Source organism: Rhinolophus sinicus, linkage group LG01, assembly GCF_036562045.2.
Source record: "Rhinolophus sinicus isolate RSC01 linkage group LG01, ASM3656204v1, whole genome shotgun sequence".
NCBI lineage: Eukaryota > Metazoa > Chordata > Mammalia > Chiroptera > Rhinolophidae > Rhinolophus > Rhinolophus sinicus.
In genome coordinates, this window is record NC_133751.1 from 48,364,127 (window position 1) to 48,435,668 (window position 71,542).

At 49.2% G+C, this 71,542-nt stretch overlaps 1 long non-coding RNA gene across 3 annotated transcripts; it reads left to right on the forward strand.

Moving 5' to 3' along the window:
- The first annotated feature begins 6,550 nt into the window (after positions 1–6,550).
- LOC141570708 (uncharacterized) lies at positions 6,551–30,155 on the forward strand. Of its 3 annotated transcripts, XR_012495147.1 has the most exons (5): positions 6,551–6,835; positions 8,330–8,443; positions 25,808–25,917; positions 27,536–27,698; positions 29,081–30,155. It is a non-coding gene; the product is annotated as an uncharacterized LOC141570708 (long non-coding RNA). The 3 variants fall into 3 exon arrangements; XR_012495145.1 differs by having other exon boundaries at positions 25,808–27,698; positions 29,078–30,155; XR_012495144.1 differs by having other exon boundaries at positions 25,808–27,698.
- The last annotated feature ends 41,387 nt before the right edge of the window (positions 30,156–71,542 follow it).

Sequence of the window (71,542 nt, forward strand, 5' to 3'; positions counted from 1 at the left end):
GTAGGGGAGCAGCTGTGGATGTCTTCATGAGGGAGGGAGGTAAGGCAGGGTTGCATGTTTAGGGTGAGGCCCGGGATCTTGGGGAAAGGGCTCAGGCCTGGGAAGCAAGACTCAGGGTTTGAGTCTTTGCTCTGTCGTTAACTCACTTTGTGGCCTGGAGGGAATCACTCCCTTCTCTGGGCCTCAGTTTCCATAACTGTAAACTTTATAGGCTGGGTTTGAAGACTTCTAAGAGTCCTGCCCCTGGCAACAGATGCTCTTCCATGAATCTATGAATAGCTGGCGCAGAGGGATCAGGTCTTCGTCCATGGGGGCCAGGCTGGCTGGAGAACGCTCAGAGAATGGGCTCTGTGTGGGACTGGACAAGGTTCCCTTTCATTTCGTGAGGCCTTGGCAGCAGCCCAGGGCCTACAGACTCTCCCTTCCGCCAAGGTCAACCTGACCCTGACCTGGGGGGCACAACTGCCCGGGGCAATTGAGGTCAGGAGCTGGCAACTTGGGAGAAGGAGCCCAGTGCCGAGGTTCAGACTCCTGTCCCCTGGCTGGGGTGAAGGTCTCAGCAACTGCAGTTCTGTGTGCCTCCAGTGTCTGACAGTGACCCAGGCCCGCTCCCCCCCAACCCTGCAGACTTGGTGGTCTCTGGAAAGACCTTCACTGGACTTAGTGTCAGACAAGCATGGTATGGAATCCAGACCTGCCACTTACTAGCCCAGGGACCTTGTGCAAGCCACTGCCTCTCATCATCTGGAAGTCAGGGACTCTGATTTCTACTTTACGTGGTTGCTGGGAAGACAAGGCACATGAGTAAGCACCAGCCAAGCAGAGACAGAGGCAAGGAACCAGAACAAGACTGGACTCTCTTCTTGCTACCTCAGCCCTCTGTCTCTTGGCCTGTTTGTCCATGGGGGCACTGGGGGCTTCCAATTCTCAGGCCCTAAAATCTGCACAATTTAAAGTAGTCAAAACAAACCCTCCACTCTACTTGTGCTGAGAGGGAACAAACTTCTGGCCGGGTCTAATGGGTTCCAGGTGTACTCTCTAGCCTGCAGTGGCTGAACCAGCCTCGGTGGCTGTGTCTGTGACTACCAGGCTAGCTGGGAAGACTCAATTAGCCAGACATTTACAGTCCTGCCCTTCAGCCTGTGAAGAGTGTGGAGCTGGGCCAGGCTCTATATAGTATGGTGGGCAACCAGCTTTGAGCTCAGAGAGCCTGGGGTTCAAAGCCGGGAGGCACTGGGCCTACCCACAACAGCATATGTAGGGGTCTCTCACACCCTCCCTCTCCACCTCTCCCCAAATACCCAAGTCAATGCTGAGCACCTACTGTGTGTCTGGCCTTGATCTCAAGAGGTTCTGGTGTTGTGGAGACGATTTTCACAGACCTGTAAAATTCCTCCTCACAGGAGGTCGACCGTGGGAGTGAACTCCCAGAGAGGCTCAGGGAACCAGGTGGGAGCCCAGAGGGCATGAATGCGGTTTCTTTAATTACAATTATATATTAATTATCATGTTATATAATCAGAGTGACAGCTGTCATTTATGAATGGCGAATCACGGGTCAGGTACTGTGTTCAGTGCTTTCTGTACATGAGCTCATCAAATCCTCACAGCCATACATGGCGACGGCTTCTGTTCTCTCAGACAAGGGAGTGGGGCAGGAGGCTCAGGGGTACGAGAGCCTTGCCTGAGGTCACATAGTCAGGAGCTGGCTAACGTGGGATTTGAGCCCAAGTCTGTCTGACCTCAAGGCAGGACCTGTCCCACTCTGCTACACTTTTCACAGGCTGGTCCAGCCCTTCCCTAAAGAGTCAGGAAGAGTGCATGTGCGTAAGTGTGAGTGTGTGTGGCAGGACCTGATCAGAAGGCAGAGCAGGGAGGGATTTCTTCTTGGAGTAATGCCAGAGGCTCAACCACCCATTCGCTGGGCCCATTTCCCCCATCTCCAGACTCAGCCCACCTCTGCCTCCAGTACTACCAGTTTCAAGCCTCAGCCCTGACCTGCTATCTGGGTGAACACCCTCTCTCCCAGCCTCCTTATCACCTCGGGATTACCGCCCCCCTCTTCCATCCTGAACTGGGTAGCCAAGGGCACTGTTCTCATTGGGGCCACCATCTAATCACCTCATTCCCACCCATGTCAGCGGGTCCCTCTGGAACAGACGGGGTGGTCACAGGTAGGGGAGGACTGCAGACCCACTCTAGATCGCAGGTGATATGTGGGTATAACTGCAAATAAGGGGTTGCCCTCAGCCCTCTTGTTTGGGTAATTATTAGTAACAATAATTTTTAGCCTTTGTTGTCTCAATAAGCATTCCATCCATACAGACGTCTTATTGTTATAACTTCTCAAAGTATTCGGTACTTTCCTTCATAATGCTGGTGTGTAATTATAAATCTATTTACATATCTATTTCGTTAATTCTGCCTTCTTGCTAGACTGCAAGCTCTGAAAGGGCAGCCTTTCTGCTATATTCCCAGTGCGTGGCACAGTGTTGACACATAGTAGGTACTTGACCAATTTTTTTGTCATATATTTATGGATGAATGAATGAAATGGAATCAGTGGGAAGCTAAGAAGACATAGGGCAGGACCAGAATGCTGGGGAGCAGGAGAGGTATGAGGATGAAGCTTTTGGAATCTGTCTGTGGAGCTGAGGTGGGACAGCATGGTTGGTGCCCCCTGAGCAGCTCTGGGATGGGGCAGCTAAGCTGTAGGGCCTCTTCATCTGCCTGGAGCTGAACTGCATCCTTCCCCAGGTAGGAAATCAGAGGAATCCTGTTAATTAAGGCCTCTCTTGCATCTCCAGAGCCTTACAACCCAGAAGAGCCAGCAGCCAACGTTTTATCCTCCCTCCTACTGACATTCTCAGAAGGGAATTCAGGAAGGACCTCCGTATTTGGGCCACTTCAGAGAGGTCTTGGGGAGCTGATCTAGATTAAAGTTTCCAGACGGAACTTTTCCCAGCCTGTGTCCCCTTCCCCTTGTGTCTCTAGAGCTACTGAATGCATGACACTTTCTCCATCCCTCAATCTCTTCTTCGTAGCCCCAATATTCTGGGATGTGGAAGGGGAAGTTGTTAAGAAGATCTGGGTTCAAAATCAGCTCGGCCACTTTCTAGCTGGGAGATCTTGGGCTTAGCTTCTCCAAGCCTCAGTTTCCTCATCTCTAGAATGGAGGGTGCTGATCTCCACCTTGCAGTGTTTGCTGAAGGGTTAAACAAGATCATGTGGGCAGAGCTATTCTAGTACCAGGCACATAGTAGGCACTCAGTGAAGGCCTGGGCTCTCATTCCTGCTCTGCCACCATCTGGCTGTGTGATCTAGGGTAGGAACCATCATCTCTCTGGGGCTCAGTTGCATCTGTCAAACAAGATGGTTGGATCAGATTGTCTTGAAGGCCCCTTCCAGCTCTGACTTGCTTGGTTCTATTCTGAGCAGTGAGCCCCACCTCTGGGGCAGGGGCGACATGAACATTCTTTCAGCTCAGATTCAACCCAGGCACATGCTTGCCCAGCCCCATCCCTGCATTTAGCCTGTAGCTGTTGCCACATTGGCCGCACCCTTGGCACCACATTTTCTTCCCACCCCCACCCCACTTGCCAGGGGCACAGGTGGGTGGCTCTGTTCTTGTGGGACTGAAGGAGCCCAGGAGAACAGAAGAAGAGGATGGGAAAGAAGAGGGAAGGATAAAGGGTCTGGAGGAGTGGAGTGAGGTGGAAAGGGCAGGACATGACCTGAGCCCTGTAGCTCTGCCACTTTCTAACGGTGGGTGTCCTTGGCGAAGCCTGTTTCCACATTTACGCACTAATAGCAACAATTAAAACACCCCATTAGCCTTCTGTGAAGATTAAATTAAAGAATATGTCAAGTGCCTGGCATTCTCGTTTTGTTCTCTGGGGTGGTAGGGACAAACACCCTTCCCTCAATCCCCCTAGCGGGGGCAGTTCCATGAAGGACCTGTGGGGGCGCTTCGGCAACTTTCCCGAGGGCCTGACGTCCTCATCCCGCAGCCCAGCCGGAGCCCCTTCCCCCTGGGTTGGCAGCTTGGGGTCCTTGGCCAGGGAGCCCTAGCCCACAGAGCAGGGAGAAGGCTTCGGCCCCAGCCAGCCCCCGCCCCCACCCGCACCGCCTCTGCCTCTGAACGAGCGTCTTTGATCTGCAACCTTCAGGGGGATTAAGAGCCCGAGAGCCCTTCTCCCCGGGGTCCCCCGCTCCCCGCTGCCCTCCCTCCGGGCTGACCTCCCAGTCGGCGGCCGGGGCTGGGGGCTGGCTCCGCCGCCGGTGGTCCCTGCAGCTCCTGCCCGCCACGCCTCCGGGCAGGCCACTTGGATTACAGGGACAGCAGCCGCGGCTGGCGGCTTCGGGGAGCCCCAGTGCTGGGGCCCGGAGCCCGCGGCGGGGGTGGGGGGGCGGGGCGAGAGGGAAGGGCTAGGGGTGGGTGCGGGCCCCGGTGCCTCCTGGCCATTTTGGCCGGGGAATCTGTGTAAAGTGTTTAAAAAGAAAAACTCTCCGGAGGAGGACGTAACCTTTTCTTAACATCTGGGGCTCAATTAGCTAATGACAGCAAAGCCTTCTCCGGTGTCGCTGACCCCTGGGCAGCAGCCCCGCTCCCCCACCCCCGGTATTTATACAGCTGCGGCCCCTCGCTGGGACGCGGGGCAGGGGGCTTGGCTGGGTTATCTCGGCGGAGATCCGCCGCCCACCCCAAAAAAGAGAACGAAAGGGCTTCGCACAAGGTCCCACCCGCCGGGCCCGCGGCCCTCCTCGTCGCGCGGCCTTTCTCCCTCTCCCTCTCCCTCTCCCAGCTCTTTTCGCTGCCTTGCTGTTTCCTTCCCCTAGTTCTCTCGGCTCTCCCTCTCCTTCCGTCCCTCCTTCCTTTCTTCTCCTCTCTCCGTTTTTTTGTTCCCTCTCCCTCTCCTCTCTTTCTCTGCGTTCTCCCTTTATACCCACTCGCTCCTTTGTTTCTCCTGCCCATCTGTCTCACTCCGCTCTCCCCCTCTGCTCTTTCTGTCTCCTCCCTGTCTTGCCCGCTACCCCCTTGCCTGTCCGTCCGTCTCCCTTTTCTCCCCTCTTTCTCTGTCTTTTCTCTCCCCCCATGCGGCCTCCCCTCTCTTTCTCGCTCTGAATAGCTCCCTTGTTCCCTCTCTGGGTTCCTGTCTCTCCCTCTCATTCTACTGCTTCCTCCCCACCTTTGTCTGTCCCTGTCTCAACCTCTCAATGCCTCTCTGTCTGTCCTCCCAGAGGTGAGTCCTGCCCTAGCTGCCAGGCAGATACCCCGAGGGGAATAGGCCTCGTGCTGGGCCACCTCTGGGCCAAGCAGCTTTCCACCTGCAGGGCTGGGCAGGTCAGGGGCTGGACACTTGTGGACTGCCCTGATCCTTACTGGGAAAAGTGTGGGAGACCTGTGTTTAAGGCACCACCTCTTCCTGGTTAGAGCCAGAGGGGACCGACCCCCACGGGTTTTCCTAAGTGCCCTGACACCCCAGCTCCTGGAGTCTCACCTTCCCTGCCATTCTGCCTACCCCAACACCCTGCCTGGTGTTTTGAACCCAGATGCAAGTGCAGACACACGTTTTTCATCTTTGTATTCCTTCAGCACAGTAAAAACAGGCTGGAGTCTTTTTATTTTTATTTTTAATTCACCAATACAAAGAGAAAAAAAATAAGTGCAGAAACTATAAATAGCACAAAATAGTCATGTCCAAAGGCAGTGTAGAGTAGCAAAAAGGCACAGGATTTGGAATGAGAAGAGTTGGGTTCAACTGGGAACTTTTTAAACAATTCTGAAATCCTGGGGGAATTACTTAGCCTCGGTTCCCTCATCTATAAAATGGGGGTAGTAATTGTTATTGCCTAAACGACCTCAGTCAGCGAAAGGTGACATTCTTCCACTAGGGCATTTGCTGTTTGTTTTCCTGGAGAAAATCTTGGAGTTTATGATTTTTCCAAGATAGCGCCTGTTCCAAAATTCTACCTCTTCCTCTCCCAAGTACACTTGAAAATTCTCCCACCCCTTGTAGATACATCTATGTGAGCGAAGGCTTCAGATGCCTTTCACAGAAAAACGCAGGTAAGTAACGTTTACGAACAATGGAGGTGAGAGGAGATTCCCGAGTCCCTGAAGCCCTTGGGTTGACACTACGTACCTAGGACCCCCGCTCACTGTGTACTGGGCACTGCGGCAGGCGCTTCGCATACTGGGTCGTGAATCCTCACGAGAACCAAACGAAAACATTGCCCCTGTTTTACACCTGGGGAAACGAAGAAGCAATTGTCCAAGCACCACAGATACCTCAGGGAAATAGCGGGACTGGAACCTAGGGTTCTCGCCTCTGGAGCTCAGGAGGGTGTCTCCCCTTGGGTAAAGGTAGAAGAGGGAGAGGTTGTCGGGCCCCTTCCGCAGCCCGAACGGGGCAGAGGAGGGGCACAGATGGCGTTCTTTCTGAAAGGCAGCGATAGACGAGCTCTACTTCGACCTCTAGTTGGCCGACCCTTGGTGCAGGCGGGAGGGGGTGGGAATGGAGGGTGGGGTGCAGAGCCGTTGCTACTGCTGCGGCGCCCGCCCCCCAGGACTGGCTCCCCGCACGCCGGGCTTGCTGCCCGGCACCGGATGGAGAGTCCTGAGAAGGCTTAATTTGCAGGAAGACATTCTCATCAGATCGCGTCTCCGGCAGAGGAGCGCTGCTGCCGGGGGTCGGACTGGGCTCCACCCAGCACCCCTCCCCCGAGCCCTGGCGAGGCGAGAAACCGAGATGGTGGAAGCAGAAACTGGAGCCCCGGCGCCGGGCAGCCGCGAGGGACCGAGCCTTTGAGGGTTCTGCTGCCTCTTGCCAAGGTCAATCAAACCCTCCCGTGCTCGGGAGGCGTGCGCCGCGTGCGCCGCAGAGGTGGGCGTCCGGGGCGGAGCCGGGCCAGGTGGGGTAGGAGCCTGGCCTCCGCAGACGCTTCTCGCCCCCTCTCGGGGCAGGTGCTGGGAGCTACCCCGGCCGGCCTGTGGATGGGACGGGGGTGCTGGGGCCAGAGGCTGGGATCCAGGCAGCGGGGTACGACCCACCCGGGCGGAAACGGAGACTAATTAGGGATGTTTTATGCTAATATGCACCTGGCTGGGCTTTTTTAGGGCTGAGAAAGGGTGTAGAGTAGAAGGGAAGAAGTTCCGGAGAGCCGGAAACTTCCGGAAGCACTCGATTCCCTGCCTGATAAAAGACAACCCGGCTCCAATGCTCACCCGCTCGCTGTGTGGCCTTGGGGAAGTTACGTGGGGACATTATTGGGCTTCAGTTTTCTCCTCTGAAAAAGAGAACGCGGATCAAGTTTCTTCCCAAGCTCAGTCACTCTGTCAGCCAAGAGTTGGAAGTCCGGCCGTCGGGTTGCTCTCGGAGGATGGATTGGAGACGGATTGCCCGAGGTGTGAGGCGGACTGATGCCAGGGCACAGTCCTGGCAGATGCAGAGCATTTGAGGCAGCAGAAGCCAGGAGCACGTTTCCACGGGCCTGTGGCTAACTGTCTCCACTGTTGCCCAGAGGTCAGAGTGAGGAGGAAGGAGGTTGAACAAAGGTCGCTATGAGGAGGAGACAGCTGGTAGTCAAAGGAGATGGGAGATGGGGCGGAGAGCAGGGGAGAGAAGTGGTGTCTTCACGGGTATCACCTGAGCTTAATCATAAGGTTGGGGTGGAGGGGAGGGCGGGATGGGTTGAAGATGTCAAAGAGGAAAGGGGAAGATGACTGATGGGGTCGTGTCCTGAAGAAGGCTGAGGGAGGTGGGAGCTTGGGCACAGGTGGGAAGGAACAGGAGACACTTTGGGGTGGGGGGTAGGGGGAGGAGAGGATATTTTGACGAAATGGGGTGGCACTCTTCACTGGCCTTACACAACTCGACTCAGTGTTGGATGAGGCCTCAGTGTAGTCAGTGAGTGAGGAATGAGAGTGGACCTGGGCAGAATCCACCACCACCTCAGTAGGGTAGGGAAGATGGAGGGGTGATGAGCAGGGATGCGGCTGAGGTTGGATGACAAGAATTTGAAAGCAAAGTAAAAGAAACCCTTGAGGGACCGGAGAGGGCTGGCATTTACTGGAATTGTCCATACATTGTCTCATTTAATTCCCACCACATGGTGTGGTAGGTGTTATTAATCCCATTTTATAGATGGGGAAACAGAGGCTCAGAGTGGTGAGGAGCCTCCCCCAAGGCCACTCAGCTGGTAAGAGATGAAGTCACCATTTGAAACCAGGTTTGTCTGCCTCAGAATGGAGGCTGCCACCATTGTGCTCCACTGGGCAAGAGTTCTGACCCCTGAGCCTCAGCAGTGCTTCCTTCTCCTTCTCCAGGTGTGGCAATCCTGGGGACTGACCCATTTGGCTGGAAGGAAGGGGCTGGGCTTTCAACCCTCTCTTGCAGCCTGTCCTGAGCCAGCCTGAACTTAGCAGGAAGTCTCTACCCAGGTGAGAGGAGGGGGAAAGTGTGCGCTTTTTTTTTTTTTTTCTAAATGAGATCAAACCATATATGTTGTTCTGCAACATGCCATTTTTCTCTTACTATTTCCATATGTATATATATATATATATATATATATATATATATATATATATATATATATATATTTAAAGTTGTGTAGTACTCCTTTGTATAGCTATTCCATTTATTGTTAATCTGTTTCCCTACCAGTGAACATTTATATCGTCTCCGAAGTTTTACAGTCACAACCAGTGCTTTAGTACATATCCATCTTTGTAAGAGTATCTTTGTGTAGATGGAGATTATAGGATAGATTCCTAGAAGCGGCATTTATGGGTCAAGGGTAAGCTTGTTTTAAATTCTTATAGGTAGAACTAAACTTCCCTCCAAAGAGGCTATATCAGTTTATACTCCCTCCATCAAAGTATGAGTGTACCCATTCTTTCACATCCTTGCCACTGGGTATTATATAATAAATACATATTTGCCAATCTAGTGAGCAAAAAAGGTTCTCACTTTTGTTTTCATTTGTAAATCCCTGAGTCTCTACAGCTCAGCCAAGGCCCATTAGCTAAAGAAAGCATTATTTGTGAAGACCTGAAGAAGAGCTCAAGAGTGAGAAGCAGAGATTTAGGGCAACTCTGAGGAAGAACGGAATGTCAGTGAATGCTATCAGGACCTAGATAAGAAAGGTAGCAGAGTCTGTTCCTATGCTCCCAGGTGGAATGGATAACCCCCGGAGCTCAAAATGAGGGCTGGCGATGTAGGGTCTCATGACCAGCAGCCAGACAGGTACCTGCTGGGAAAAGCCTGGCTCCACAGAGGTTATAGGAACAAGCTAACAGGCTGTATGTGGCAGAACAGGGCAGGTTTCAGGGAGGGCACAGGAATGAGTTCAGCTTCTTGAAAGAGCCAGGGAACATGAGGGTCACCAGGCTCTGGGTGCTTAATGAAAACTGGGAGACCATAGGCTGAGGAGGTGAATGATGGGACTCAGCAAAGGTGAGGGTGGGAGTACGTGGAGAGTGGTGGCAGCATCCCACCCCCCATATGTGTCTCTAGTAATAATGATACACCTGATATTTTTGAGTGCTTATTATGTAAGACATTGCTCTAAGTGTGTCAATTTATTGAATAATTTTATCCTTGTAGCAACTATATGAGATAGGTATAATTATTATCCTCATTCCACAGATGAAGACATGGAGGAATAGAGTTAAGTTGCTTACCCAACATCACACAGCTAGAAAGTGGCTAAGCTTGGATTCAAACTCAGGCCATGGTGCTTCAGAGTCCATCCTTCCAACTACCACACACATGGCTTTTCAGGGCCTTCCTTAGTCAATATAATAATAACTGTCACTAATTGAGAGCAGAACAGGTACACTATTTTCTTTTTATCTCTAATGCTTACAACAAGTCTATGTAATAGAAGGTGTTATCCTTAATTTAAAGAAGAGAAAAGTGAAATTCATGGAGGCTGAGCACCTTAGCTGAGATCACCCATCTAAAAAGAACTTGAGCCCAAATTTGCACTCACATCTGTGTGAAGCAAAAGGCCCTGCCCCTTCCACACCACCATAGGGCCTTTCACAACATAAAGGAGGAGAAATGACACATCACAGAATGGTCAGGGCTGGACGGGACCTCTGAAACCATCTAATCTGAATCTGTAAGTAAGGCTGGAGAAAGGGAGGTGCAGAGAGGATAACATGCCTAAGTTACACTGCAGGTGTAACAAGGCACCTCTTCTGGTCTTCTGTGGGAACGGAATGCTTTGCCTCATCTCTGCAGAGAGAAGGCATGTGAGTGCAGCCTGGAGGGAGAATCTAGGTGTATGTGGGGGTGGGGGTGGGGGTGAGGGTGGTGGAGGCAGGGGCTGTATGCAGTGCTGGGCAGAGCCCTCCCTCATCAGCAGGGCTGACTGGGAAACAGAATGGCAGTGTGGAAGGGGAATCTGAGGAAGCCATCGCTTTCCCCTAACTGGAACCCTCCTCACCCCTTTCCACCCCCCACCCCCCCACACACACACACATATCCACCCTCAACCTAAGTAAAGCATGAGCTGGTGTCCTTGACAGAGCTTCTTTGGAAGGCTTCTTTGGAAGGATTTGAAGAGATTCCCACCATCCTGGGTGACCCAAGGACTGCCATTTCACCTTATAAGGCCACCTGATAAGTTATCTGTTGTTCTTTCCAAGGGTACATGTAAAAATGCAAATTACCCTGGGACCTATGGCACAGTGAAAAGGATATATCAGTCATGCACACCTTCCTGTGAATTTTTTAGTTAGGACAGTGTTTCTCAAACTAGGGTATTCCACCTCAGAGTTTCTAAGTTCTAAGAATAGTTTTAAAATTTGGATTTCATTGATATTAAAATATTTCAGCAGTTATAAAGTCAGAACTCTTTGCAGTTAAACATTTTCATAGACTAGGACTTCAGTGCCTTAAGTTGGTGTTGCATAAAAACATGTCTGGGAACTGTTAGAAAATCACAGGATCTATGAGAATTGCTTTTCCTTTTGAGAGGTCTGTTCATACACAAGTTTGGGAGACTCTAAGCAAGGGTTAGATAGGGGGTCCAGAGATCCGGGCTCTCTAGTCTTGGCCACTTGTCCACTTGGGGCCTTGGTTTCTTTAGGTATAAAATTCGCTTACTCCTCACCACTTTTGCGGCATCAGCTCTGCCAGGCCTGTGCTGGTTGCCGAGAGGGATACGTGAACAAAGCTCAAGACTATGAGGCCGAGAGAAGCTGGGTCAGGCACTGAGCCTGGCGCCCTACAGTCTGACAGTTCAAGGCAGAGGGTAGACAAAGGCTATGGGGTCTAGCAGAGGAAGAGGCCACTTCTGCCTGCCGAGCACAAGTGGGCTTTGTGGCACAATTGGCTTTGAGCTGGGCCTTGAGCCAGGGCCACAGCATGTGAGGGGTCTGTCTGGCCCTATAGGCAGAGAGGATGGGTAGGGTGGGCTTGTGGACAGAGCTAGGGTGTGAAATTCATTTAGAGGACTGAACACATAGCTGAAGGACCTCAGAGGCCATCTTGTCCGACTCTTTAGGGTACAAGGGAACATCATGAAGCCCAAATTTTAAGTACCCACCTAAAGTCACACAGCCAGTTGGGGCCATGCAGACAGCAAGCAGGTAGACAAGATGTTTTCCAATCTGGAGCTGAGTTCCCAACCTCAAGAATCTTTTTCTGGAGTCCAGCCCAAATTGGTCAGCTTTTCTTCCACCACACACTCCATGAAGACCACCACAGACTCCAGCAATCCATCTCTCTCCCATTTCCTGGGCTCCTGAGGCACAGGGGCCCACAGACCTGGGGGGTGTTTTAACTATATTTCCATTCAACAAAACATCCTCATCCTGGTGAAAGCCCAGCTGGAAGGAGGTCATTAGGCCACCCTTCCCAGCCTCTAGTACTTGAGCTTCAGTGGTAGAACTCAAGCTGGAAATAGGTGTGAATGCCAGAACTCACAAGAAGCCTCTTCCAACCCCAACCTGCACAACTTCCTGGGTTGTGGGGGCTCCAACAGCTGTCAGCTAACGGGCTGTAGGTTCCAGTCCTGGGCTAGGAGAGCCTGCCTCCACTTGGCCCTGGGAGCCTTTTCCTTTCCTGGGCAGTGGGTACTCTCAGGCTGTGGCCACCCCTTTGGGTGGGAGGAAACCCTCACATCACACAGGCCACGTGAGGTCCGCAGCTGCCCACCCTTCTTGCTCACTGCCCCAGGACTAGCAGGATAGTGGAGAGGCAGGCAGAAGGAGGCCGGGCCCAAAATGCCGGGAGTCTTGTGCCCATTTCTAGCAGCAAAGATTTGGGGAAAACAGGCTGATGTGGGTGTCTATCATCGATACCCCAAAACAATGACTGAAACCCAGATTCACCATGTCTGCTTTAGGCTTGATTGCTGCTACCGTGACCACCACCACTGTCACCATTTCCATTTCTACCACGCTCATTGTTTGCATTTCTACCACCACTGTAAATTACCATCATCTCCACCACAACCACCACACCTCCACCCACCACTATCAATATTTCCGTTACACTCATCAATCATCTCCACTATAACCGCTACCTCCCCCTCCACCACTATTAGCATGTCCATCTCCATCTCCACCACGATCTCTATCTCCACAGCCATCACTGCATCCACCGCCACTACCACCTCTACCATAGCCATCACTTCCATCTGCAACACCATCATCACCACCTCCACTGGGATCACTCCCTTCCTCACCAGTATCATGTCCACCACCACCACCAGCCATCTCCACCCTTAGCATCACCACCACCAGTACCCCTTACCCCCAACACTTTGTCTCCAGCCACCACCAGCACAGTTATCTCACTCACCTCTACCTCTGCTATTTGGGTTAACCCTTCAACCTCTTTCCATATGCTCTACCCCAGAAAGGCCAACCATAGACCCCAATTCCCCCATTTTTCTTTTGAGACTTCTCATGGAAGATGAATTTAAATGCCTTGCTCTTTAAGTTAAGGAAGATTATGTGTCTCTTGCCGTTCCTGATTTACCAGGCCCATCATTCTGTCCTGGAAGGAAATTGGATTACTCTGACAGAATGTGTTCTTTGGAAAGCAGTTCTGGTTATTACCTAATTCCTTATGACCTAGTGTTTGCAGATTGATTTTTTGACGATGTGTCCCAATAGTTTTCTATTATATAGCAGCGCGGCTGATGGGTCCGGCACTTCCAGAGGCATCTGCTTTTCCCCAGGTTTAAAGAGAGGCAGGGACAAGCTGCCTGGGTCTCCCTCTGGTCTCCAGGCCCCTCACCAGTTCTCCATAAATCCCCTCAGGATTGAGAGCTAGTGATCTGACTCCACCTTGGGCCAATTCTTTAAGTACCTAAGCATGTAAGTCATCAGAGCCCGTGGATGTAAATATACAAGTTCTTCCTCATTCTCTCTTGGCTTCCTGCCTTCTCATGATCCCATGCAGTGCCTCTTTTCAGTTTTCAGATCACAGCTGACCTTTTTAGGCTTAGAAAAAAAAATTAAAAGCCTCTGCTTTTTTAATGTCACTGCTTTATAGGCTTTCTCTCCCCAACTCAAAACGAGCCAGCAATCTCCTTATCCCCTTTCGTTGGCCTGTTCGAGTTAGAAAATGTTTTTCTCATTCTTTGCCGCCTTGTGCAAGTTATATCTCATTTCTTTTTCTAAACGACTTTTCTGATTTTTATCTCCATAGCCTTTTGTTATTTTTTTGTACATACCCTCCTTCGTATCCTGGCCTGATTTCCACTTTCTTTGGCATGGCCTCTATCTTTCAGTTCTCTGGGAAGCTTTCTGCATAACTAACAAGTAATCTCCAGGTCTCTTTGAGCTGTTTTATGCATCAGTTTCATTCTCTTTGCCTAATTTTGTTGCCTTATGTGGAAATGTCCCATTCTCCTTAGAGAGTGCCTTGGTTCTTAAACTCAGTATTTGTGTTTTTCATCTTGGTTCCCAACACTTGGTGCGGAAAGCTTTTAGAAAGAGCCAATTTATGAATTTTGTTTGAGTTCCCGCTTATCTTCCTTTCTCTCAGGTGGTAGGCACCTTTCTCAATACTCCCTTCCATTCTCCAGCACCTGCAGTGTGTGAGCGTCAAACCTAGTAGTTTTGGCCCCACGTAACCGATCCCCAGGACACATATTGGGGTAACAACACGGGGAGGGGGCTGGCACCTGGATCTGGTCACTGGTGCCCACACTGGTGTGTGGATGGGGACACTTCCCAGGAGTACTTGGTTATCTCCATTCACAGACCCATTTGTTCATTTTTAGGACTCCCTCATTCCCTCTAGAACCTCTGTTATTTTGTCTGGGGCCCTGCCAGCTGTGGGCTCACAGAGTGGATGAGTTCTCCTGAAAATCAGGTTGAAAACGGCCTGGAGGTGAGCACCAGCTAGAAAGGTACACAGACTTGAAATCAGGTCAGTTACACAGACGGTGGCGATTACAAAGCACGAAGGCAGTGGTGTGTGTGGTATGTTCTGCCTCGTACTGCAGGAGGCTTCTACAAAAAAGCCACATTTGAGCCGGGTCTTTAAAGTTAGGACGGTATTCTCCAGGAAGGGAGATGTAGAAGAGGCTTCCAGGCTGGACAGGGTATGCAGAGGCAGAGTCATCTGGGACCGGTTACGTGGGGCCAGCTGAGCTCCCATACCCGTGCAGGCCCAGGGTCTTTCCAACGCTCCATTAGTCTGGATGGATCACATCAAAATGGTCCTGTCACCGCCCCTTTCTGTGCCTCCCCTGGGGTCCCAATACTCCCAGAGTTACCTGCGGTCATCTCCAAACTTGCCCCTTCTGCAAAGACTTTCTCCACCCAACCTGGACAACCAATGTCCTTGTATCTCTGAAAGGAGGCTCGGGACTCATCCCTTCCCTTTCTTAATGCCTGTGACAGTGAACCCCTTCATGAACCCTTCCTGCATTAACATAGCTTTTCATAGATTGAGTCGGCTCATCTCCAGCTCAGTTTGCCTAGTGAACTCCTACTCATCTGGCAGCACTCTGTTCACACAAAGATTCTGTGAGGGTTTCTTTGACCTGTTCCCTCTCCCGGGACAAAGAGTCTGTCAGCTCCTCTATAATGGACTGTGTCCACTATTCTAGCCACCCCCGAACCCCTACCCTTTATGGATTGAATGACTTTCTTTCTTAGTCTGACTTCTGTGTCTTGTATATTATTTTTCATTGTTTATTTTATACTGTATGTGTTTATATACTTGGGAAACCTCTAAGCTATGCTCAGGATAGAAAGATTCATTCTGTTTCCAGAGATTTTTCCTATGGAAGACATTTTTTGTTGCCTACTCAGGAGCCATTCCCTGAAGTCTTTTTTGCTAATAGACCTTGATCTTGTTCAAGCAGCCTTGTGCTCAGAGATACCTTTGCCAGTGATTTATCAAAGAGTGGTCTAATCCTGCCAACAAGACATAAGGGATTAGTCTTCAGGGGCCTTCTGGGAAATGTTTTTCTCCTTTCAAAGAAATGAGACGTAAATGTCTCCTATTATACCTTCCCCTTTCCTCTGATTTGGGACAGTATTGTGTGAGGGTGTGATGTCTGGAGCTGTGGCATCCATCTTGTGACAATGAGGCAAAGGCCAAGAGAAGCTCAGAGACATGGATCCAGCACCCTGGCATTATTAAGGAACTAAACAAACCCCAGATCCTCCTACCTTCCAACTTCTTGTTATGTGAAGTAAGTAAATGATTTTATTGCTTAAGATACAAGTATTTGGATTTTTTGATATTTGCAGCGGAAGGCATCCGTAACTAAAAAAAAGTTGTGAGTACACTTCTTATTTTGAAATAATTGTAGAAATGACATGTTTTTATGAGATGATGAAGCACTTAATATCCAGATGGTATAGAACAATCTGTATTTTCTCCCTCAAGTGACCATACCACGTCTACCATGAGTGGGCCTCAGGGGGGCTTTCCTTTCTATACTTGTTTTTAAGTCTTCTAGCCTCTCAAACCTCCCCTAGGAAAAAGGAAAGTGCTTCCTCCTTTGGCCCCTGACCCAGGCTTCAGTCAATCAGTCAGTTCCATCTAGTTTTCTCCCATTGGAGCTGTGGAGAGAGGGTTTAAGGTCCTAGATTGTCTTCTTAGCAACCCACAGAAAAGGTACTGTTACTCCATTTTGTAGACAAATTGGAAGTCAGGTTAGTAAAAAGCCTAATCAGGATCACACAGTAAGCAGAGGAGCCCAGCAGTGATGTCTGCCCAAATGTATCATCTTTCTACCTCAACATCTGGCCTCCCTTGGGCTTAAATAATGTCAGTGTCATGCAGGTGGTAGTGCCACCTGCTGTCTTTGGGTGCAGCCATGAAAATACGCTACTCAGATCTCCTACTGTGGGAGTGTCGCTGACCAAGGGTCCCAGCTCCTGTGAGTTGATGCCAAGGCCACACTTCCCGTGGGCTCCCCACTGAATGCTGAGCACAGTAGGGGTGCTGAGTCAGGGAAGGGTGCTAAGGAAGGGGTGCTAAGCCCATTCCTGAGAGATGCAGGTCTCCTCTGGGGACAACTTTCGCTTGAGGACTTCCTGTTGGCCTGGTTGAAACCTCCTTCGAACTAGGCTGCAGTCTGAGACTGTCCATCCAATCCCCCTTTCTTCCCTCGCTCCATCGCAGGGGCCAGGCCTGCATCATGGTGTGACAGTTCCACACCCCTTCTGGCTTACTCCCCTTTTTCTTTCAGAGGTGTTTCTGGAAATAAATCTCTTATGTATCTAATCCCGTCCTGGGGTACGGTTTCTTGAATGACCTGAACTAATGTGCTTTGATTTTTAAACCCCAAACTCAACCTGGCAACCTGTATATAAAGCACCTGGCATGAACTGGATTGTTCCTCTTCTCCTTTCCTCTCAGTGTATGAAGGTGTCAACAGTGGTTATGTCCTGAGGCTTTTCCTGTCTCCGATGGGAGCAAGACAGACCACCTCGTCACCAGAATATGTGCATACCTGGACACTTTATATCTTGAATTCAGAGAAGCTGAGGCACTCACCCAAGGGCACACAGCTCATGCCCAGGTGCCCACACATATACACACTAATATGATATGTGGAGTGGAGAGACAAAGCTAGAGTGAAAAGATAGGGTCAGGATGCAGTGTGGGGCAGGCAAATGGCATGAGGAAAGCAGCCCCTTTCTGACCCTCCCAGCTGACTTCCCACCACTGGTTCGTGAGTTTTAGTGCCATGGCAACTGGCTGTGAGACCTGCAAGTGGAAAATGAAGCTTAATCTTAGGACATTATCGGAAGCGAGATGGGCCTAGAAGATACCAGGTCCATGACCTACTGGCCTCAGTCACAGAGAAATACCTTTCTCTGTTCACACTCACTGCCTCTCTGGCCAGTTGGGCTCACCTGCTTGGCCATACTAGCTCTGATTCTGGAGTGCTCTGTTCTCTAAATCTCCCCATCTCTCAGAGCTGAGTTCCAACCTCACTTCTACCTGGAAGCCTTCCCTGATTTCCCTAGCACACATAACCTTTTTCTTCCTCTGAATGTGTCTAGCAGTTACTGTGCTCTCTGTAGCATTCACATGATGATATTTGGACTTTGTCCCAATCTAATTCAACAAGCTCCTAATATGTGCTAGACACTGTGCTAAGTGCTGAATGCTTATGTTGGTATCTTGGGGCCAAGTGTACTCTAGGCTCATTAGACTTCAGACAGGGAAGCAGCAGACCATCTAACATCTCTGGCTTTATGACCAGGAGAGGCCCCCATCAGCTCCCCCAAACTAGGCAGGACAGATGATGTGGGCTGCAACTTACTAGAGCCTTGCATCTGAGTCTAGACAGGTCGCTGTCTGAGTCTCATTTTTCTGAGCTATGAAAAGAGGATGATCGTACTTACCTCACAGACTTGTTCTGAGGACAGACAAGATGACCTATGTTAAGAACCTAACATAGTGATTGACTTGGTAGTTCTCTGCCTCTCTCTCTCTGCCAACCCCCAGACCTACACCCCCTGAATCTACCTAAACGGAAACATTGTGTTCTCTCTTCCCCTCAGGACTGTTCAAAGAACTCACTGTCCTGGACTGTAGACCTAAATAAGGCAGAGGCTGGCCAACTAGGAGCTCACTATTTAGTGCGTTCACATACTGGCTCTCACTTAATTCTCCATCAGCGCTGGGACAGGAAATAGTACTCCCATATCAAAGATGACAGAGCCGAGGCTCAGAGAGGCCAAGCCCCACCCCAGATCACAGACCTAGTAAGCAGTGGAGTTGGCCTCAGAATCAGGCTTGAGACCTAAGAGAAGCCCACAGTAAACAGAGAGAGCATGGTGAAGATATCAGTTCTGCCCAAAGAATTCTATCAATTCAACACAATGGCAATCAGAATCATTACAGCAGTGGTGTGTGTGTGTGTGTGTGTGTGTGTGTGTGTGTGTGTGTGTGTGAAATTTAACAAGCCAATTCTAAAACTATTCTGGGAGAATAAATGTGTTGGAACAGTCAAGAAATATTTGAAAAAGAAGTACAATGAGGAAGGACTTGCCCCATCAGATAACAAAACACCACCAAGCTGTGCTAATTAAAATGGTGATGTGCTGGCACAGGACAAGACAAATGCATCCGTGTCACAGAACAGAAAGTTTAAGTGGGTTCTTGTGTAAAGAGGAGTTCAGAATAGGATAAAGTAGCATTTAAAAGCAGTAGGGAAAGGATGAACTCTTCAATAACTATTGTAGAGATAATTGGTTGTTCGTGTGAAAAAAACATAAAGTCGATCCCTGCTTCACACCATTCACTAAATATATTCCAGATGGATTAGAGAGCTAAATGTAAAAAAAGAAAGCTATGAAACTATGAAAAGAAAATATAGGAGAATTTGTTTATAACCTAGGGGTTGGAAAGGCTTTCTTAAAACACAAAAACCATAAAGGAAAAGATTGCTAAATTTGATTATGTCCAAATCTAAAACTACTGTATGACAAAAGACACCTTAAATATTGTTTAAAGACAAGTGACAGGCTGGAAAAAGGTATTTGCAACATATACAATTGAAAGGGATTAACATTCAGGATTTTCTTTTCTTTTTTTATAACTTTTGTTGGGGGAGTATTGGGGAACAGTGTGTTTCTCCAGGGCCCATCAGCTACAAGTCATTGTCCTTCAATCTAGTTGTGGAGGGTGCAGCTCAGCTCCAAGACCAGTTGCCGTTTTAACCTTTAGTTGCAGGGGGTGCAGCCCACCATCCCATATGAGAATTGAACCGGCAACTCTGTTGTTCAGAGCTAGAGCTCTAACCAACTGAGCCATCCCGTGTCCCTCTGCCAGCTCAGCGGCAGCTCATTGTCTTCAGTCTAGTTGTGGAGGGCGCAGCTCACTGGCCCATGTGGGAATCGAACTGGCAACCCTGTCGTTCAGAGCTCTCACTCCAACCAACTGAGCCACCTGGCCGCCCCACATTCAGGATTTTATAATGAATTCCTACAAATAATAAGTAAAAGACAAACCACCTTAAAGAAAAAATAAGTGATAGTCGGAACAAACAGTTCACCTCAGAGGAACTGCAGATGTCCAATAAATGTATGACCACAGGCTCAGCCTCACAAGTCATCAAAGAAATGCAAGTCAAACAACACAGGGCAAGGAACACCTTTTTCCCCGTTGGTAAGTATGGAATTTGTCATGGTGTTTGTAGAACGTGATCTGGCAGTGCCTGTGAAAATGTAAAATGCCCAAACCCTTCCCCACAGCAGCTCCACATTTCTGCCTGGAGAAGTGTTCCACGTGCACCAGGAGGCCCTGTCACAAGGGGCCATGGTGGCAGTGGTGGAAATCTGAACCAACAGAAACAACCCGGATGCTCACTATAGAGAAAGGGATAAATACATTTCTGAATATCCACATTAGTAATGGTTTTTTGAGGTACAAACAAATGAGGTAGAGCTCTGCATCCTGAAGAGAAAAGGTCTCCTTATGAGAGAGAAGCAAGTCACAGAGCAATCTGGCTCTGTTTATGTAAACACAGATGCGTGCTTTAAAACTATGTGCATGAGGCAGAATATTCTGGAAGGGTACATTCCAAACTGACAATCCTTGGGGAGGGGAGTGGGATTGTGCAGGAGCCAAGACAGGCTTTATTTTAACTATTTAAATTTGTTTTACAGTGAGTATGTATAACTTAACTAATAACAATAATACATTTAAAATAACTAGAAAGACCAGCTCTATATGCCCTTAGTTTTCAAGCCTTGCACCTGATGGTGCCCTGGACTTATTGTTTAGATCCCATTCCTGGTTTCTGAGTGCACACATTCCCCACCCTTTAATACCTCCACCCCACTGGGCTCCTAGCCTGGGTTCTTGATCTCTACCACTGGTCTATGATGGGTCAGAAACAAAGGGGAACTGCTTATGGCCCTAGCCTCAGAAGAGCACAATTTCCAGTAAAATAAGAACTTCAGAAAAAATGTGATTGGAAAAACCAAGGAAGTCTTCCTAGAGGAGGTGGCGTTTGAGCTGAGATTTGAAACATGGATCATTTTTATTCTAACTTCTCTCCTCCCCTTAATTACGTTAAAAATTATATAACATCATTATAGAAATTTTGAGTAACAGAGAGAAAAAACCTCACCAATAATCCCATTACCCTAAGCCAACAACTTCTGTGAATTCCAAGGCGTTGTCCACAAGGCACACATACATTTAAATATTGCTGTGGACTGAATTGTGTTCCACCAAAATTCGTATGTTGAAACCTTAACCCTGAATGTCATGATATTTGGAGATAATTAGGTGTAGATAAGCTCACGCGGGTGGGGTGCTCATGGTGGGATTAGTGTCCTTTTAAGAAGAGGAAGAGACACCAGAGCTTACTCCCTCACTCTCTCTCTGTGTGCACACAACTAGGAAAGGCCATGTGAAAACGTTGTGGGGAGTTGGCTGTTTGCAGCCCAAAGAGAGAACTCTCTCACTAGGCACAGATGCTGCTGGCACCCTGCTCTTGGACTTCTAGTCTGGAGAACTGTGAGAAATAAATTTCAGTTTCAGTTGTTTCAACCAATGGTATTTTGTTATAGCAACCCAAGCAGACTAAGTATGCAGTCCAAATACTGCATTTGATTATATGTCTTGTTTTCAATATAACATTATATCATAGCCCTTTTTATATTACTAAGTGAAATTTAAAATGATCACTTTTAATGGCTGTGCAGTATGCCATCCAGTGAGTGTACTATGCTTTAATTACCCATTCCCCTATTGTCGGATTTTTCTGTTGTTCCTTATTTCTAAAGCTGTAACGAACATCTTTGAGCATGTAGTTTTTTTTTTTTTCCTTTTGGGCTATTTCCTTGGAACAAATAAATTCTCAGAAGTGGAAATACTGGGTCAGAATTTATGAACACTTTTATGGCCCTTGAAACATGTTGCCAAATTGCTTCTAAAAGTATAGTTCCAGAATACACTGAAGGCTTTGTTAGGCAAATATGAGAGGAATAAGAATGGAATTCCCAATTCCAGGAAACAGCATGTGTAAAAGTGTATTGACCAGGACAGACTTCTGGGATTTATCCCTTAAATGCCATCACATGCACCAAATGTAGAAATCTGTGACAGATTCTGTTGATTGGCAAACTCAGTAACCATTCTTAATCACCTTCTGTCTTGTTAGTCTCTCACTGTAGAAGGTAAAAGCCGGATAATCTGCTTCCCAGCTTCTTTTGCAGCTAAAACTGACCATGTGACTCTATTCTCTTCAAAAAGATGTTAGGAAAGCCTCTAAGATGAATTCCTTCCTTTTTTCCTCCTTCTCGTCCACCTCCCCTCCCTCTCCCTCCCTCCTTTCTTTCCTTCCTTCCTTCCTTTCCCATTTCAACCTGTTTATTACATCTTTCCACTGTCAAGTTGAAGGCTTTTGATTTCCTGATTAAAGGGGAAAATGTCATTGGCACCATCTCTCCTTCCTTCTTCCTGCCTTGAATGCAGATGTAATGCCTGGAGCTGCAGCAGCCATGTTAAGATCATAAGGTTGGACAAGCATGAGGACAAAAAGCCAACATAGTGAGGGTGGCAGAAAGTCAAGACAGAAAGAACCTGGATTCTTGATAGCACCATTTGAGCAGCTGAATCAATACCACCAAACCACCTATCTCTAACTTCTTGTTTTGTGGGAGAAACAATCATTTGATTAAATAAATAATTGTTAGTCAGATTTTCTGTTACTTGCAGTCCAGTGCTTTCTAACAAATATAAGACTCCACCACCATGCCCTGTTTCTCTCAGATAGCACCTGGAATTTAGATTCTAGTCCTGTTATACTAGAGTTTAATCTTGTCTCTTGGAACTGGTGCCTGGGATCTCTGCAGCCCAGCACATGTGCTGCCTGCCCACCACTGTCTCAGTGATGTCCCCGAAAATAAGACCTAGACGGACCATCAGCTCTAATGCGTCTTTTGGGGCAAAAATTAATATACGACCTGGTCTTATTTTACAATAATATAAGACTGGGTCTTTATAATATAATCTGGTATAATATATTATATTATAATATAATATGGTATAATATAATATAATACGAGTCATATTAATTTTTGCTCCAAAAGATGCGTTAGAGCTGATTGTCTGGCTAGGTCTTATTTTGGGGGATACACAGTAGCTCTGGATGCCGCCAGCAGACCTCAAAGTCTGAGGCCTGCTCCTGTAGTCTCTGAGCCCTGTTTGTTTTTTCAAGAAGAGCTTCCAGGCCAGGGCCTTGTGCTCAGGACGTGCCCATCACTGACTCCCTCTGAGAACTAAAGAGAATCCTGAGCCAAGTGCTGGATTCATTTCCGGATTGTCCCCTTATCAGTCTTGGTCAAATCACTTAATCTCTCTGAGCAACAATCTCCTCATGTGTAAAATAGGGACGATTGGGGTTGCTGACAAGACTTAAAACTGCAAATCTGGTCACACCGAGGCTGCCCACGAAATAGCTTCCATTTGAAGACAACTGAGGTTCAGAGAGGAGCAGCAAGGAGCCCCAAATCCTCACTCAACAGAACCAGGGATAGACTCAGCGTGCTGAGTCTCCATCAAGGTGCATTCCAGTAGCTGTGTGGCCTCCTCTGTGGAGACTTGGTGCCGGGAGTGACACATGCTCTTCCCCAGTCACTCAGAATGGAAACACGGTGTGCAGTGAGGTTGGTGTTTACCATATTCCTCAACAGGCCCCTAAGGGAAAGAAGGAGCCTCTGCTTCCAGGCCATGGGGCCTGCAAGACCTTCTGAGATGCTGGGAGCTGGTGTGCTGTCCCTAGCTCCCTGGGGTACAGCTGGGGCTCCCTACATCCCTCCAAGTGGCCAGAGTCAGCTCAGCGGGCTCACTTTGCACAAAGTCTGCAGAACCAGCTCCAGGTCTCTCCTGCACATTCTCAGCTGACAACTTGAGGGATACATGCCCCAAGCCAAAATTAGGACATGTGCTCTGTCAAAGGATTCTTTCCATGGCTGAATGTATTTATTTGAAAGTTCTTATCAAGGAATAAAAATGAACTCCACTAGAGGTGTAATGAATCACCTTAATTGGAAGGAACACAAATATGTGCAAACAGGGCTATCGTGGACACACTAATGATGTCAGGACAGGTTGCCTTCTCAACAGCCGGGAGGTTGAAGCCTTAGGCCCAGGGGCAGAAGTGGAGAGGTGGGAAGGGGGTGGCCATGGGCAGAAGTTACTTGCCTTGAACAAATTCTCCCAGCGTTTTTTTGGTGGACTATAGAGGCATGGTGATTAGTGAGACCAGAATGAAAAGATGTAAATGGATGTAGCGTGAAAGCAAATCTGGGGGCCACAGACAGCAGATTTTCAAAGGGCTGGCATTGTCATTTTATTCACTAACTACCCCTCCCCCAGCACACGACCTGCCAGCTGAGCAGGTCCTGTACCCAATCCAACCCCAGGCTTCCCTGTGTAATTACCCACTCCAAACTGGCCTCTACTCTGGGGGAAACCAGGTTCCCACCCCCCATAGACAGTTTCCATCTACTTTCGGAGTCACCCGCAGCCTAAGGGATGGGGAGGGCTAGAGGGGAAGGGAGGGAGGAGGGGTGTGAGGCCCAGAAAGCCTGTTTTCCCTGAAGCATAGCAAGGTTATTTTGATGGAGTTTCCACCATCCCATAATAAAGTTGGACCCCCCTGTAAATGCTTATCATCTCACCTGCTATAGTGGACACATGACTCACCCCCCACACCCCCCGCCCCTGTCTCCTCCACTCACCATGTGAGAAAGCTATGTGCTTGGATGGCAGAAACCTGCATTCTGGTTCTGACTGGGTCCCAGGATCCCATCAGGGAGGAGCCCATCAGGGGACAGCTTGTCACCAAATGCCAGGGGAAGCAAATACTTGTTTTACATCTTACTGTGTGACCTCGGTCAAGGTAGTTAATCTCACTAAACATCAATTTCCTCATCTGTGGTATGGACCTAATGACCTCTCCCTTATAAGTCTAATCATATGCAGAGCACCTATGTCATTGTCCGACACATAGTAGGTCATTGATAAATAGTGACTATTAGTGTATAAAAACGATTACAACATATAAAAGTATAAGGGGTACCAACATTCATAAGAATTATCCCATTCTTCTCGTTCCCCAGACAGAAGGAAGCAAGGAGAGAGGGCTATTAAAGCGCTTCCAGCTCCAATGCCTGACTTCTCATGGGGCCACTTGCATTGCTCTTAGGCAGATGGGGTCTGGCTAATTTCCACGGCGACTTTCTTCACACACAATGCCATTCAGACCCACAGAGCTGGCACGACCCTCTTCTCAGCTGGATCGGGTGCCACTCCCGTCCTCTCCGTAACAGTCAAGGCCTGCGGCAGCCACCCCCTTGCCTCTCTTTGTGGGGGCCCCAGGAAGCTTCCTCTCCAGCTCTTCCAGCTCCCACATTCCTTGTGCATGAGCCCTTCTCATCCCTCATCTGCCCCACGCAGCCTGCTCACCAGCAGCGGCAGTACTGCTGCGCGTGTCCAAAGGGGAGACTCAGAGTAAAGCCCTGCTTCCTCCTGACGGTCCTCCCTGTCCCCACACGCCCCAGGCTGGGCCGCGGGACCCCTGCGACAGGCCCCAGATGCCCGTGGCCTGGCCTAGCCTCACAGCCGATGCCCTTCCTTCTCCCCACATCCTCCAGCCTGTGGGGGTGGGGACTGAGGGGGAGATCTTAATTTTTCCGCTTCTAATCAGCACAGCTGGGAGAACCAGCAGGCAAGGGCAAGAGGAGGTGAGAGGCCAGGGGCCTAACCTACAAACCACCCAGTCACCAGAGCCCAGTGTCCCTCCTAACAAGCCATGCAGCAAACAAATTATCTTTGTTGTTCCTGGGAAATCTGCAAGTACTTACCCGTGTAATTAGCATCTGTGCCTTGTGCCTGCATTTCAGGTGAACAGGCCACGGCTACCCGGTGCCAGGAGGCCTGTAATCAAAACCAAAGCAGCCGCCAGGGTGCTCTCCGGCAAAGACGATGTCAAGCTCAATTGGGCCTTTACCAAGAGCCAGCACACGTTGGAGCCTTAGTAGCTCTGAAGCGCAAGAAAAGGGTGGGTGAGAGGCTGGGGTAGCCCACCCTGGCACTCTGAAGCTGGGGCAGATAGAGGGCCTGAAGCCGGACCCACTGATGCAAGGCCCTGGGCCCAGGCATCTGCATTTTAAGCAGCTTCCCAGGTGACTCTAATGCAAAGCCAAAGTTTGGTAAACATTGGATGTTCTCCAAGACCCCTTTGGTTGGTAGAGTATAAGTATCATTTATAGGCATACCTCATTTTACTGTGCTTTGCTTTATTGCGCTTCACAGACGCATTTTTTTTTTTTTTTTTTTTACAGATTGAAGGCAAGACCCTCTACCAGCAAAAGGATTGTGACTCACTTTATTGCGGTGGTCTAGACCTGAACCCTTGACGTCTCTGAGTTATCCTGTACTGACTGCCTACTTGGTACAGGGGCTTTATATATGCATCCGTTATTTCATTTAATTTCTCATACCTGTGAGAAGGGGATGAACGTACCTTTTTAAAGAGAGAATAACTGGCTTGTCCAGAGTCACAGATTGGCAGGACTGAGAGACAACCCGAGGTGTGTTTGTCTCCAAGCCCTGCTCTGGGCCCCTTCTCAGAGTCATTTCCCACTGCAAGCGTCTTGTTCTATGCCATGTAGAGACGGAGTGGTGTCTCCTTGATGTTGTACATGGATGGAGTAGCAGGTCCCTCTGTCGTCAGAGGGGACACTGAGGGTGGACACGGGAAGCTGCCAGATGTCTGTACCTGCCCAATGGGGGAAGCTGTTCTTTGCTTCCTGCTCAAAGCAAGGAATAACACACAGCTCCCTTTATTCCAGTGGGGCAGAACATGTCCCCTCCCCTCCCCATGCGGAGCAGGAAGGACAGGCAGAATGGGCAAACATGCACACTAGGAAGAAGATGGAGAGCAGAGGCTCTGCAGGGAGCCCAGGGTGGGAGGTACTCCCTGTGACAGCAGGGGGCCGGCTGAGGCAGCCCTCCTGAATACAACCTATAGAGATTGCACTTAAATAAACCCTGAGTGAGTGTACCCTTGGAGACTGAGGGTCTGGGCAAAACTCTGGAGCAGCCAGCGTGGAACTGGAGAGGAGGGAGTCTGGTGAGAAGCCGCAGAGTTTGCGTGGATGGTGTGGGGTGTATGAAGATGTTGATTCTAGCCTGCATAGCACAGACTAGGTTTTCATCAGTTGCTCAGTGAAGAGGAAATTGGAAATTAATATCAAAATCCCACTGAGTAGCGTCCATAGTTTCCATATGTAATCATGCTTGGCTTAGCTAGGTAGTAAAATGTTTATGATTTTCTTTCCAAGGTTGAGTTGAATCATTCTCAACGAACCGTTTAGTTGGCTTCATGAAGTCCTGCATTAAAGAAGCCCTCTAGGTGATGCTATAGCTGGATAGATACCTGGCTAGGTGGACCTTCCTGGCTGTTGAAGTCAAGGTCTGGGACCCAGACTATGCAAGTCTCGGGAAGAAGTCATCTTCCCAGACAGCTACTTTGACAAGGCTGGGGCGCCACATGTTACATGAGGCACTGGCTTGACAAAGAATGCACCATAAATCTGTTTTGAGGACTTCTTGTGGTATTTGTGATTCATATACAGAAATTCAAATAGTATGCCCGTTTCCAACACATGCTTTCAGTCAACTGAGACACTGCCAGCTAACAACCGGAGTGGAGGTCGGTGGGTGAGGTGATCATGGTCAGGCAAACTGATTGTGGGGACAGAGCCAGGAGAGCAGTTTCCAGGCTCTCGGCCTCACGTGAAAAGATGCTGGCTCGGGTAGTAAAGGGCCATCAGCTGTGATCAGATGGCCATCAGCTGTGGCTATTTGGTCGTCAGCTGTAACCAGTGAGCCATTGGCCACTAATATAACTGCCGTGGCTACGCTAGCAGCGCATGGTGACTGAGCTAGCAAGCGCGGATTGCAGTTAGAAGCACGGATTGCAGGTAGCAAGTGAGGTTGGTTGGCACAGAGAAGCAGACGGTAGATTGTGGATCATGTGGATCCTGCTCCCTGTGTCTCCAACCCAGCCGCCAGCTAGAATACAGTGGTGTGACTCCCGTATCTATGGCTCTGTGGGTGTTCCTTTTTGGCCTCACCGTGTCCTGCGTTCTTGTGTGGGGAGCAGGAGCTGAGACCCTGCATGAGACCCTGCATGACACTGATACTTCTTCCTGCTCCATTGGGAAAAAGGTAAGAAGTGCAGCAGCCTCTTGCCCCCCCCCCCCCCCCCCCGTCCTGACCTTTAGCTCACTCTACACTAGAAATGCCGAGACAGATTTAAAGACCTAGGTGTACAATCCCCTTATCATCTGCTGGGAGCTGGAGGCAATGCTGGCAGGTGGGGGGGCAGCCTGAGGTCCTGAGGATCCCATCTCATCATCCATCCACACACACACACACACACTCATGTGCACACACATACATGCTCACACATAGACATACACATTTATACACACACACACACACTCATTCATATACGCAGACAGACACACCTTCATTCACAAAGACAGACCATAAACAGACCATACACCCAGAAATAGACATGTACTCAAACTTATATACAAAGAGATATATTCTAGCACAGACACTCATACAGGCATACAGACACTGACATACTCATACAAGACACTCATTTATATGCAACACACAGACTCCATACCCTCAAACACACCCATGTGCACACACACATTCCCTCTTCTCTTGCTCCTTGGACAGCATCTGGGGATGCCTACTGGTTCCAGGCAGAGTGAAGCCTACTGCCCGGCCCCGCCCTGCCACCCCGACCTTGACCACTGACAAATACCCTGAAGCTGACCGCACACTTGGACCCAGCCCCCCCCCTGCCTGTCTGATCTTTTCTCCCACACATCAGCAGCCTCTTTCACAACAGCATGCCCACCCCCACACAGCCTCTAACACACACACACACACACACACACCGTTCTCTCTCTCTCTCTCTCTCTCTCTCTCTCTCTCTCTCTCTCTCTCTCACCATCTCACTGTCACACTGGGCTGCTCTGTCTCCAGCCTCTCCCAGTCACATCCACACCATTGGCCTGTCAGCTTGCCTCCCACCCCACCCCCAGTTTTGGTGTTTGTCTTAGGCACAAATACACATGGTCCCATGGAGACACCCTGTATCTGTCTGTCTGTCTCCTGCACACACAGAACAACTTGAGCCATGGCAAGTGGGAGAGGGTGTCAGGCCTGATGGAAGCTGTTACTCTCAGCCTTGTCACTGAACACTTCCACCCCCTCCCCACTCGTCCCTGCCCTGCCCATCACCCTCCCCACGAGACACAGCCAAACCTGAGGCCAGTCTAATCCCCCATCTGTGGAGAGGGAGGGGAGGCAGTAGGGGATTGCCGCCCAGCACTGAAAAGGAGCAGAAAATGGGATTTATTTTTGCTGCCCCCCCACCCCATCCCCTCTGCCTCCAGCTGCTCAGAGTACAGTTGTGTGGAAGGGAGGGAATTTGCATTTGAAAATACTTGTTGGATGGCCTTAAACATTTGGTGCCCTTGCTGATTTAGTTCTCTCTCTCTCTCTCTCCTCTCTCTCTCTGTCAGTAGGAGCAGGCATGTAAGGGGCGTGGGTGAGAAGACACTGAAGAAGCAGGAGTCAGGAGAGGACACAAACTAGTGCCTTTCTTAAGATGTTTCTTATCCCTTTCTTGCTTTGGAGCTGGAACTGGCCATAAATAGATCAGACCGTCTCTCAGCTTCTGCTCAGCCCCAGGGATTGCCAACTGCCAGAACTCTCTGTGTGCCACTGGACCCTGTCTAGGCCTCTGCACCTGCCAGGAGTTGAAGTGGGGGGCGAAGAAGAAGGAGTATTACCCCCAGGACGTCCCACAAATACATCAAACTCAAAGTTCTTGGTGTTTTCCTCTAAACATCTCCTCCTCCTGCCGTGTCCCCTAAACTGGACACGTCAGACATCCCCAACTTCCTCCCTGCACCCCCTTTTCTGGTTGAGTTTCAAGTCTTCTACCTCAGAAGGTGCCCTCCGAGAGTTTACTTGTCTCCACTCCCTGAGCACAGCCCTGGCCAGCCCTGCTGCAGCTCTTGCCTGGACTATTGCAGTCGCTCTTAGCTGGTCTCCACCCTCAGTCTCCCTTCCTGCCAGTCCATCCTCCAAACAGCTGCCAGTGATTTAGAAAGTAAAAATAAATAAAATCTGACCATGTCACTCTCCTGATCAAAACCCTTCCCTGCCAGCCGCCAGAGAGAAGCACCTCAGGGGGCACGCTGGGCTCCTCGCTCGGTTCCGTGTCCCTTTTCCTCTCCCTCTGCACCACGCAGGCCAGTGCCTCCCTCAGCCCACCAGGCCCTTCCGTGCCTTCTGCCTTGGCACGTATTGGTTCCTTAGCCTGAAATGCCTTTCCCCTCTTCTTTACCTTGGGAATTAGAATCCAACTCAGCTGTCATTGTCCCTTATGAAAACTTCTGCCTCCCCCTACCTACCACCACATGGAAGTTTTTAATCTTCTCTCTGTTCTCAAGTGTTGACACAAACCTTAATTCTAGCCCTTACACCATTGCCCCTCAAGGATCCCTTATTTACTCCTACCTCCCACCTTTGCCAGTTCAGGTCCTCTTATCGGAATGCCCTCTCTGGACTTTTCCATTTGACTCAGTCCTGTCCAGCTTGAGCCTAACCTTTCTCTCTCTGACATGGACCCTGGTCTCCCTTCCTTTGGGATTTTCCAGTCTGTAGCCTACACTGGACCCCAGATTCTTTTGCCCTGTGTTGTCCACACTGTTTACAACCTAAGGTGTAGGGTCATCCCTGCTGGTCTGTGTGCTCCTGAGGGGTGTTGTGGTGGAGTTCCTGCCACAGCACCCCCATGGAGCTCTGAGTGGTGCTGGCTCACGGCCAGGGCTCAGGTTTTTCGGGGGATAGGGGTGGAGGCACTGAGTTTAAGTTCAGGAGAGGGAGGCGGAGAGGGAACAAGGAGCCCTCAGCAGGTGCTGTGTGAAGATGGCTGCAACCCCGGGGACTCCAGTGCACAGAGCAGGGCTGGGGGCACAAGGCCTGCTCTCCCTTGTCAGCTGTTGGCAAAGCCTGTCCCCAGTGGTGATGCCAGAGGTAGGGGCCAGTGGGAAGGCTCCATCTCTGACATTGGCCTGCTGACTGTCCAGGAGAGAGAGAGGCTCAGAGTGGGAAAGGCAGAGTGATCAACTAGGAGAGAGCCAGAGATAGAAACTGACAGGCCCAGGAAGGGAGTGAGACAGACAGAGACACAGTGACAGAGAGAAAGAGAGAAGGAGATAGAGACAGAGACACCAAAAGAGAGACTGACAATTCAGAAACAGACTGAGAGACTTAGAGACACACACAAAGACAGAAACAGAGTCATTGAAAGGAGGAGAAAGTCAGAGAGAGACAAATAAAAAAGGAGGCAAAAAGAGGGGTAGATAGAAAGGACGGAAAGAGGCAGAGAGAACAGGGAAGCAGATCTCAGAGGAGAGAAAGAGAGGCAGAAAGAAACAGAGAGACAGATAGAAAAACAGATACAGACAGACATATGGATATGGGAGCCCCAGAGAGAAGCTTGATAAACACATGCATATACATTCACAGAGGAAGCCAGGAAACCACCTAGAAAGACAGGCAAGGCGTCCAAGGGAGAAGGCTCAGGGGACCAGTGTAGGTGGGGGTGGGGTGGGGGGTGATAGGAGGCCAGGGCTGTCAGAGGGGCTCCTTTCCTTGGCTGTGAAATGGGGGTTCACGGCAGGCTTAAAAGGAGAGCTGGGTGGAAGGACGCTATGGGGTCAGGGGAGAGCCTGGGTCCAGCCTCCGTCCCTTCAGGATCTAGAGGTGTCCCCACAGGAGCCGCAGGAAAGCGGGCCTGAACCAGAGAATGGCAGGTGATGAGAGGCCCAAGCCAAACCCAGCAGGGTGGCCCAGCCGCTACTGGGTCCAGACGAGCTTCCTAAGCAGGGAGCCTCTCAGCTTAGCAGGGAGAGGAGCTGGGGAACCATAGGAGACCTCAGTGTCTGTGCCTAAGCTCCAGGTAGACATCTCAGGGCCTTGGCAAGCCATTCTATTGTTCTGCCACTCAACACAGAGAGCCCTTTGGAAGTCCTCCCTGCTGTCTAATTCAGATACCTCCCACTGCAAGTGCAGCCCACTCAACTCTTTAGTAGGTTAAAAAAAAAGAAAAAAGAAAAAAAAAACAACTCCAACGAAATCTGAAATGCCACAGAGTGCTCAGACAAAGACCCCTTTCTGTACAGTTCCACTCCCTCCTACACCTCTCTCCCCCTCCCCACCCCCCTTCCTTACTGCAGGCTAAATTGGCAGTGGAGAGGTTTTGAGTCAACAAATGCAGTGGGCTGGGGAAGGGAGCCTGAAGGGGATTCCTGTCTGGGAGACATTTGCTGACAGCAGTTACTGTGACAACAAGGAAGGCCTGCAACAGACTTGCAGTCCCGCCTCCGGCCTGCTGCCCCCTCCCACTTCTAGCTCTTCCTGCACCCCCTGCACCTCCGCCCCGTTTGCTCACTTAATCATTCATTCCATCATTTACTCAACTTAAATCTCCAGACCCCAACCATGTGCCCAGCACCCGCTCGCCATTTTTGTGTTGACTGCCTCATTCAGTCCTCACGGCAACCCAGTCAATTATCTAGTATTCTCCCTTTAACAACGCAGAAAGCTGAAACCCATTATACTGAAGTGACTTGCCCAAGGTCTCACAAGACGATACAGCTGGGATTTGAAACCAAGAGGTGGAGCTGAGATTTCAGCCCAGGTCTGCCTGGCTTCCCAAATCAGTGTGTGCACCTCTGACCATTGCCAGGAAGCCAAGCACCAGGTGGTGAGTTCCATGAGGGCCAAGGATATACCTTCCTTAGCTCTACATTCCTAGAAGGGTCTGCACACAGTAGGTGCTTGTTACTTGCTGGTGGCATGAATGCTAGCTTATCAAGGGGAGTGCAGATATCAGCAAAATTGGGAGCCTTCGGGAGAGAGGGCCTTCCTACTTGGAAGCAGCTGTATCTGGATCCTGCAATCCAAGCACTCAAGGGCATTTATAGAGTGCCTACTGTGTGCCAGGCACTGTGTGAGGACCTCTGAATACAAAAATTAAAATTACATTTGTCCTTTGCCCAAAAGGAAATCTTCGTTTAGCTGGAGAGACCGACACATTAAACAGATGAAGTTAGTGGTGCTATGGAAATAAGTACCCAGGGCTGGGGGATTCCAGGTGGAGCATAGACCTAAATGTGAAAAGCAAAACAATAAAGCTTTTAATAAAGCAATGAAGACAACATAGAAAAATATCTCCATAACCTCAGGGTAGGGAGAAATGTCTTAAAACAACACGCAAAAATAATGCTAACCATAAAGGAAAAGAATGATATATTTGAGTATATTAGAATCAAGTTCTGTCCTTCAAAAGATACCATTAAGAGAGTAAAAAGGGAAGTCAGAGTGGGAAAAGATTTTGCAACAAATATAACCAACAAGGACTCATCTCCAGAATGTGTCAAGTTCCTACAAATGAGGATGCAGGACAGTGACAAGCCACTGGAAAAACTGGACCAAGGAATTGAATATGCAGAAATGTAAATAGCCAAAAGTATATGGCAAGGTTCACCACCTGCTTAGTAATCAAGGAAATGCTAATTGAAATCCCAATGAGATTCGACTACATAGTCACCAGATTAGCAAAATTGTAAAAGTCTGATAAAACCAAGTCTTGGTGAAGACGTGGAACAGGAGTTCTCCAATACGCTTCGGAAGCAGCCTATCAATACCCAAGTAGTCAAGTTCCAAGATATGCCGCCCCAAAGGAGAATTCACATACAAGAACGTTCATGGCCAGCATTGCTCCGGAAGGCCTCCAACTGGAACTGAGTAAAGGCGAACAGAGAGAAGAGCACAGTGAATTCTACCTGAGGGGCTAGGGTGTCTGGGAAGGTGACCTTTGAATTAGCTCTTGGAGGATGAAGTTTCCCAGTCAAGGAAGAAGGAGGGCATTCTAGACAGAGGGATTGGCAAATGCACAGGCATGGGGTTCAGAGCAGTTCCCACTTGTCCTGGAGCCAGTTGGGTTGGGGGCGTCAGGAAGAGAGGAAGGAAAGGAGAGCAGAAACTAGGGGTTGGACTTATCGCATATGAAGACTTTTGTGGGCCATTGTAGGAAGTTTGGCTTAAATGTGAAAGTGGGGAGGGAGTCAGGGGCAAGGATCAATTAGAAGAAGGGAGACCAGTCAGAGGCTCTCACAAAAGAAGGACGGGGGAAAAGAGGAGCAGCTTGAAAGAAGGGATGGGGGGGTTTGGGAACCATCTCTGAGGCAGAATAGATAAGATATGGTGACTGGGTGTGGCGAGGGGGGTTGGAAAGGAGCTGAGGCAACTCTCGGGTCTCTAGCTGGGGCACCTGGGTGGATGGTGTTGCTATAACTTGACATCCAGAGACTGAGGAAGGAGCTCAGAGGCCTAGTTGGAAACATGCTGCCCATGGGATAGACAGGTGAGTATCCAGGACACCGGGGTGAGCTTGGACATGGAGCCACAGATATCAGAGTTACTGGAGCAAGAAGCCATGGGTTTAGATGAGAAAGTTTGGGGAGCAGGAATAGGGCAAGACCGGAAGTCATGGATGGAGCCCTGGGAACGAAACATAGAGGCAGAGGAGAAGTAAATGAAAGAGACAGAGAAGGGATGATCAGAAAGTAAGAGATCTGGAAGAGCATGGTGGTGTCAACAGCAGCTAAGAGAAGAAGTTTCACAAGGCCTGGGTGGTCTACGGAGTGCAAACAAGGTATTGGAAATAGGTGTGGTTGGGTCTGTGATACGCAGGAGGAGGGGTAGAGGGAAGTTCAGAAGTTCTGGTCTGAAAATCTCCATTTTTCTCTGTCAATTATTCGTCAGGGAGGAGGCAGGCCGGAAGCCTGAAAGGGTGGTAAAGGTTTAGAACAGGAGCTGACCATCAGGGGTTCAGTGGCCTGGAGGGCCGGGCTGACGTCAGGACCATAAATCTGGAGTGGCACCAGTTTGCATGGTCCGGTGATTTTCCTATGCCTTCTTGTAGCCTGGGAATCATGATGGGGAAAGCAGATGACTGGACCCCTCCAGGGCTGGGAAAGGCAGGCCGAGGGAGTGTGGGAATGGAGGGTGCCAGGGAGGATGAAGGATGTGGCCAATCACGAGCAGGTCGATGGAGGAGGAAGTGGAGCCAGGAAGGGGCTGACAGCCTGGCAGAGTGCCTCGTCCAAAGCCAGCCCTCCAGGACTAGAGCTGAATGAGCAAGACAGAATGGGAGGACTGGAGAAAGTTTTGTGAAAGGAAGACCAGGTTTTATGGGAGGAAAAGAAAGAAGTTGTGGCCCAAGTGGGGATACTGGAGTTTAAGATTTTACAGGAGATATTCCAGGCAGTATGTGGGTGGCTGAGGCGGAGAGAAGAAGGTCACTGAGGATGGGGAGGGAGGTAGAGGAGCCAAGAAGTGATGATGTTGGCACGTCATGGTACCTAGGTTGATGGCTGGAGTGGGGTTACAGAGGAAGATCATGAGCCAGGTGTCCAAGTCCTAAAAAGATGTTGGGTGACCCATGGGTGGATATGTGCTAGTGGCCAGGTTGGATAAGAGGTATAATGGCTGGATCGTGGGAACCTGGAGGTCTGAGTTTGAGGGGACAGGAAATGTAGTGGGTTGAGGTGGCAGAGGGAGGTGAGGGAATGCTGGCTCTCCTCCAGCCTGGCCAGGTGCTCCCTGGCCACTCTCTTCTAGGCCTTCATTGTTCTTTGAGCCTGAAAGACTCTGCTTAACCCTTGAGTATACACAACCCCTGTGAGTGCTTTTTTCCCCTCAAGATCATAGGGCAAGACTTTACTCTGGGAGTAGATGTGTCCCTTACACATTGTGGACCCAGAGCATTCTGAGAAATGGGCCATGGGTACAGGACAAAGAGACCTGGTCTGCAGCTTGGAATAGAGAAAGTGCGGGCTGCTCTGGGCTGAGCCACACTGTCCGCTGGCCTTCTTGCCTCTTCCCCATCTCCCTGGGACATGCAGAGCTTTCTACCCTTCAACTGCCACATGAAAAATTAAGCCAGTACAAAGAGATGCCGAGTGCTAGAGCATGAGCTAAGGCATGATGGTATCTAGTACCACGGGGGCTCACTCTGTCTGAAATATCCCCCCCCTTCACCTGCTATCAAAATCCTGCTCAGCCTTCAAGGCTCAGCCAAGCAGATGTCACCTCCTTTCTGATCTCCCTTTCTCAATACAATTACTTTGATAGCAAGATTCTTTGGTACATTTGGCATTTATTTCCATCTGTCTTAATGTTGGTGGCTAAAGGTCTGTGTTTTCTATGACTTCATTCTTGAAGGCAAGAGCTCTGAAGGAGCCCTGGGGACAAATAAGACATGGTCCCTATGGGGAAGAGCTTGCATTCTGGTCTTAGTGTCAATGAACTCAAAATTTCTGATCTGAAGACCTAGGACTTGCAAATCAAAGGCCAGCGAATCCTCAGGGTGGTGGCATGGGAACCACATGGAGAACCATTCAAAATTCCAGAGGCCATACCCAGGGAACCTGATGTAGCAGGTGGGGAGGAAGGGCCAGGATCTCTGGATTTTTAGGTGGTTCTGAATCTTACTTCTAGTTGAGAACCTCTTTGGGGGAAATAAAAAGAAGTGCACTGGGGACTAACAAAGTAAGAACAGAAAAGCTAAACTCATACTGGCCATATACTGGTTACGTAAGTGACAGCATCTATGAGCCCTCTTTTCAACCCAAAACTCATCACTGTGAAGCACAGTAGCAATTGGGCATGTCATTAAAAGGCTCATTTTTTGTAGGTGACATTAGATTGTAACTCTAAACTACTCAGGACTGGCCAGGCTGCTATATTGTGAAGGCACCAAGTGCTAATCACAGTCTCTTCCTCACCGTTTCTCTCTCTCCCCCCCCCCCCCCACTGTCTTTCAATCTTCTGGCTCCTGGAGCTAGATTCCCGTAAAGAAGAAAATTAAGACAATTTGAGCACCTATCATGTGCCAGGCACTCGAAGTATTTGTCTCATTTAACCCCCCAAACTTCCACATATTAGGGAGCAGTGTGAAGAAAAAGATGGTTTAGAGCAGTGTCCTCTGCTGACCTAGGTTCAAGTCACGACCCTTCAGCTCAGTAGTGTAAACTTGGGACTGTTTCTTAACCTCCACAGCCTCAGGGTCCTTATCTGTAAAGTGGGGCTAAGACGACTTACGAGTGTTTTATCAGTTACATGCGTGGTAAGTGTTTGATACTTTTTAGTTGTTTGCTGTCATCATCCGCATTTTACATGAATAAACTGATGAATAAACTGAAGCCCACTTGTAAGTAGCTGTAGATGTTTGCACTCAGGTCTGCTTGGTGGTCCTGGCTCTTTTCGTCACTGCTCCCTCTCAAGGCAGCTTGGCCTTGGCTAGGAGTGTGTGGGTGCCCCCTGGGACCCTGGAGAGGCTGTGGATCTCCCCTGGGGGCTGGGAGGTTGGGGGAGCACCTGTGGCCATTAGGAATGGCTTTTATGAGCCTGTTCCACCAACTAGCTCCCTCCCCCAAGTCTGCAGCACATTGAAGCTCTTCCTGTTTGCTCCCAAGCAGATGGTGCTGGAATCTCTCTACACCAACTCCCATTCATAAATCACTGCCTTCCCCTGGTGCTGGAGGGACCATTCTAATTATAGTGGGGGAGGTGTGTGTGTGTGTGTGTGTGTGTGTGTGTGTGTGTGTGTGTTTGAAGAAACATAGAAACTGTTGGCCAGGAGCTGCCACCTCTTTCAATTGGGGATACAGCCACTCCCCTCACCAGGCTTCCCAGGCCACCCTGCTTCACAGAGGGAACTCTGGGGGGTCCTAGGCCTGAGGCAGGAGGCCCGTGGGAGTGTTTTCTGCTTCATGTGGCACCCACCCCCGCCCCCCACTACTTCCACCACCAGAAGAGACCCTGGGACCAGGCAGCCATTCTTAACCCCACAATTTCTGGCCCCAGGGTCTCTGCATGGTGGTAGGGCAAGGGTAGGGGTAATATTAACAGAGACCCCAGTGTGTCCCTGGCACCCTGATAGGTCCTTGAGGGATTGTAAAGGGAGGGGGGTTGGTTGGAGATAGGGATGGAGACCTGGTCCCAATTAGGGTAACTCTTATCTGCCTGGTGAGAGTGGAGAAAGACAAGCTTGAGGGAAACCAGGCTGGGGGACTCCTGCTGAGCTCCCAAGCTCAGACTCAGGTCGTTCCTTACCTCAGGCCCCTGGGCTGTGTGTGTGAACATTATTTCCATACATATTCATACACCTGAGTGTGCACGTTTGGCTATAGTTGTGGACCTGGGGGTGTTGTGCTTGCTGTGTGTATAAGCAGTTTGTAAACTCTAAGTCATCCTGTGCTTTGTTCGTACTTGTGTGTGAGTATGAATGGGCTTGTGTGGGTGCGGTGAGGACTGAAGCCTGTGTGCTGGGGTGTGTATAAGAGGGTCTTGGGGGTGTTTGTGTTCAGGGTGGGAGTAAAGGGCCTGCGTGTGTGTCAGAGTTTAGGTGACAGGTATGAGGCATGGGGTTGCTTGTCTATGGCTGTGTGTGTGTGTGTGGGACCGTGTGATGCTGCTGCCTGAGTGTGCTGTGTGTGTGGTCCCTGTCCCCTCCACCCCCTCCATTCTGAGCACCTGAATGTGCAGGTGTGTCCAAGGGTTCAGATTCTCTCCCTCTTCCTGGAGCTTCGCTTATGAATCGGAGGCTTTGACTGGCCTCTTGCAGTTCACCATGAGGGATGGGAGGTGGGAGGGGACAAGGACACCCATCCCCCACTGGCCCCCATAAGCCAAAGCCAGAAGGGGGTATTCAGCCCCCCAACACCCCCACCTAGGGACAGTGGCTGTCACTCAGTGACTGACCCTCAGTGTCTTTCCTCCCTAAATCCCTTCCTTCGTCAAGACCCCTGTCAACGTGATTCTGCCTAGGACCCTTCCCAGGTGACTCCACCTTCAAGGGGTCCTTCTTTGCCTTCCCCTGCTCCCAGAGAAATCTGTGACTATCTGCTTATGTCCCCTCACCTGCCTCTAGCCTTCACCCGGGTATGAGGTGGCACACTGAGGCAAGTGGGAGTGCAGACACCATAGGAGACCCCGCTGAGAGGGAATACTTGTTTCCCCACGCCCCGCCCTCCCACTGCTTGCTTGACTGTCCCTTAGCACTTCCCCCAGCAGCTCCAAGTTGTCCCAGCAGAAAGAGCCCTGGCTTTAGCACACAAGGTCCCTATTTGTCACTTGCTAGCTGTGTCTCCAGCCACAAGTGATTGCACTTCTCTAAAACAGTTTCTTCACCTGCAAGATGGATATGAAAATACCGGGCCTACCTATCTCACAGGACTATTGTAAGGACTGAGGGAGGTAATGCATACGAGAGTAGCTAGAAATGATGAAAGACTGTATACATATGCCAACTATTGTTACTTCTGTTTTTCCTTTTACCTAGCCAACACTAGATCCATTTCACAGAGAGAGAGACTGAGCCCCGGAGAGACTTGGCCCTGTGTTGCTCCTGTGGCTTTTTGCCAGGATCCCAGCCCCCACTACCCAGCCCTCACTCCCAGTCCTTAGCAAAAGGGGAGCCTGACCTTTGCTGTCCCTTCCTCCACCTGCCTCATCTTGCCTATTTTGAAAACTCTTAAGCATCCTCCAGGCAGCAGCTCAAAGGGCACCTCTTCTGGAAAGACTTCCCAGATCTGAGCAGAGCTGGAGTCTCCTCCACCAGACTTTCCGGCTCTTTGAACACACCTCGTGGCAGCTCTTATCAGGCCGCTCTGTAATTGTTTGTTTTTCCAGCATGGTTTCACAATTACTGTGCAGTTTACAAACACTGACAGTGCAGTGTGATCCAGCTACTGCAGCTACTGTGAGGTGCCACCCAGGTGTTAGTGCCTACAGGGGCAGCCCTTCCCAGGTAAAACCATCCTCACCCCAGCTCTTACCTGTGACCACCTCCCACCCCAGGGCCTAACCCACAACCTGGCTCCAGGAAGCTCTTGGTAAATGCTTACTGACTGAAGGAACATATGAATGAGGGAAGAGTGGAGACTCTGGGAACAAGACAGAAGGGAAGAGATGCGTCTCGTTAACATCGCTTCATAAAAGCCAGTTGAGTTCCTACATCCAGCTGGTGTCTGAATTGGGGCCAATCATAAAACAGGGAAGCCCCTGAGGCTGAGGGCAGCTGGCTGGCCAGTGGGCTTTATAAGGCAGTTTTATGGACTCAGCTGAGATGTGGTGATGAGAAGCCAAACTTTAAACATCCTCTTAAAGTTCGCTTTCACTCCCCTGGGCCTCTGAGCTGAACAGAACTGAGGAGAAGGCCTGTTGAAGAGGTGCCCGAGGAGGGATGATGAGGATAGCATCATCCACATGGACCAAAAGGAAGTAGGTAGGATTTACAGCAGGAAGACTATAAGTCAGATATGAGGAAGGACTTCCTTCTGGGGCAAGGATGAGGCAGGGGGTGATGGGGAGGGGAACAGATGGACTGATTTGCTCCGGATTACTCTGCGACTTAAGGGGGTCATGTCAGGTTTACTTTCTGCACCTTCCATTGACTTTTGTTTCAGGAGGGTTACCACCTGCTCCCCATCTCAGCCTGCTCTCTCCTGACTTCTCTCCTGTGTTGAGCCAGACAGAAGCCTGCAGAAGGAGGGAGAAGAGAAAGAGAAGCTGAGGTCAGTACCAGGATCGGCTCAGGAGCTGGGAGCCCGTCTGAGCCCAGTGCAGCCAGGCCTGTGAGCACAGGGTTCCCATGAGCTGAATTATGAAGCTTTTCCTGCAACTTCCCCAACTCTGCTGTTTGACTTGTGGAAGGAGAAAAGCAGCCAGTCTGAAGAAAATGCTGCAGAGAGATTTAGAGCTGAAAAAAGACAAGGAAAGAGAAAAATCAGAGAAGAAAAAGAAAAGAAATGCAGGAAGGGGACTAACATGCAAGGAGCACATAGGATAGGCGTGAGCGGCTGACCTCAGCCATCTTCACGGCCCTTCACGGAGTGTTAGCATTTTACAGATGAGGAACTCGCACTCGGAGGGGTCACATGGGGTTTCCAGCTGGTGAAGGTCTAGAACCCAGGACTGTCTAATGTAAGCAGCGTGGGTTCCCTGGGGAATGCAGGGCTTTCACATGCTGGCACCCGGGCAGAGAGTCCTGGCTTGGTCCCTGTGAGCTCAGGTAGCCTGGGATACTCTGAATGCTGGTGTCCTTGTGGCAGGCGGGCAGCCAATCCCCCTGGGCCCACTGGGTCTGGGCCAGCCTGGGCCTGCTGTCCACTGGGAGGATTGATGACGACGCTCTCCGGGAATTGATAAGTCAGAACCCAATTAAAAGCTTTTCAACTCAGGCCAGAGTCCTCAGCCACAGAGAAGGTGCCCTTTGCTTCAGGGGCCGCAGCTCATTCTCTGGATGAAAGCCTCTAGTCCAAGCAGGATTCAGCATCCCCCTTCCCTCCATTCACAGCTCCTGTCTGCTGAGAGTGGTCAAGGTCAGGAGGGGCCCAGCTCTGCAGTTCCCCTCCTCCCTGGGTGGCCTAGCCTCTGTAGGGGGTGCTGGCTGTCTAGGCAGGGAAGCGGGAACAGAGCTCTGCAAGACCCACCCCAACCATACCCAGCTGTGAGCGCCTGGGTTGGGTGGGGAGTAGGAGGGTGGAGGAGGGTGTGTGTGGGTGCTCCTCCTCCTCCCTGGGTTTGGCCTCAGGCCTGAGTGTGGCCCAACCACTTCTTGATTCCCTGGGGAAGTGGAAGGAGGAAAAAGAAGGAAATGGGAAGTGCATGGATTGCACTGTCACATGCCAGGAGCTTTACATACATTAGCACATGTAATCTTCACAGCCACCCCAAGGGAGGGAGGATGTTATCCTCATTTTACAAGTGACAAAAATGAAGTTCAGAGAGGTTCAATATCTCACTCAGGCTCACACAGCCAGTAAACCGTGGAGCTGGGATTCGAACTCCCAGCTCTCCCAGCCTTGATCTTGCACTCTGGGAGACAAGACTTGGCCACCCTTTCAGGACTTCCAGGCTCCAGGCATTCCCAGGCACACTCCATGTGTGCATGTGGCCTCTGGGGGCCCAGGCCTCCCAACTCCAACAAACACCCTTCAGACGTTTCCGGACACTTTCCACCCCTGCTCAGGGTCCTTGGGAAAACTGGGTTGCCTTTGAAGGGGCCCCCCAGGCCCATCAGCATCTCTACTATTTCACACTTTCCCTTCAGGATCATCAGATGAGGAACAGCTGGGCCTGCAGATTTATTAGGGTTTTGCAAGTGATTCCATCCGCTCTTCCCTTCCCCAGCTAAGCCCCGCCCCTGCTCCCATTAGTAGCCGCTGGAAAGCAAAGGGAGTTCCTTTGTCATTGCCCCAGAACCACTTAGTCGGTGTGATTTTTGCCTCTCCCACTCCTTACAGCAGTTGGTAACCAGCCAAACATCTCCCCAGAAAACTCCTGGCTGAAGAGACTGAAGACCCATATTTTCCTCCTGGTTCCTGCAGCTGTGGCTGGAGGCAAGTCATGTAATCTCTCTAGGCCTCAGTTTCCTTTTCTATAATCAGAGACAATATCTACCCTGAGTACCTGGCAGGAAGGATGTGAGAATATCAAAGCCAGTGCTTTGCACTCTCTGAAAGCCTGCCCCAGACCTTCTTCCTCCTCACCGTCCTGCACCCAGAAACCTTAGCTAGTATGCTAATGTGTAAGCCGACTGGATAGCCCACCCTCAGACACAGTGAAAATACAGTGTGACCATGGAGTTTTCACACCAACAATCCTTCAGAAACATTGAGCATTTCTCATTTTTCCCCTTTGTTTCCCAGGGGTCCCCCTTTGACCTACAGCTGTGTGACATGCATGTGTGGGAGCTCCCAATGGTCATGTGACATCAGGAGAGCCAAGCGGAGGAGGCACAGGAAGCAGTGGGTACTAGGGCACAATATGAACATTCAGTGACAAATAAGAAACAAAAGGCCCCGGCTACCCCAGGGGTCAGAGTTCCATGTGTGACCAGTTGTCACAGGTGCCACTTGCAAGAGCAGGGCAAAGCCCTCAGAGAGTTGAGTGGAGGCCCAGACTGAGGAGGATATTTTAATAATCAATCATTATTAATCATTCTAATTATTAAACAAAATATATTAATATTTGGTTAACTATTAAAACACTAGTGAAATTACTTATGAATTAATGGCTCAGGGTAATTATGATGTTCATTGCAATAATCCTATGCTGAAAGAATTTTTTTGCCAATAGACAAATCAGAAAGCAATAGGTATATAACTGAGATTGCAGGACAGATATATAATGACTACAAAATATAAGTATGCATGTGTGCAAATAAGAATGCAGGTATTAAAACAATAACTGTCCACCAAGCTTGGCAGAAGGGCTCTGTCACAAAGGGGCTTTGTGCAGCAACGGCTGCCTCCAGAACTAGTACAGATGAGGACAAGGCTGAGTCTGACCAAAGCCTTGGGAGCGGGGATCGAGGGACGCTGGGTGTAGGAGCTCAGGGGAATAAGGCCAGCTTGGTGACTATGGAGAGAACAGGAGTACAAGCCAGCAGAGGGTGATGTGATGAGAGATGTGAGTGAGAATTGGCAGTAGAAAAGCTCTCATGAGCTTTGTGCCAGTTCTGCAGCCAAGCATTGCAATATAATCACCAGGTATTAAGAAAATAGAAATGGGGTCTCCAGGCGCCAGGCAACATGGGCAGATGAAGAAGATAGAAACTGACAACATGGAGAGATGATTGACGTCCAGAGGCATACGAGGCTCACCTACCTCTGCCGGAGGATCAGGGGTGGGCCGCTAGAGCCAGAGAGACAACCATGCCTTACACCTGTAATTAGACAAAATGCTTACTTTAGTTGTTTAATATAGTTGTAGTTGACTCTTTCCGTGATTTGGTGATTTACCGGGGATTCAGTAATGCCTTTGTTTTGAAGTCCCCACTTCAGAGATTCAACCAGGATGGACTTGCCTAAACTTCTGGTGTCCAGACAGAACCACTCACATTGTGGAGTCCAGAAAGGGACATTCTGAGCAAGAAAAGGACATTCTGATCTTGACCAGGGACCTTACTGCATTCAGAATTCCCCCCAGGGGTGAGCAACCCAATTCACACAGACTTGGGATAAGGCCTGCTGTCTCCTGTACTGGGCAGAGAAGCAGGGTCACCTTAGACTGGATAGTGACCCAGCTGAGAAAGAGCTGACAAGGTTTGTTGATGAACCAAGAGATCATCCTGGGAAAGGAAGGTTTGGGGCAGTGGCCTCCAATTCCTCCCTTGGAGATGGCCTTCTGGAGTTATTTGAATCTGCTTTGAAGTCTTCCAAGATCCAGTCTGTGCAGGCCCTTAATCTACTAGAGATGGGTTGTAGGCAAGGAAGCTGCAGTTAGGCTGGCTGGAAGAAGTACATTTTCAAATCCTCAGACATTTCCTTTTGGGGAGGGGGTTGGGTTTGGAGTTCACACTCTTCTTGGCTTCATTCCCCAGAAACCTAATGGAGGGCCTCACACTGTCTTTTTGTAATCATGCATACCATGTGCTGTTAGGAAGAAGTTTAATGCATTAAAGCGCCAGCCATTCTGTATTGTAACATAGGAAAATTCCAGCAACCTAAAAATTCCGCAAAGCCCTGAGTCTTTCAGTGAGTTCTAGTGTCTCTCTCCACTGGCAGCCAGCTTGCCATGGGGCTGTGCACACAGTAGGTTCTCATGAGCACTCATACGTTCCCTTTCCCTTCTGGTGCAGGCCCAAAACACATAAGGTTATTATAACAGGTCAAGTCTCACTCCAAGATTTGTTTAACCTCACACCATGTTGGATATAAATTCCTTACTCTAAATAACGGTCACTCATTTTCCCCCTGCCTTGAAACAACAGGCATTTCATTCAGCCCAGCTGGCAACGCCCGGCAGCCTGGCTAACTGGCTCTTACGGGCTGAAACGTGCTGCGGCTTGTTACTGTTCCATCTCTCCTCCTTCTCAGCTTTTCTACAAGCCACATGCAAAAATCTCCCTCATTACTCGATTATCACATTTCATATGAAATTAGGTATTGCAGGTCTCATGTTAGTCAATTAGTTTGGTGTGGGCTGAGGGCATCCTGCAGAGGCGCTGCCAGTTTCCCCTCCTTCCAGTCATGCCCTGCTCCTTTATCCTGACCCCTGCGAGACCCTGTCTTGCCAGGACACCCTTCTTCCTCATGAGGTTTAGGTGAAACTATACTCCCAAGCCCCTTAGTTCCGGGACAAAGGGACTTTTTCTGACCAGCTTTCTTTTCCATCCCCTTGAAGTCTGACTTGCCAGTGTCTCCTAAAAGTACTCAGATGAATTACCACCCTTTGCCTCCCTGATGGTGTGGCCCGCAGCCCTGTGGGCCAGCGCTGTGCTTACCCTGGCCCTGGCGGCTTTTAGTCTCCCTGTCACTAGACTAATGGTTTCTCTAAAAAGTTTCAGGCCTCCAGGCTGCAGTGTCAGCAGCTCTGGGTGGCCCAGCACACACTTCCTCCAGGTACACGTGAGCGTGCTAGAAATCCTGGTCCCACCCACACATTCTGGCCTGGTAGCCTCCCCTGTTCCACTTTGCAGACTTCACATTCTCAGCTCCCACATTAACATTTCATCAGAGGCAAACCCAGGCTTTCTGCGCTCCCATCAATCCACAGTGATGTTTTTGGCTATACCCCCTGCCCCTGGAAATGGTTTCCCACCAATCCAGAGACAGACACATGTGGACCTCTTTCTCTTACCGGCACACTTTCCTTTCTCTGCTCCACTGTCCTCAGAGGTGCCAGAAAATGCATTTGGGGTTCATTTATTTGTTCAGCAAAGTTGTCTGAGTACCTACTATGCATAAGACCAGATTTCTTACCTTCAGGATTTATAACCTAGGAGGAGAGGTGAGGGGAAAAAACACACAACTAGTAATAACATGAGAGAAAGTGCCTCTTATGAGAGAGGTAGAGGAAGATAGGACACTGGTGAGGCTTACTCTGCATATTCACTCTGGAAATGCTGGGTTATCATGTCTGAATACCCAAGGACCTCTAGGAAACCATGAAAAGGACTTTGGGTCTCATGATCAAGTCTTAGGAGACTCGGTGAAGACTATTAAAGACAAGGTAAAGGATGAATCAGCTGTGGTTCTGCCCTGTGAACCCAGAACTTACCTTGAAAGATCCAGGTTCCCTTTTCTAACAATGAGCTGAATCAGCTTCCTAAGAAGGGCCTCCCTTAATTTTGAGGTTCCCTTTGGCAATAAGCCCTGTTAATTGCTCTAAAGTTCACATGACTGTTTGAAGCAAAAATTGTAACATTGCCTTGTGGCTTTTATAATGTATGTAGATGAAATACATATGATAACTATAACATAAAAGATGGGGGTAGGGAGTAATGGACCTCTGTGGTTGCGAGGTTTATACATTTTACTTGAAATAGTAACCTTAAGTAGACTGTGAAAAGTTAAGGATGTATATTGTAACCCTGGGGCAATCATTAAAAAATTAATGCAAAGAGGTATAGCTACAAATCCAATATATAAATTTAAATGGAATTCTAAAAATTCAAAAGAAGGCAGGGAAGGAGAAAAAGAGAAATAGAAAACAGAGGGGACAAATAAAATAAATTCAACCATATAAATAATTACATTAAATGTTAATGGACTAAACATTTCAATTAAAAGGCAGAGATTGTTAGAATAGATTTAAAAAACCTAACTATATGCAGTCTATAAGGGATGTACTTTAAATACAAAGACACAGATAAGTTGAAAATAAATGGATGAAAAATGATATACATTCAAAAGCTGGAGAGGCTATATTAATATCAGATAAAATAAACTTCAAGACAAAGGGAGGGGGTGAACACACAATGTGATATATAGATGATGTATTGCAGAATTGTACACTTGAAACCTATGTAACTTTACTAATAATTGTCACCCCAATAAACTTTAATTAAAATTGAAAAACAAAGGGATAAAGAGGGGCATTTTATAGTGGTAGCTGGGTCAATTCATCAGGAAAGGAATACACTCATAACCATTTTTGCAACTAGTAACAGTGCTTCAAGCCCATGAAGTAAACATTGACAAGACTAAAGGGAGAAATACACAATACCATAATCAAAGATAGAGATTTCATCAGTAAGGGTGGAGTTGACTGATTGCACCTCCAGGACAAATGGATTTGGGAGGCCATCCCCTGGGTCAGGGCTGGGCTATGGGCTTTGGGCTGTGGTGAGACATCTTAAGGAGAAGGCCAGGTGAGAGCCAAGTAGTAGTTCAGCAACAAAGCCTGCAGACTCTTTGAGGCTGGCACACTGATGGTACCTGGTGACTTTTATGGAGCTCAGGCCCCATCTGAGGTGGGGAGGCAGTAGTTGAGGGTATTGAAGCTGGTTCTGAAAGGTAGTGGTGATAGCACCCAATTGTCATGTTTGTTAGCTGTTCCAGAACAAGATGCCTGGTAGTAGAGTGGAAAGCAGCAGCAGAGGCCAAAAAAAGCTCACCCACTTCATTATTAACCACTCAGGATTTCATTAAATATACCTGATGGGGTGGGCTCAGGTGTCAAAGACTACAACCAGAGCTAACCTTACCCTAAACTGTCACCAAGACTGATGGGGTCTGGGGAAGCAAGAGGTAGCCCAATGGTTCTCAAAGTTAAGTGGGCAGCAGAATCCCTTGGAGGGCTTGTTAAAACAGATGGTGGGCCCAATGCCCAGAGTTTCTGATTCAGCAGGTATGAGGTGGGATTTCATGCTGACGCTGCGGTCTGGGGATACACTTGGAGAAACACTAAGGTGAACAAAGTGCCAAGGGGGCCCAGAAGAGGGAAATGTCTTTTTTGGCGCAATGAGTCAGCATAGAAGGTCACCGTTGGAGGTCAGGGTGAGGGGCGTGCCAGGTAGAGGAGACAGCCTCAGAGACAGAAAGGACCAGGTGCATTTATGGGGCGGAACTGCAATGTCCATGGAAGGAGCAGAGCAGAGAAGCCTGGTAAGATGAAGCAGAACCCGAATAAGGCATGGCCTAACTTAGAAGTGAAGAACACAAGCTTAGAAATCTGATACTTGGGTTCAAATCCTGGTTCTGCCCCTTATTAGCTGTATGACCTAAAAGAGGTTCCCTAAACGTGCAGAGCCTCAGTTCCACAATCTGCAAAATGGGGCTCATGCTCATACCTACACAGGATTGCTAGTGAGGAAGAGCAGGTCAACATCTGGCACAGAGTAAGAGCTCCGTCTGTCAATGTCAGGGTTGTTGCTGAACAGAAGGCCAGGGATTTGCAGGCAGAGCGCACTTGGCTGACCTTTTGGTGGGCTGATGTTGTACACATCAGGTCTGAGCTGCAACTTTGGCAGTAAATTAGTCAGACAGTATTTGTGAAAGCCTTGCTGAGGACAGTGGGCTTTTGGCTCAAAGAGTTCCAGGTCTCCTCAAGGTGATCACTTTCCTCTAGGTCAAGCTGCTCCCCAGCTCTACTCTGGTCCATCCCAAGCGCCTGGGCAACCATAAGGGGTGGCTGAGGCAGCTCCCTGGGGCCCAGGCAGAGGAACTGAAAGCAACCGTCTGGGTTTTTCATCCTGCTTTCAGATTTATCAGCTGGCATCCCACAGAGAAAATGGCAGTGGCATTTGGATTTCTTTTTTTAAAGCAAGAAGCAAAGGGGATTTAGTCCATCTGCATTAAGGAAAGGGGGTGAATTTCTCCTCCCTTACCTGTGTTCTGAGATAAAATGGTTCATTTCCATGAAAATTGAAACTCAGAGAAGAATTCTTGCTGCAGTGCCTTTTGGATTGTAAGCTAAAAAGGGACAGAGCGATGGCCACAGGTTAGAGAACCACGCCCATCTCCCATCGTCTTCTGGTGTCACAGAGCACCCCAGGGCACGAGGACTGGCTCCCGAGTGGCCCCTGTGTGGTTCTGAGACTTTATGGGAATATGAGCGCTGGCGTAGATTAGACTGCGTTCTCCAGAACCCCTTGGAAATTATGATTAGGCTCTTACTCCCCATCTTCCTTGGGAGCCAGTGTGTCACATGGGCCACTACTCTTCACCCCAATCCCATATAATTCAAGTTTACTCCTCTTTTTACCAACCCACCGCTAAGGCCTTAGCATGTCTTGTGCCATATCCTTGCAGGACCTTACAGGGACAGGGTTGCCAGGCGTGGGTCCCAAGGACTAGAATTTCCCCCAGTAGTTTCCTCACCCTGGGACTTGCCAACTCTGACCCCTCAGTAAGGGTGCCTGGACCCCAATACCATCTTTGTCAATCCTCATCCCCACCCCCTGCTTTCTGTCTTTGTGGTTTGAATGGAGCTCAGGCTAAAGCCAAGCCTGGTCATCTTGGGGAAGCATTGTTCGTGGTTGGAAATCATGAGTACATTTTGAAAAATAGTCAAAGAAAATCCTGCTGAGGGAAGCAAGTTTCCCAGCAAGGGGAGAGAAAGCCAACTGGCAAAGTACAACAGCAATAATCAGAAATAGTCTCTGGATTATTCACCTTGGGTATCATCCACCCCTCCCAGACCTTCCCCGCAGCACGGGTAAGCGAGAGATACCCACATGAAAATGATTGCCTAGGAAGAATCAGCTTAGACATGAAGCCAAATTCCTGAGCAGTTTCCACTGCAATCCAGATTCCCTCACGCTGCCTTCTCCAACTCCTTCTTCATCCAAATGCAGTTCACATTATGTATCTATTCCCTGGGGGCGGTTGGCCCTGGCAGATGTTTGCGGCAGAACCCTGGGACTGATCCAAGGGTTAGACCTTCTGGGCCCTGTGTGGGGGAGGTACAACTTAAAGGTGTAGGTGGATTTATCTCATCGGCCAAGTATTGCCTGAGTGAGTGTCTGCATGAACAAAAGGACAGTGAACTCCCCTCACTTAGCCTTGCAAATCAGCCCCTCAACTTTCCCAGCCCATGTGGGGGTACTTTCCTCCCCAGGGATGGAGTAGAATAAATGAGGCAGAAACCCAGGTGGGAGGCAGAGGATCTGGTTCCAAAGCAGCTGAGTCATCATCCCTTTGGTCCTCCCCCTTCACCCCACCCTCCACCATAGCTTTAATTCAGCCTTGTCCCTTGCCCCAGGTAGGCATCGGCCTCCCTGCCTCCACTGTCCACAGAGCAGCTTCTTGGAAAGCCAATCTGAGCATGTGAGTGGCTTGGGACGATGGAGGGACAACCAGGTGTGGAGCTTTGCAGAGACCTGGAAGGGAGGTTGCAGGGAAGGCTCAGTCTGGGTTAGGCCCCTGTTTTGGGCCCAGTGGGGCCAGGGGGCTTTCTATCTGCAAGTATGGGTTGGTCACTACTGGTTCAGGTCGTGGTCTAGGGGAGACACATCTCCCTTAGTGAGGGTTGTCACCAGGACAACTGGAGAGATGGAAGCTCTGCCCGTCTTCAACCACCTGAGGGGAGGAGAGGGCTCCTCTCAGAGCCCTCCAGTGCCCTCTACGTTCTTTTGGGCCTCCGTGGATGTTTGTGGAATGATTCGGAGGCATCTGGGAATGCAGCAGGGTCCAGCAGCTTTGGAGTGGGGGTGAAGAGGGATCATGTTTCTCTCCCAAGCCCTCCCCCAACTCCTTGGGACCCAGGCGTGAGGCCTCTGAGAGTTGACAGGCTTATTTTTAGTTCGGTTTCTAGCTCACAAGCCCTATTATTTTTTGGTTTTGCATAATTTGGGCCAGGTCCTGGAGGTGTCTCCTAGGACCCTAACTTGGGCTATTGAAGGTCTGCAGGACATAAGTGGTTGGGGCAGGGAAGTCCCAGCTCCTTCCTGTCCCAGGGCATTGGCAGAATGCAGGCTGCCTAGCCAGGCCACCCTGGGGCCTGGACCAGCCGTCCTCGTTGGAGGAGGAAGGAACCTGGGCCCCCCAGCGCTGAGCCTTTGGTGATTTGGGGTGGGAGGGGTATAGACTTAACATCCTGTTTAAATTTGGCACTAGTCGCATTTTTTAACAGGGGTTATGACCCTCCCTCCTCCCTCTCCCAGGCCTTCCTTACATAGTCCTCTAATCAATTTTTCAGTTTTGGCTCTAATTCTGCTCTTCACCATGGAGCTTTGGGCCTGACCAAGGGAGGGGCAGTGTGATTTTCTGAATGCTGCCTCTGGACAGAGCTGACCACGGTCAGGCTGCTGGGAAGCCCAGCAGCAGTCAGGGGACAGAAGATGGGAAAGAGGAGAGGAGCAAAAGGACAGAGGAGGACAATAAAGAGAAGAGGAGAGGAGAGACAGAGGGTGTGTGTGTGTGTGTGTGTGTGTGTGTGTGTGTGTGTGTGTGCTCGGGTACTCACAGGGAATGGTACTGTGTTGTTCCTGTGAATGTGTTGAGATGAGAGGTGGTGGTGCAAGAAGTCTGAGAGGAAAGGCAAGAGAGAGGGAACAACGCCTAATTACAGCCAGGCACAACTGCCCTCCAGCCCGGTCCCTGGCCAGCTGGCCACGTGAGCAGAGGCTATGTCGAGCAAACACCCAGCCTTCTGTGACTCCCAGGCAGAGGAGCCCACATTCCTGCCCTGCAAAGGCTGCTTTAATCAAGGCTCCAGATCCTTCCTGCAGCCGCCCGGGGGGGACTGTAACGCTAAACACATTAGTGTGTGAGATTGAAAGGTAACACATTCTCATGGAAGCCCCCGGAACAATGGGCCCTGGGTCTGGGTTTCATTTGGAGGAACAGTGTGGTGGGAATTTCTCTAATCAAATAAAAGGAAAATGAAAAATTCTATCGTTCGCAAACTTTAATGCTCTTAATTGCATTAATTTGAAAAACATACAAGGTTTTTCTGAGTGTGGTGTGGGAGGCTGATAGGAGAGGAAGCTTAGGGTCTGGGCAGGGAGAGGCAAGGGTCTAAGGGCAGTGAAGGGTGCCTGCAAGAGGCAGCCAGTGTAGCTGAGGATGGCCTGGCAGAGACCCAAGTGATAGGAGGTTAGGCCTCTGTCCCCCCATTGCCCCTCCCAGCCCTGGTATTTCCGGGGCCTCCATGGTGGCTGAAGAGGCCTGAGAGCCCCATCAGGCCACTTGGCTTGGACCTGCTGCTGTCACTCACTCCTCATCTGCCTGAACCCAAGGGGGAAGGGCAGACCCTCTGTGCTCTGTCAGCACCCACAGCCCAGGGCCAGCTGCTCATCTTGCAACACACCACACCTTGGATGTCTCCAGAAGCCCAGATCACAGCCTGCCGCTTCCCTCCCGCTTCACCCTACTGGACCTGCCAAAGTTTACTAGCCTCTTCATGTCTCGACCTCCATCTCCACGTAGGATGGAACAGACAGAAACACCTGCAGGAGGGCACTGAGTCTGTCGAGATGTGATTCGAGCTCTCTGAGTTCTGAAGGAGTTACATACAGGCTTCCCTCTGCCGGCCTGCTGTAGGGCCTGGAGCCAGTAGGTGCTCAGGTGAGCCTCATGTCTCACCTGGATTTCAAGGAGAGCTTCCCAGTGTCAGGGCCGAGAGCCGAGTAACTGGGCCCCGCAGAGGGTTGTGGAGCCTGGAGGTTCCTAACCACACTGGGCACAGGCCTCCTTGAAAATCCGATGAGAGCTAGAGGCTGCTTCCCTCCTTGCTACGCCCTCCCCAAGCGTGCACGTGATTTCAGAGGTTTCACAAACACCTACCATCTGCCCAAGGAGCCAGGTTAAGTCCTACTCCTGAGTCTTGGCAAAGACATTGACTTGCTGGAAGTCTTTCCAGGGGAGTGGGATTCTGGGCTATGAGGCCGAGTGGCAGATAGGCTCTCTGGTATTGGGGGGACCGGAAAGGCTAATGTTTGGGCGTGTGACACACAGCGAGATGTGACAGGAACCGGGAATGTTGGGGTTTAACTCCAGCCCCCCCATTCTCAACCTGTATGACCTTGAGGCAGTTGACCTTCATCTGTAGGAATAATGTAAACCCCACCAGCACTGTGGTGAGGATTAAATAAGGTATGCTACATGTAGGGTAAGCAGTAAGAGCCCCATAAATATTGGTTCCCCTTGGGGGGGCGCAGTCCTCAGGTGATGGTGGGGGGTGGGGGAGTGAGGGTTAGCAGTGTGTGCATAGAGCTTCAGACCTTTGTTTTCAGTGGCTACACAAAGGGACCTCTTTCTCTCTTCTATAATCTCCTCCCTGGATCACTGTTGTCCTGTGGGTCCCTCAACCTAGAATTCCCATCTCATCCTTGAAATTGTAGTAAGGTCATCTCTTCTCTCAAGTGTCACCGCCTGGGTGAAGTCCTGTGAAATCCCTGGAAGAACTGATTTCCCTGGGAGGAAGGCTGGGGACGTGTTATTGTTCCTATTCCCCAGGCAACTGAGACTCTGAGAGGTTTGCTGACTTGCCCAAGGTCATACAGCAGCAGAATCAGAACTAATATTCCAGATAATGGCCTCCACTCTCCAGCACCTGCCCTGAACCCAGCCCAACTGGCTTCGCAGGTCACTTTGTGTATGCGAACTTGCTGCATTTTACAGAACCCAAGTGTCTTGGCTCCAGGTCCACATTCTTTCCTGGCACCACACTGCCTCCCAAAGACAAGGATGAAAAACCAGGAGCCTTCCAGTGCTCCTTTAAAATCTTCCTTTGTGAAGAATTTTGTCAGCCGTCAGCCAACACCACTTACTCAGAGCTCTGGGAGTGGATTAATGAAGGACACAGTCCCTACCCGGATGGAATGCAGGCTCCAGGGCAGCCAGACCTGCCACCCTCCAGGGAAGATGAGGGAGAGAGAGAGAGAGAGAGAGAGAGAGAGAGAGAGAGAGAGAGAGAGAAGAGAATCTGCTTCTCCTAAGAATCCGCTCTCACGCTGGCTCTGTCACTAACCAGCTGCGTGAACTTGAGTAAGTGATGCCTCTCCTGGCCTCAGTTTCCCCATTTGTACCACAGGGAGCTGGAAGCATAAGGCCTCTGAGGACACTCCCAACCCTGGATTCTAGGATTCTGAGAGTGACTTCTGAGAGTGCCTTGGGCTAGCTATGCCTGGGTGCAGGGAGGCAGGGAGCAGCAGGGTCCGCAGGAAGTTACCTTGGTTTACTCTGATCTTGCGGCTCCATTGTCTGCCAGAGTTCAGAACTCAGGAGGAGGGGCTCATCTGGAATAAGGGGAGCCCTGGTTACAATGCTTTGCAAAAGCAGGATGTGCTCAGGTTAGCAGGGCCTAATGGTGTGTTGGGGAACAGGCAGATGTGCTCCCAAGCTGGCAGATGTTATTTTTCAAGAACTTCTGAAGAAAGGGTCCTGGGGGGAGGGAATCTCATGGTCTTGTCTCTTGTGCCCCAGCAAACGCTTGGTGACTTATGAACATGACCTGATTTCATCCTCCCGCACGATCTATTGAAGAATATTGGCTCCACACCCCCTCCAGCTCCCTCCTGACTCAGAGGCAAAAGCAGCCCATAAGGTATGTAAGGTTACCTGGCTGGGAAGTGTCAGAGCAGAGATTCAAACCCAGGCCCAGCTGGTGCCAATGCTCAGGTGTGGCCACTTCACTGTGCCACCCTGCACCTCATCGATATTGGGGAGGAGTGCACATGACAGTGCGGGGCAGTTGAATCCCAATACCAAGGATTCTCAGAAAAGGAACCTCAAATGAAAGGGTTGCAAACTGGATACCAGTGTGCCTCAGCTTAAACGAACTTGGGATACCCAAATCTAAAAATAATCGCTCCTTATATTGGAACTCTTTCCCATATTAATTCATTCCCCTATAAAAAAGAATCAGTGGTTCTTTTCTTGAAGAAGCCAACTCCATTAGTGCATTAAAAATATAACTCAAATTGCCAAATGCGATTTCATATCAATCCCCTCCCCCACCTCCAGCCGCAACATATTTCTCACTGTTGATCCCAAAGGAATTCTCTGCCTTACCTAAAGAGAGGTTCGCCTACAGTGAGAGGGGCTGGTAACCAGCATGGCAAAAACATGTCCTGGATTTTCTGAGACTGGCTCACTTTCTAATATTAGGTTTCCATTGTCCCATGAGAACACTTGAAGCTATTAAGGCTTAGGGACTGATGCTTTGGTTCGTACAATGTGATCACCATGTAGAGGCGGACACTGTCCTGTCAAACCCATTTCTCACCCTGGCGGGCTGAGAGTCCAGAGAGGGGTGACATGGGGAGCCCAGAGCTGAGCATGTGAGGTGGGGTGGGGCATGCTGAGTATGGAGTGAGACAACTGAAGGCAGCTCCTTGGTTCCTGGGATCTATTAGCAATCTTGCCACCAAAATAGGCAGGCTGAGAAGACCCAGGGCTCCCTCACTGGTGCTTGGTCCTCTGCATGGGAAATGGGAGGACGGGCCCTGGAGGGTGGCCAGGGAAGAGCAGCTCCTTGATTAAAGGGTTGGAGACCTGGACTTTTGAAGTGAGACAGGGATGGCTGGTTATTTATGCATTCGGCTCTGGGTTCTGCCTTGGCCCCAACCTACCCCACCCCACCACCCAGCAACTCTGACCCACAGCCCAGCCCTGGGCCACACACTGGGCTCTAGGAGGGTGGCAGGGAAGCAAGGATTTCCAAAACCTTGACCGAGGTCCTGGGGTGTGCTGGCAGGGGCTTTAGCACATATGCATCACGACTCCTCCCAACATGCCTATGGGGGTGAGTCACTAGCCCCATGTTACAGGTGTTGCCACTAAGTTAAAGTTTTGCTCAAGGTCACATGGCCACGTGGAACAAGGTCTCAGGTCTTCTGATTCCACCTCATTACAGAAAAAATGGAAGAGACAAAGGTTGAGGGTAGGGAAATGTGACTGAACCTCTCCAATGACTGAGTTGTTTCCCTAGGGCTGTTGATGTGTGAAATGGTAGTTCTCAAAATAGTAACAACAACGAGGTTGGTGCTTCCTACCACTTATTGAGCAGCTACTACATGCTCAAGATTACTACATGTAATTAATTCTTAAAACAATAGTCCAGCATAGGTATCATAATCCTCATTTTGCAGGTGAGGAAACTGAGACTCAGAGACATCACCTGACTTGCTCATGGTCACAGAACTAATAAAGGGCAGAACCAGGATTTCAAACTTGGATTGTTCTGTCTTCAAAGCCCACGGTCCTTCCCTCACCCCATGCCCCATCTTACGTGTGCTGGCACTGCTTTATCTATGGGATAGATGGGAAGTGACTCAGGAGCCATCCTGGGAACGTTCTTAGAGCATGGGAGGGTTGCCCCAGGAGGCTGCTGGCTGGTTAGTTGTTTTCAGCACCCTAGACTAGCTCACCTCCATGCTTTGGTTCATGCTATTTCCTTCCTGCATTAAAAACAATTTTTTATTTTTCACATGTCAAGTCCTACCCATCCTTTAGGACTGAGCTCAGATGTCTCTTCTCCCATAACTCTTCTCTGATCTCCTAATATATTTGTGTACCCTCTCTCTGAACTCTCTGTCTGCCATTTGTATAGCAGGGAGGACCCTGGGCCTTCCCTGTTTGGCTCAAAATGGTTGGAGGAGAGAGATTGAGTTATGTTTAAGGAAGGGTTTCCTTGTTGAAATTTCAGAGTGGGAATTATGAAGTTCCAACCCGGATGATTCAGTGAGTCATAGAGAATGGTTTCTCTTAGTGAATTAGGGGATGGGGAAGCAAGGCCTGCCCCCTACACAGCCTCAGGCACAGACGCAGCTGTGATTTGGCCTCTGTTTTCCCTCATCTTCCTTACCAGTCCTGTGTTGCTCCGTCACATTTGGAAGCCTAGAGTTTCCTGTCAGGTGCTCCATACCCTTTCCTCTTATGCTGCATAATCGTGGTTCCACCATGGTGCTGTAGAACGAACTCAGGACCAGGGGTCCCACAGGTCTGGGGTATGGTGGCCTCAGCCTGTATGACTTTGAATGAGTCATTTCCCTCTCTGGGCCTCAGACTAGCCAGTGGGCTTTCCACTGAATTCAGGAAGTAACAAGGATCAACAATAGAGCATCCCTGGCCTCAAGGAGCTCCTAGTCTGGAGAGGGACACAGTCAGGTAAGTAGATGATTGTAAGTCAAGGTGGCTCCTTCTACACTAGAAGGACAGACAGCACACTGAGGGGAAACAGGGAAGCTCAGAGGATACAGGGACTAGCCCTGCCAAGGGGAGTCAGGGACGACCTTACAGAAGAGATAACATCTGAATAAGGATTTGAAAGATGATAGCGGTTTGTTGGGCAGAGAAGTGGGTGGGAGTACCCCACTTAGGGGTTTGGTGGCCTGATTCATTACCTGAGCTCTACTCTGACTTCTGATAATGTGCCCTGGGTTTCCCTGGCACCCCGAGGGAAACCTCAATTAAGCCAACATTTAAATCCTGGTCAGACTCAGAGAGCTCCCCAAGGAAATGGGTGGTAGGACTGGAGCAGATACCAGAGAAACAGGCCGGAGGAGGGAGTTTTAAGAAGCAAATATTCAATAGCATTAAGTGCTACAAGGACCAGAAAAGATGAGGATGGTGAAAAGCATGAAAACTCTTGGAATAATGAGAAAAGACTGGAAGGAAGTATGCCAAAATGCTCACAGTAGTTACCTGAGGGTTGTGTGGTTATGTATGGGTTATTCTTTTTTTTTTTTCTTCCTATGCACTACTCTATACTTGCCAATTTTTCTACAATGAAGCACTTATTTGATAATCAAGAAATAAAACAATTGAAACTTGTTTAGAAAAGAAGTCACTGGTGACCTTGGCAAGAGCAGATTCAGTAGAGCTGTACGGCCAAGCCAGATTGCAGGGCATTAAGAAAGTGGCAGGGGGTGAGGCAGCGGAAGAAGTGTGTGTGGAACACTCAGAGAGGCTTGGCAGGAATAGAAGGGCAGAGATGATACCTGAGGCAGTAGGGCCAAGCAAAGATGTTTGTTCTTTATTTAATGGAGGAGGAACTTTCAAAAGGAATGAAATTTCCTGAGTAAAAAAAAAAAAATCAAGATCTTATAAAGGACGTTTGTGTCTCTTCCAGATATAAAACACAGAAGGAGCAAATTTATTGGAATTTCTGGGACTTTTCTGTGGCTTGCATGGACAACAGAAAAAAATTATATGAAACTGGAGTTATCCTGAAAACTCCAGGTTTTGTGTCTGCTGAATATTGTGTAGGTTTCCAATCAGAGGGGAAGGAACAAATAAAGGGAAAGATAAAGAGGATGCAAGAAGGAGGGGACACCCATGTTCTCAGAAGCATCATTCACAATAGACAAAAGCTGCAAGCAACCCACATATCCACTGACAGATGAATGAATCCACAAAATATTGTATATTCATACAATGGAATATTATTCAGCCTTAAAAAGGAAGGACGTTCTGAAACATGTTACAACATGGGTGAACCTTGAAGACATTATATTAAGTGAAATAAGGCTGTCACAAAAGAACAAATACTGGATGATTCCACTCAGATGAGATGCCTGGAATAGTTGAACTCGTAAAGACAGAAAGTACGATGGTGGCTGCCAGGGGTGGAGAGGAGGGAGGAATGAGGAGTTATTGTTTAATGGGCACAGAGTTTGTTTGGAAAATGAAAGAAGTTCTGGAGACAGATGGTGGTGATGGTTGTTACAACAATGTGAATGTACTTTACGCCACTGAACCGTATACATAAAAATGGTTAATGTGGTAAGTTTTATGTTATGTATAATTTACCACAATTTTTAAAATTAAAAATAAATAAAAGTATGAAAAGAGGGGGAGCAGGAGGAGGAGGGGAGGAAGTAGAGAGAAGGGGGAGGGCAAGAACTCCTAGAAGCCAGAACTGAGGGGACTTGGGTGTCCCAGTGCAGATGGTTTTGGGCAAGTGGAAAGAAAACTTTTTATTCAGAGCACAGAGAGAGTGGGAAGGATAGACAGAGGAACAGAAGTGTGATGGAGAAGGGAATGGAATCAGGAGAGTCTGCCCTGACTCTGCCCTACTATGGCTAAGATTTAGAAAGCAGGTTGGAATTATTCATTCTTTCATTTGTTCCGTGAGGTGGGACTTCAGCACCAGCAGGACTATTGGCATATACACAGCACTTTGTGTGAAACAGAGAAAAAGAACCTCCCCCCCTCCCTGGGCAGACACCTCCTCAGGGCGCAGGGCTTTGTAACTGGTCAGCATCTCTGTGGGAGTGGGGATGTCTACCCCTGCCTACACCCTCTGCCGAGTACCTCTGTGTTGTAAACAATGTAACCAAATGTACCCAATCGGCCCTGTGTACCAGGTACTGTGCTCGACCCTGCAGAGGTATCTCAGCTACAGAAGACCCAGCCCCTGCCCCGAGTAGCCAGGGATACCAGGGTTGAGGGAACAGAGGGAAGAGAAGAGAGAGTATGACCTTGAACTCCATGCACTTTACTTCTGCAGGGCTCTACAGCCAGAACACAGGGATGAGAAGGATGGCAGGAGTGAGTGGGGGGGACATTAGCATGCAGGCCAAGAAGACAGGGACATGAGGAGGGCCACACGGAAGTGGCTGATCGAGGGCAGTAAATGTGTGAGGTGCTTGTTCTGCTTATCACGTGGAGGAATGGCTGGTAATACTGGGTATCCTCAGGTAGTCATGCCTCTGTACCAACCCTGAGATATACGCTCAGCAGCATTGACCATTTCTGGGTCATCCCTAGGGCGGGATGCTTACAACCAATTTTAACTAGAGGTTGTCTGACCTGCCCATTGCTTCTGTAGGTGCTGCCTTTTCCACTGTCAGCACAAGATAATGAATGATCTTCAGCCTATTTGTGGCTTGAGGTGACAGATTTTTGGGGTTGAGGAGACCAGGATTCAAATCCCAGCCCTTGGCTCTATAATTTACAAACTCTATAACCCTGGATAAGTGTCAAGTTTCTTTATTTGACAAATAAATTCAATTATACCATCCCTCCAGGAGTTTATAAAGATTGAATGCATATATATATACACACACACATATATATATACACACATGTATATACTTTTTTCTCAAAAAAGTATACACATTTTGAGAAAGAAAAATCTATTAAAATTGTAATACTCTATATATCGATAACAAAAGATGAATACAAGTCACGTTTGACTTCTGCAATTACAAGAGGTGCTCAAAGTGGTTACCATCAGCGTAATTTTAATACAGTTTTTTCGTTTCTGAAAATGTGTGTACGTGTTTTTGGCATTCTCTGTACATATGGTCTGACAATTAAGTTTGCGAACTTGTTGCAATGATGTTGTTAACCTTTTTTTTTAAATATCAGAGGGATTATTCATTATGAATTTGTGCCAACTGGACAAGCAGTTAACCAAGTTTACTATTTGGAAGTGCTGAAAAAGTTAGATGACCTGAACTTTTCACCAACAATTCATGGCTCTTGCATCACGACAATGCACCAGCTCACACGGCACTGTCTGTGAAGGAGTTTTTAGCCAGTAAACAAATAACTGTATTGAAACACCCTCCCTACTTCCCTGATCTAGCCTCCAATGACTTCTTTCTTTACCCGAAGATAAAGAAAATATTGAAAGGAAGACATTTTGATGACATTCAGGACATCAAGGGTAATACGACGACAGCTCTGATGGTCATTCCAGAAAAAGAGTTCCAAAATTGCTTTGAAGGGTGGACTAGGCACTGGTGTCAGTGCATAGCTTCCCAAGGGGAGTACTTCAAAGGTGACTATAGTGATATTCAGAAATGAGGTATGTAGCACTTTTTCTAGGATGAGTTCGTGAACTTAAGTGTCAGATCTCGTATATAATATCTTTATCCATTCATCTATTGATAAACACTTAGATTGCTTCCATATCTTGGCTATAATGCTGCAATGAACATAGGGGTGCATATATCTTTTCAAATTAGTGTTTTTGTTTTCTTCAGAAAAATGCCCAGAAGTAGAATTGCTGGATCATATGGTAGTTTTATTTTAACTTTTTTTGAGGAAATCCCATACTGTTTTCCATAGTGGCGGCACCAGTTTACACTCTAAACAACAGTGCACGAAGCTTCCCTTTTCTTCACATTCTCGCCAACACTTATTTGTTGATTTATTCATGACAGTTATTCTGACAGGTGTGAGGTGATATCTCATTGTGGTTTTAATTTGCATTGCCCTGGTGATTAGTGATGTTGAGCATCTTTTCACGTGTCTATCGGCCATCTGTATGTCTTCTTTGGAGAAATCTCTACTCAGGTCCTCTGTGCATTTTTTAAGATTTTAAAGTTCTTTATTAAAATACAGCTAACGTTCAATATTATATTAATTTCAGGGGTACACCATAGTAATTCAACATTTATAGACCTAAAGAAATGATCACCATGATAAGTCCTGACACCGCACCACACTATCGCAGTATTATTGACTGTATTCCCCATGCTGTACATTACATCCCCATGACTTATTTGTTTTATACCTGGAAATTTGAACCTCTTATTCCCCTTCACCTTTTCCCTCCTTTTAAAATTTTTAAAATTACAGTTGACATTAAATATTATTTTGTATTAATTTTAGGTGTACAGCATAGAGGTTAGACATTTATATAATTTAAGAAGTGATCCCCCTGACTAGTCTAATACTCGTCTGGCACTAGTTATTATATTATTGACTATATCCCCCATGCTTTACTTTACATCCCCAGACTATTTTGTAGCTATAAGGTTGTACTTCTAACTCCCTTCACCTTTTACACCCTGCCCCCAACCCTTTCCCATCTATCACCCTAACAAATCTAGTACCCATCTGACATCGTACATAGTTATTACAATATTATTGACTATATTCCTTATGCTATACCCTACATCCCCATGATTACTATGTAATGACCAATTTGTACTTAATCCCTTCCCCTTTTTCACCCATCTCCAACCCCCCTCCCATCTGGCAACCATCAAAATGTTTTCTGTATCTATGAGCTTGTTTGTGTTCTGTTTGTTAATTTTGTTCTTTAGATTCTACATATAAGCGAAATCTCATTTCATCTGTCTTTCTCTGTCTGACACTCCACTCAGCACAATTTCCTCCAGGTCCATCCACGCCGCCACAGATGGCAAGAACCCATTCCCTTCCATGGCCGAGCAATATTCCCTTGTAAATATGTACCACCTCCTCTTTATCCATTTCCATCGACAGACACCCAGGCTGTCTCTACATCTTGGCCATTGTAAACAGTTGCTGCAACGAACAGACAGATGCACACATGCCCTCAAAGTAGCGTCTGGGTTTCTTCAGATAAATACCCTGAAGTGGGATTACTGGGTCCTTCTTTGTCTCCTGTTATAGCCGCCTTTGTTTTAAAGTCTATTTTACCTGGGATAAGTATTGCTACCCCAGATTTTTTTATTGTTTTTTTCATTTCCATTTTCATGAAATATCTTTTTCCATCCATTTACTTTCTGTCTGTGTGTGTCTTTTAATCGGAAGTGAGTCTCTTGTAGGCAGCATATGTAAGGGTCTTATTTTCAGCCATCTGATGTCTTTTGAGTGGAGCATTTAATCCATTTACATTGAAAGTAATTGTTGATAGATATGTAGCTATTGCCATTTTATTATTCATAATTTTGATTTTTTTTTCCATCTTAAAGAAGTCCCTCTAACATTCTTTGTAATACTGGTTTGGTGATGATGAACTCCTTTAGGTTTTTCTTACCTGGGAAGCTTTTTATCTGTCTTTGATTCTAAATGATAGCCTTGCTGGGTAATCTTGGTTATAGGTCCTTGCTTTTCATCACATTGACTCTTTTGTGCCAGTCCCTTCTGGCCTGTAAAGTTTCTGTTGAGAAATCAGCTCACAATCTTATGGGAGCTCCCTTATAAGTTACTAGTTGCCCTTCTTTAGCTGCTTTTAGGATTCTCTCTTTGTCTTTAACCTTTGCCATTCTAATTATAATGTGTCATGGTGTAGGCCTCTTTGGGTTTATCTTGTTTGGGACTTTCTAAGCTTCCTGGACTTGTATGTCTATTTCCTTTGCCAGATTAGGAAAGTTTTCAGTCATTATTTCTTCAAATAGGTTCTCAATCCCTTGCTCTCTCTCTTCCCCTTCTGGTGCCCCTATGATGTGAATGTTGTTACACTTGATGTTGCCTCAGTGGGCTCTTAAACTATCCTCATTTATTTGTATTTTTATTTTTGCTGTTCCAATTGGGTGTTTTCTGCTATCTTGTCTTCCAAATCACTGTTTCATCTAGTCTGCTGGTGATTCCTTCTAGTGCCTTCTTCATTTCAGTTATTGTATTCCTCACTTCAGACTGGTTCTTTTTTATGGTTTCTATGTCCTTTGTCATGCTTGCTCTCTCTTTGTTGAAGTTCTCACTAAGTTCCTTGAACATCCTTATAACCACTGTTTTGAACTCTGTCTCTGGTAAGTTGCCTGCCTCCATTTTGTTTAGTTCTTTTCCTGGAGTTTTCTCCTGTACTTTCATTTGGGATGTATTTCTTTGTTTCCTCATTTTGGCTGCCTCTCTGTTTGTTTCTATGTATTAGGTAGATCTGCTATGTCCCTTAGTCTTGGCTATGTAGCCTTATGTAGTAAGTGCCCTACGGGGCCCAGTGGCACAGTCTCCCTGGTCACCTGCACCAGGTGCTCCAGGAGTGTCCCTTGTGTGGGTTGTGTGTGCCCTCCTGTTACAGTTGAGCCTTGGTTGCTGTTGGCACCTCAGTGGGTGGTATTGACCCTCAGGCTGGTTGGCTGTGGGGTTTGGCCACATCCACAGCTTACAGGCCGCTGTGCAGGGGGCTTGCCCCACTCAGTGGGATTCACCCCAGCAGGCTCTGTTATCTGTTGAGACCACCCTTTGGGTGTGCCGCTTGTGGGACTAGTTGGGTGGTGCTCTGCTGTGGTCTGAAGTCAACCTTCAAGTATGTTCATTCTGAGGCCTATTGTGAGGGGTTCTGGTGCAGGCCCACTGCCTGTGACCTGCCAGGGACTACCTGGTAAGGCTACAAAGTGATCCACAATTGTTCATTGCCTGTGCTAACCCTGGAGGTGTGTGGGAGAGGCCACACTGCAAATCGAGGGTGTCTGCCACCAGTACTGGGTAGCTCCGAATAATGCCAGGACACCCCGAGGCCTGCAGCCACCTGCCAGCTTCCTTAAGGTTCAGCTACCGCTAAAGCCTTGTGCGGTATGCAAGTTGGGTAAGGCGGGGGTCTCAGGGAGTCACTAGAGTGGGAAGAGTTGTGTACTTGCATACGAGGTTAATGTAAATTCTGGTGTGGTGCCAGTGCTGAACCTGAAGCTACTCAGCAAAAGTCGCAGGACACACCAAGGCCAATCATCACCTGCCTGGGGTCTGTGGGACTCTGATAGTTTTCCAAGAAAGAATGCAATGTAGGCGGGGCTTGCTGCTTGTAGAGAAAGCGCCTCTGGCATTGACAGATATGGGTGGGGTGGAGTCACAGTGAGTCAGCAGGGCGGAGCTGCAGAGTTCACAAGACCAATCAGATTCAGATTTGGATGTAAGCATAGGGGGAGGGCTCAACACAAAAAAGATGGCGCCAACTTGCTGGCTGCACTTAAGAAGGACTGCTCACAGGGATAATGCCAACTGTCCTCCAGTTCTCCTCCCAAAGCCACACAACTCAGTCTGTCCCCCGTATGTCTCCGATATCCCCGAGTTACTGCCCCTCCGCTGGAGCCCAAGGTGAGTGCCTGGGAGAGAGACTGTGCATGGACCCTTTAACGAACGCCTGGGTTTCCTGCCGCCTCCCATCCCGCCTGGATGGTCAAAATCCCCATTGTTCTTCACAGCCAGGTGTGGGGGTTCCTCTTCCCAGTACCATTACTTTGGGCTGGGGAGGCTGATGTGGGGCTGGGGTCCCTCACTCCTCTGGGGGGAACCTCTGAGGCTGAGATACCCCTCCCTATTCTCAACTGCCACCTGGAGGTTTGGGGTTAGCCAGTTCCGCTTCTCTGCCCTTCCTACCAGTCTTGACGTGGCTTCTTCATATCCTTAGTTGTAAAACTTCTGTTCAGCCAGGCTTCAGATGGTTCTCCAGGTTGATTGTTCTATAATTTAGTTGTTATTTTAATATGTTCACTGAAGGAAGCAGGCACAATGTTTATCTCCCCTTCCATCTTGGGTCTCCCTCTGTCCGTTTTTGAATCAGATTGTTTTTTTGATGTTGAGTTGTATGAGTTTTATATATACCGGGGGTGCCAAAAAAATGTATACAAGTGGACACTTTGGTTAACATTGCTCAAGCAGTAGTTCGCCATAATCAGAAGTATCTGGATGCTAGTGGTAACCACTTTGGGCACCTCTTGCAACTGCAGAAGTCAAACGTGATTTGTAATCATCTTTTGTTATCAGTATATATTAAGTATTACAATTTTAATAGTTTTTTCCTTTCTTAAAATGTGGCTGTAAACACTAATGAATGTTTAGTAGGTGTCACCCCTCCCCCCCCCACACACACACTTGTTTGGAATGTCCTCATCAGTAAGGTTTGCCACCTGGCCCAGGTCGATGGGGCTGTTACAAGGTGGTTGGGCTGACTTAAGCTTCTATCTGTGGGTACATAGAGACCCATTCTGTTTGCTTGATGTCAGGTCTCTCTTCTCCGCTCTGGTTCCTTTACAACCAACAGGCTTAGAGACAGGGTTGCCTCTGCTGAGCATGACAGGGCCTTAGAGCTTCCACACCACACACTGCATTCCTGTGGTATTTATGAAGAAGTGTGATGTACTATGCTGAGTGGTACTGTGATGAGGTAGAGTGTGCTGTGGGGAGGTGAAGTGCCCTGTGATGAGGTGAAGGATACTGGTAAACTGAGGTCCCCTGTGGTGAGGGGAAATGCTCTGGTAAGGAACAGTGTTGTCCTCCATTTTATAGCCCTATCTTGCCTTCTCACTTCTGTTTCTCCACTCTTAAATTAGACTTTTCATGGACAGGGGCCCCTCCCTAATGGACCTAAAAATATCCCTCTCCAACAGAGTACCCTGAGATCAGCCCTGTGACCTCGTACCTGGGCTCCTGCCTGCCAGCGCCCCTTGCTGCAGGGCAATAGTTACTTCCCGGAGAGCCCACTTTACCGTGCCTCACCCTGGCACCTAACATAACCTGATGGATGGATGAGAGCATTAATGAGGGGATGAACGGTGCCCAGGGTCAATTCTGTACAGACTTACTGAAACCCTCCAGGTGTTGGCATTGTGCTAGTCTCTGGGGATTCATACCTGAAGAAAAACTGGTCTCCACTCTCAAAGAGCTCAGTGTGGCAGAGGACATAGACCCCTAGATTCACTTGGGCTTAAGTGCTCCCAGAGGCTTGTACCACACGTTTATTCAGAGCAAAAAACACACCATCAGCTCTGCCTAAGTAAGTCTGTAAGGTTTCCCAGAGGTGGTGATCTCTGAGTTAGGTTTTGAAGGAGGGGTAGGAGTAGAGAACTAGGGACTAGGCATTCCAGATTAGGTCTCAGTGGCTCCAAAAGGTTCTAATGGTGGGGGATGTGTCTGTGGAAGTTCTCCAGGGATCTACAGTGCCATCCGGATTTTCTGAAATCCATGGGGACCTTAAGAGGTTGATAGAGTCTGTGATGGGGTATCGCTGTTTCTACTTAGAGGGAGGCAGGGGTGGGTGGTCAGAGAACCTGGTTACACACATCTCTCCCGGTTACAATCTATTCATTTCCAGTCAAGGAAGGAGGGAGGCATGGAGAGTGAGGGAGGGGCTGGGTGAACTGGGATGGACCAGCCTGGCACTGGAGGGACTGGCTGTTGGGCGGGAGGACGCTGTTTATTTGACTATGATGTATATTTAAAGGTCTCAGTTACAATGGGCCTCGGGCGCTCCTTAACAAGCTGCAGCTGTCTGGTCGCTCATTAGCTTTCCTGACATCTTCTCCAGGCTGGGCCTCGGGGAGCAGCCCCCAAATCACTCCCTGTGGGCCAGGGACCGGGAAGGCTGACTTCTTGCCCCAGCCCCGGAGCCACCATGATGAATGGCATTGCTACCCCATGCAGACGAACGTCTTCTTGGAACAAGGCCTGTTTGTTTAAGACAAACAGTCCTAATGGACTCTGGCAAAAGCCCCTGGATTGAAGGCCCAGCCTCACCTGCCACCAGCTGCCCCTCTGCCTCTGGGCACTGTGAAAAAACGTATCGTGGGTCAGGCTGCGCGAGGCACTGTCCTCACAGTGAGGTCACAGAGGGGTCTCCAAGGACAGCAGGGCCTGGAGATGAGTTGTGAGAGAGAACGAACCCTCCACGGAGAAGTGGAGAAGCAGGCGCGATTCATGGGAAAGCAGGGGCTTCGCTGGCTCGGCATCTGTTCTCTGCCGCTCCCACATGTGTCTCTGCTCAGGTTACACCTCTCTTGGCCTCAGATCCCTCAAACATAAAATAGGCCAGTTTATTAGATCAATGATTCTCAACCCTGGCTGCACACTGGGGTCACCTGAGGAGCTTTTAAGAAATATTAATGCCCAGACTCCATTCCCAGAATTCTGATCCAATTTGGTTTCAGAAACTGTCATTCCTTCTATCCCACCCCGGCCCCAAAGCCCTCAAGTGATTCTAATGCGCAGACAGGATTGAGAGTCTTTGGTTTGGGTGGTTCCCAATGTCTCTCTGACTCTATGGCTTATTAGGTCTTCTTTGAAAATTCCTAGTTCCTTAGCAAAAACTTCCAGGAAGCCATCAATGTGCAGAATGTGGGCCCCAGAAGCTCCACTACTAGGAGTTCCTCCTGAACAAACCTGCCTGGACTGGGGCAGGAAGGGGCCTCAGAACTCATCTGGTCCAAATCGGTTTTAGAGATGGCAAAACTGAGGAATCCTTTCCTCCATGAAAGGAACTCCAGGCCATATGGAAAGTGTTTTTTAAATGTAAGCATTGACAATGCGGGTAATTATCCTTGTTGCAGATGGAATAGTTGAAGATGGGGACCTAGATTGCCAGCCCCTTAAAAACAGACACCAGTTCTTTTTTTTTTTGGAGGGGGGTTTCCTCCTCCTGACTTAGCAATGCATAACTGTGTGGACGGGATGAATGGGTGGGGTCGTCCTTGTTTTGGGCATCCATCGCTACATTCACTTGCGGGTCACCTGGGCTGTCATCACCACTTTCACTGCTGTGAATAATGAAGGGGCAGGGGCTGAGGGAGGCACTGAGAGAACCTGTTAGCCTTGGGGACTCGGGAGGGCCCTGAAGCAGGTCTTGACAGATTGGCTGTGAATGGCAAGGCCAGATTACATAACCATTATACTCTGCTGTGAATTTACATCTCCCAAAGCCCATCACACAGAGTAACCAGGAATGTCATGTCCTCAAAGGTCTTTTGGCCAAAGAGGCCATTTCTGTCAATGGAAGAATGTGGTCCTGCAGGCATCAGGTGGGAAGGGAAGTGACCTAGCGCTGGGTGAGGATAGGAGTTGAGCTTTGTTGAGTTCCCTTTTGGGCAGGCACTCTGCTCCTCTGAAGACACAAGGGTAAAAAATACCCTGCTCTTAAGGAACGCACATTCAAGGAGTAGAAGCTGTCAAGAAAAGAGCCAGGGGAACCAGAGGAGGACGTACCTGACAGGGTCCGAAGTGGGGGATGGCTACATAGAGGTGACATGTAAGCTCAGTGGAGGTTCTTCAGGGTGAGTCCCAGGAATCTGAATTCTTTTAAAAACTCATCAGGGGATTCTGTTGTGCAGACAGGTTTAGGAATCGTTTGGCTAGTGGTAGGGGGTGGGGGGAAGGCATGATAGGTGGAGGGAAACCGCATGTGCAAAGGGAGGGAGGTGGTCCCAGGGCACACAGGAAATGGCCAACAGTCAAATGTGTCTCAAAGCCAGCTTACTGGGGGACAGAAGGAGATGTGATTAGGGTGGGAGGATGGACTCCCAATGCCTTTTTCTTAGAATAGTTTAAAATAATTCCCCAGGAAGCAATAATCCATTTCAGTCCTCCTCATGCAGCACTGATTTGCCCAAGTTGTGGGGAGATATGGTGCCGATTACCAGGTTTCGGTGCATTAAGTAATGCAACAATAAAATTTGGGTCATTGCAGCACAAAGTCCCCTTTATTTTGACAAGTGTAGTTTTTACTCTGAAGTGTTATCCTAAATAATTAAATTAAACCAGTAAATGGCATGTAGTGTGCTTTGCTGGAGTAACAAAGTCTCTGTAACCCCAGACACTGAGCCGCTCCTTTGGGGATTCTTGGCTCAAAAACATTCAGGAATTTTTCAGAGCTCAAGAGTATTTGAACTAGTCAAGGGAGAGAGTAGAGTGGAAGGCTTATCTCATTCCCTGTCTGCCCCCTTCTCATTGGTGTGTTCCCATTTGGCTCTGCCCCATCCTGTCATTTGACCTGTTGTCATCGGAATATGAATTTGATTGCTCCCCAGCTCTGGGCTGGCCCTGGGTCGAGGGGTCAGGGCCCAGCACACATACTGGGCCAGGCTATTTTTCATAATGCCTGTCCAGGCGCTAGGATATCAATACGCCTATGTCGGGGTTTTGGATCTTAGGGTGGCAAAGCTTGCTGGGACTCTCAAGACCACCCAACTCCCCACCTGCACCTACTGCTCCCATCATTTTATAAACAGGGAAACTAAGGCCCAGGGAGGCGAGGTGGTTTGCCTTAATACTTGTTGGCTGATGGCTAGGGATGAGCAACATGTAGAGCAGGAGTGAAGAAGACTCAGGGACCCAAAGGGAGAACATGCCCTTTTGCTGCAGGACAGAGAAGAGATGTGGGGAGGATAGAAGGAAATGGGAAATAAGGAAAGAAGCAGGAGTGAGATTTCTTGGAGGGAGGGGAGCTTTGAACCTGGCTCTCGGGGGACATCCAGGAGGAGACCCAGAGGGGTAATCACCAGAGTCCTCAAGCACCCAAACTGCATCTAGATAGTTCTTAAACTAAGCAAGAGAGAACCAAGATCTTTCCAGCGGAGAGGGAAAAAGGTGCTAGAGAGAATCCCAGAGGCAGAGCCCGCTGGTTAAAAGCAGGGAGGAATGTTCAGACTCTCCTCAAGGTGAGTGGACAACCTTTCTCCTCTCCATCCACTCCACCCCCCACCCATACTGTACCTCATCCTGCTGCAGATGTCCAAGCATCAGTTTCCCTCATTCCCCTCAGGTAAGGTGGTAGCTGGTAGCCTGGTTGGAGAGGGATGCATTCCTATTACCTCCTCTTTTGGTGGTATTCCAGGCCCACAGAATTCCATGCGGGGACAATTCCTTTCTTCAAGCCAGAACTCTCAGAGAGCGTTCCAGAGCCCAGGCTCCCTCTGAGTCCCGGGCCACTTCCAGGAACTCCCAGGGCCTCCGGCTGAGCCAGCTTGGAGTGTCACAAGCAGGTATCTTGCATAGAGGAGTCCATCGGAATGAGGTGCCTGACGGCGCACATGGCCTTTCCTCCCGCCTCCCTCAGACGATGTTTTTCATAGCACCTTCGGTGGAAGGGAAATCATGTTGTTCTAACTCCATGGAACACTGAACTATGTAAACAATAGACATAGAGCTTGGAACAAAAACCACCTACAGGGCAGGGAGAGCCGCACTAGAAATCCCAAAGAGGAGGTGGCCGTTAACAGTACACACACTCAGATGTTGATGAGGTGTTGGGTGGCGTGGACTTTTGCCTTGGGGCTCTTGGTCTTTTTTGGAGGGTAGTGGAGGGCTGGTGGCCCAAGTGGCAGCCCCTTCTCTCTCCCCGCCATCCAATGCATGCATTGCAGGGAATGTGGATAGGGGAGGGGAAGGAGCTCAGCTGACCCAGAAGAGCTTATCCTATGAGGCCTGTGCCAGCTGGGAAGCAGGTAAGTGCTGCTGGCTCACTAGCCCTCTCCACCTCCCACACACCTACGGCTTCTAGGCTACCTCTCTGGAAGTGGTGGCAGGGCAGGGGTGGAGAGGGAGAGGTGATCTGCACACCAGGTGGGATTTGAAACTCCCAGAAACCTGCTGCCATTAAGCAAGGCCCCAGGGCTCTCCTCCCTACTGGCCTCTTCCTCCTCTGACGCACCACCTCCTCCAGAAAGTTCTCTCTGAGTCCCAAGGTGGAGCTGGGTACCCTCCTCTGTGCCTCACTGTACCCTGTCACACTCAAACTTTGTCATTTCAAGTCAATCCTAAGGCAAGTCTGAATCTTACTTGTCTCCATGCCCACTTCCATATACAGCAAGTGCTCAATAGAAGCTTGTTGTACAGAACAAGGCATCTCTAGACATACTTGGGGCCTCTTCAGGGCTGAAGGCTTTAGTGGGAGGTCTCATTCCCTGGCCAAGGCTGCACTTGGTCTGGAGGTACCAGCTGGGGAAGAGGCCTGGGAGTCAGAGCTGTGTGCATGCATCCCCCTGCATCTAGCCACCCGTCTGTTCCCTGTCACAGCAGGAGCCTATCTCTTCTTCACCAAGCAGGTCTGTGGCTACTGCATTCCCTCTCTGCCAGGCACTGTGGGGATGTGTGTGTGTGGCCAGGTTGGGGGGAGGGGACTTTTAACAAACAGCCCATGGCCCCAGTGAATGCCAAGGCTCACGGCACTCCCCTCCCCAGACAGAGGCAGCTCGCTGGACCGTGTGACAAGGAGCCAGCAGAATTCATTTAGCAAGAAAGGATATGGTGCTCGGCCTGCCACTCCTCCAGTCAGGCCAGATAGGGCCTTGGCTACCCTCTTGCCCTCCCTCCCCCTTGGGCCTTTCACCCCCTAATCCAACGAGTGGGGAGAAGTCACGTGGGCCCCCAGCTCTCGACAGGAAGCTGTCGGCACCACTGGCTTGCAAGGCCGGCTCCCTCACCGCCCGGAAGGCAGGCTGCCTTCCCCAGCCCTGCTCACTGAAACCCAACTCCTCTTTCCAGCTGCAGCACGAAAAGAGCCCCAGGCCCAGCCTTCCCCGGGGACCCTGCAGCCTGCAGATCTCACGGTCAGGGAATTTTCCCTGAGCAGTGTTCCAAGCCGGCAGAGCCTCCAGAACAAAGGCCAGGGAGAGACAGCAACCATCTTCCCCCTTTCACTGCACCCCCCAATCTGGGCAGAGGAGACCATCCTTCCTGGGGAGGCCTGTGCTTCAGGAAGCAGTCCCTGGAGCAGCCAGGCCCAGATTGGTTTGGATCAGTCCCCAATTCTTCCAGCTCTTTTCCCTCAGGGAGGAAACACACCTATGCTGGCCCTGACCT